General features: G+C 44.0%; 1 long non-coding RNA gene across 1 annotated transcript; it reads left to right on the forward strand.

Moving 5' to 3' along the window:
• Window positions 1-8,007: 8,007 nt before the first annotated feature.
• On the forward strand, window positions 8,008-37,956 carry LOC143272019 (uncharacterized). The gene is made up of 3 exons (XR_013049394.1): window positions 8,008-8,220; window positions 35,361-35,532; window positions 37,098-37,956. It is a non-coding gene; the product is annotated as an uncharacterized LOC143272019 (long non-coding RNA).
• The last annotated feature ends 34,133 nt before the right edge of the window (window positions 37,957-72,089 follow it).

Here is a 72,089-nt window from a genome sequence, read left to right on the forward strand (position 1 = left end):
ACACACACACACACACACTACAAATAAATATATCGAAAACTTAAGTTCTGTTCTTTATAATAGAATTATGTGGGTAAAAATGAACATAAAATCACACATAAAATATTTTTGTGTCATAATTACATTTTAAAATAGAGTATTTTTTCTTTTGATTAATTTTTCATTTATTTTGCAACCCTACCCCAGTTTCCCCTCCCTCCTGTACTCCCATCCCTCCCCCCTCCTCCCCTCTGCCCACCCCCATCCACTCCTCCTCTGTTTCTGTTCATAAAGGGCCAGGCCTCCCATGGGTGTCAACAAAGCATGGTATAGCAAGTTGAAGTAGGACTAACCTCCTCCCTTTGTGTTAAGGCTGGGCAAGGCAACCCAGTATGAGGAATAGGTTCCCAAAAGCCAGCCAAGCATCAAGGACAGGCCCTGATCCCACTGCTAGGAGACCCAGACATAGACCAAACTATACTGTTGCACATATGTAGAGGGCCTGGGTCAGTCCCATGCAGGCTCCCTAGCTGTCAGTCTAGACTCTGTGAGCTTCTATGAGCCCAGGTTAGATGTTTCTGTGGGTTCCCTTGTGATGACCTTGACCCTCCCCTGCCCTGCTTCCTCCCTCTCTTCAACCAGACTCCCAGAGCTCGGCCCAGTGCTTGGCTGTGGATCTCTACATCTGTTTACATCAATTGCTGGATGAAGGCTCTCTGATGACAATTAGGGTAGTCACCAATATTTGTCTTTCTGGGTCTGGGTTACCTCACTCATGATGATTTTTTTCTAGTTCCATCCATTTGCCTGCAGATTTTATGATGTCTTTGATTTTTACTGCTGAGTAGTACTCCATTGTGTATATGTACCACATTTTCTTTATCCATTCTTCAGTTGAGGGGCATCTAGGTTGTTTCTAGATTCTGGCTATTATGAATAATGCTGCTATAGACATAGTTGAGCAAGTGTCCTTGTAGGATGATTGAGCATCATTTGAATATATGCCCAAAAGTGGTATAGCTGGGTCTTGAGGTAGATTGATTCTTTACTTTCTGAGAAACCATCATATCGATTTCCAAAGTGGCTGTACAGGTTTCACTCCATATCCTCTCCAATATAAGCTGTCAGGAGTGTTTTCAATCTTAGTCATTCTGACAGGTATAAGATTTCAGCAAAGAATTCTACCAGACTTTCAAAGAAGAACTAATACCAATACTCCTCAAATTATTCCACATGACAGAAACAGAAGGAACATTGCCAAATTCTTTGTATGAGGCCACCTGGTACCCTGATACCCAAACCACACAAAGTCTCAACAAAGAAAGAGAATTACAGACCAATTTCCCTCATGAACATTGATGCAAAAATACTCAGTAAAATACTGCCAAAACTAATCCAAGAACACATCAGAAATATCACCCACCATAATCAAGTAGGCTTCATCCCAGAGATGCAGGGATGATTCAGCATATGAAAATCTGTCAATATAAACCATATAAACAAAATGAAAAAAACACATTATTTTCTCATTAGATGCTGAAAAAAGCCTTTGGCAAAATCCAACACCCCTTTTTGATAAAGGTCTTGGAGAGATCAGGAATACAAAGAACATACCTAAACATAATAAAAGCAATATACAGCAAGGAAGTATCAAAGTAAATTATCAAATTAAATTAAATAGAGATAAACTCAAAGCAATTCCACTAAAATCAGACAAGGCGACAGCCTTGTCTGATTTAATAATCCAATTAAAAAACCATATCCGTTCAATATAGTACTTGAAGTTCTAGATAGAGCAATAAGACAACAAAAGGAGATCAAGGGGATACAAATTGGAAAGGAAGAACTCAAACTTTCAGTATTTGAAGGTGATATGATAGTATATGTAAGTGACCCAAAAAAAATTCTGCCAGAGAGCTCCTACAGTAATAAAATCCTTCAGTAATGTGGCTAGATACAAAATTAACTAAAAAAAAAATCAGTATCCCTCCTATATACAAGTGATAAATGGGCTGAGAAAGAAATCAGGGAAACAACATCCTTTACAATCCATGAATAATATAAAATACCTTGGGGTAACTCTAACCAAACAAGTGAAAGACCTGTATGACAAGAACTTTAAGAAGAAAGGAATTGGAGAAGATATCAGAAAATGGAAAGATCTCCAATGTTCATGGATCTGTAGGATTAACTTGATAACAATGGTCATCTTACCAAAAGCAATCTACAGATTCAATTCAATCCCCATCAAAAATCCCAACACAATTCTTTACAGATCTCAAAAGAACAATACTTAACTTCATATGGAAAAAAAACCAGGATAGCAAGAACAATACTTAACTTCATATGGGGAAAAGAAAACAGGATAGCTAAAACAATCCTATACAATAAAGGAACTCTCAAAGGTATCACCATCCCTGATTTTAAGCTCTACTATAGAGCTATAGTAATAAAAACAGCATGGTGTTTGCATAAAAACAGACAGGTGGATCAATGGAATTGAATCAAAGACCCGGACATAAATCCACAAACCTATGAACACCTGATTTTTGACAAAGAAGCCAAAATTATTCAATGGAAAAAAGAAAGCATCTTCAACAAATGGTGCCGACATAACTAAATGTCATCAGGTAAAAGAATGCAAATAGATTCATATCTATTGTCCTGAACAAAACTCAAGTCCAAGTAGATCAAAGACCTCAACATAAATCCAGTTACACTTAACCTGATAGAAGAAAAAGTGGGGAAGTAGCCTTGAATGTAGCCACAGGAGACCACTTTCTGAATAGAACACCAGTAGCACAGACACTGAGAACAACAATTAATAAATGGGACCTCACAAAGCTGAAAATCTTCTGTAAGGCAAAGGACATGGTCAATAAGACAAAACACTAGTCTACAGAATGAGAAAAGATCTTTACCAACCCCACATATGACAGAGGGCTGATCTCCAAAACAAATAAAGAAGTCAATAAACTAGATATCAAAATACCAAATAATCCAATTAAAAATGGGGTACTGATCTAAACAGAGAACTCTCAACAGAAGAATCTCAAATGATGAAGATACATTTAAAGAAATGTTCAATATCCTTAGTCATTAGGAAATCCAAATCAAAACAACTCTAAAAATACTTTATTAATGATATACTTCAAACATAAGATTTCTGTAAATTCTTTCATTGGGTCACAAAATTTCTATTTCTAGTAAATTTATCTCCCAATTGTCCCATGGAAAGTATGTGTGTCAGTCTCAGCCAGGGCCATACTATTTAATTGGTGTTTGTTTGGAGTTGGTTTTCCATAGGTGCAACTGTTCCCTTGTTTGGAGTTGGTTTTCCATAGGTGCAACTGTTCCCTTGTTTGGAGTTGGTTTTCCATAGATGCAACTGTTCCCAACATGCTTTAGACTTCACAATCTGTGGTCACAAAGGGACAAGTCTCTGACTCACTGACAGTGCACATTTGAGTATGTCCAAAGCTGTCAATTCCCTGTTTGACAAAGCACATTTGAGTACACCCAAAGCTGTTGATTCTCCATTTGACAACACACATTTGAATACACCCAAAGCTATTGATTCTCTGACAATGCACATTTGAGTACACCCAAAGCTGTTGATTCTCTGACAATGCACATTTGAGTACACCCAAAGCTATTCATTCTCTAACAGTACACATTTGAGTACACCCAAAGCTATTGATTCTCTTAAAATGCACATTTGAGTACATCCAAAGCTATTGATTCTCTGACAATGTACATTTGAATACACCCAAAGCTATTGATTCTCTGACAATGCGCATTTGAGTACACCCAAAGCTATTCATTCTCTGACAATGCACATTTGAGTACACCCAAAGCTATTCATTCTCTAACAGTACACGTTTGAGTACACCCAAAGCTATTGATTCTCTGACAATGCACATTTGAGTACACCCAAAGCTGTTGATTCTCTGACAATGCACATTTGAGTACACCCAAAGCTGTTGATTCTCTGACAATGCACATTTGAGTACACCCAAAACTGTTGACTCTCAAGGAGTCGTTTTTTCCAAAAAGCTTTAACTCTTCTTTGGAATCAATTTTGTGTGAGTCTGGGTTTCATTTTCAATGTAAATTTACATAATGGCACTTTAATGCTTCCACTGACATTTCCTCTAACTTGTGGGGGTCACACAGGGAACTGAGAGTGGTTTCAGGGTTTGGATATAATTCAAACTGCCTGCTCATTTTTTTCCTCTGTGTGTCTTCAATTACAGGGGAAAAATAATTTTTAAAATGACTTCGTCTCTCAGCAGTCATTAATTGCCTGTAGTGCTCCATCTAGGGGGGAGGCATATGAGATTTCCCCTCTCCACATTAATATGTCATCTGGTGGTGTCGTGTTCAGGTCATGTTTGAGCAGCCATATTGTTGAGATGTCAAGTTCTGTCTAGAAGATACTGTCTTACAGCAGATGTCTGCCCTCTGGCTCTTACAGTCTTTCTACCCTCTCTTCCACAACGTCCCCTGAACCTTGGCTGTAGGAGATGTGTTGTTAGATGTATCAGTTGGGGCTGAGCACCCCAACACCAGTTGTTCTTGGTACTTTGACCAGTTTTGGATTTCTGGAATGGTCTCCATCTGCTGGAAAAAATAAAAAAAAAGAGGTTTTTTTTGACAAGGGAGGAAGAATCACTCTCTAATTGGTTATCCAATACAGAATAAGCTCTGAAATCACATTCATATGAGTAACACTAAATGAACTCACTGGATTTTATTATGTACACATTTATACATAACAGTAATGATTAAAGCAAAAGAGGTTATGAATTGGAGAGGCATCAGGGGAACACAAGAGGAATTGGATAGAGGAGAGGGAAAGGGGGAATGATGTAAATATCGTATTCATATATGGAATTCTCTAAAGTGCTGTGAAACAACCCTTTTCTACATTATGAATATGTATTGTTCTAATTGGTTTAATAAAATGCTGATTGGCCAGTAGCCAGGCAGGAAGGATAGGTGGGGTGACCAAACTAAGGATGATGGGAAGTAGAAGGGTGGAGTCAGGAGTTACCAGACAGATGCAGAGGGAGCAGAAGATGAACATGCTGTGCTAATAAAGGTACCACCATGTGGTAAAGCACAAATAGAAATATGGGTTAATTTAAGTGTAAGAGTTAGCTAGTAACAAGCCTGAGCTATCAGTCAAGCATTTATAATTCATATAAGCCTCTGACTGATTATTTGGGACCGGGCAGTGAAATGTCCATTTACACTAAAGTAAGTAAATAAATAAATAAATAAGTAAAATGTACTTCCTCAATAATAAAGGGATTATCTGAAGTGTCATATGAATGCAACATCCTCCTGCATTAAATTGATGCTTAAGTCAGAGCCTGTGAATAATCAATTTTAGAGCTTCAGAAATTCTAAATATAGCTTCTGATGAGTCCTTCATATGCTTTATTGTGATTGCCATGTATGCAATTTTATTTTGTAAGTAATTTACTTGCAGAACATATTGTTTGAGCATCCACCACTCATACCTAGATATTCAGGCCAAACACTTGTTATTTGTAGCCACAAAAAAGGATTGTATTAGCTACTTTTCTGTTGCTGTGATAAAACTCCACGACCAAGGCAACTCACAGAGGATAGAATATATTTGGACTTATGGTTCTAGAGAGGCAGAGTCTGCCATGGCAGAGCAGAGCCTGGCAGCTGCGAGTGGAAACTGAGAGCTCACATCTTGAACCACAAGCAGGAAGCAGAGAGAATGAATACAAATGGAACCAGTCTTTAAACTCTCAAAGCCCTCCCCCCGTGACACACTTCCTCCAACAAGGCCATACACCCTTATCCTTCCCAAACAGCATGAGTAACTGGGCATAAGCATTCAAATGCTCAAGACTCTGGGGGACATTGATCGCTCATATCATCATCACAGGGGGCAAGATGCAAGACAGAAAGGTAAGTTGTCCAGTACCTCAGGCCCATGCTGTTCCCTGGCCTATAGCTGCTGCCGGTCCCACTTGCTGCTTCTCTGCTACTCTGTTACCATGACAACCTGAGCCCACGGCTACCAGAGCATCTGTCCCAGTCATACATGGGTGCTATGGTCCCTCCAGACTCCACACACAATACTCAAGTTCAAAGATGAAATGTATCAAGAATTTCCCAAATGGCCAAAGGAGATCTTGGCAGACCATCCCTAGACCCAGCATGTAGATTAAAGTCTTTATGGGTGTTATTTTAATTTTTAAAATGTTTTTCACTTGTCAACTTGTTTATCTTAAGGTAAATCTATGCTGATCATGTATTTTTTTTTATTTGTCTTGTTCTTGAAGAATTTACATGTGTATACAGTGAAATATCATTATATCTACCATTTCCCACACCCAGGGTGTATCCTTCAGTGTGTGGCCAGACACAGGCTGTGTTACTTCTCTAAATTATCCCAGCAATGCAGTGAAGTTGGAATGTGTATTCCATCTGAGAGAAGCCTGAAGCTTTGGACTTGACCAGATCCCACTCCTGATGAGCATCCGGGCCAGCGTGTCTCCCAGAGCCCCTCTATTCTCCCGAAGGTGACCATGCGCGGGCAGGAGATACTTAACAAAGAATACTTAATGTGGACTCTGCAAGCAAATCCAGCTGATCAGAGGTCAGGGCGAAGCATGAGCCAGGAGCATCCTTCCCAGCCCAGAATGCCCGTGGTCTTTCCCCTACATCATGTGCTCAGCCACTGTTCCACACGTCCAGTGGGACATGTTGATCTTCCCACAGCAGCATGCCCTGTTTCATGGCAGCCCCCAGCTGCAGAGGAGGGAAGGGAGGCCCAGCTCCACCTTTGGCACTTCCCAAGCAGTGGCTCCTCCCTACCCAGGGTCAAAGTTAAGGTAAGTATGGTCCTCAAAACCACCGGAGTAATTTCGGAATTCAGTTGCCCTGTGCTGGGAAATGTACATGTGTAAACAGTTGGCGCGCTGTATCTGTAGGTTCCACACTGAGGTACTTAATCTGAAAACACTCAGGAAAAAAATTCAGAAAGTTCCAAAAAGCAAAACTGGAATTTGCTGTGCTGAGTCTACACAAAAGAAGCAACATGTGGGTGCTGTGCTGAGTGTACAAAGGAACCAAAAGATGGTTCTAACGTGTAAGGAGAGAGTGGGAGAGTTACTTGCCGATACAATGTCATTCTGTAAGAGGAATAAGAGGAACTTAGCATCTGAAGATGATTTCCGCACGTGGTCTTGGAACCACTCCCCTGGGTATGCGAAGGGACAATTACTCAAGGGCACCTGCTGTCTCCATGGTGGATAGTTGGAGGGCTCGACCTTGCGCAGACACCCACAGCAGCTGTGTCTTCATGGCTGCAGTATCCGGCTGGCAACAGTTGGTGGCAGGTCTCCACCTCCTCCAGCTCTGAAGTCCCTTCCGTCCCTCTGTGATGTTTCCTGGACCTTGTGGGAAGGAAATAAGGAGATGCCGACTTAAGGCTGAGCACTCCTCAGTCCCTTACTCTGGGTGCTTTGACCAGGTTGGAGTCTGCGTTACCTGACACCAGGATGGCTATTTCAGTACAGGTGTACAACATACACTGATGAGACCAGGATGAGCGGCATTCCTACCTCCTCACCCTGTGTCTGGGCTTGGTGCCCTCACCTCTTCTCTATATGGTTCTCCTAAATATACACAATCATTACGTTACTAAAAATTTAATATTTAAAGATATGGAACTCCTACCCTGATTCAGCCATTACACTATAAATAAATGTGTGTGTGTGTGTGTGTGTGTGTGTGTGTGTGTGTGTGTGTGTGTGTGTGTGTATTGGGGGGTGTTTATCACACTGTACACATAACTGTGTACAATTAAAGTAGAAAGCTAATAAAATATTTTTTAAAAAAAGAATAGTAGGCCAGAGGTGGTGGGTGACTTCAGGGAAACCGTGTCTTCTGGACACAGCAGGGCAGTTATACACATGAATGCATAACAATTATGACATCATGCACATGCTCTCCACAAGCTCAAACCAGACGAAACCCCAGCATGGAGTTCAGACAGTGGGCAGAAAGTCCCACCCCACAGTGAAGAGTTGTTGACATTTGAGAGCTTCTGGGAGAGGGAGAGTCCATTTTCTTTAAGGATGTAACATCTGGTGGGAGGACCACATTCCAGGCAGGTCCCACCGCTAAGAGTATTTGGTCAACAAAAATCAGACACAATGGATTTGAAGGAAAAGGAGAATGTGAAGTTGGGTGAGTAGAGAGGTGGGGTGGATCTGGGGGAAACTGGGAAGGGAGTGTATGTGATCTAAACACATTGTATGACATTAACAAAGAATTAATAAAAATATTGTCTATAAAAAAAAGAATAGTAGAGAGACAATAATAAAAGGGAAATAGGGTTAGGATGTGGTTCACTGGAACACTTGCCTAGCATGCAGGTGGCCCCAGGTTTAATCCCCAGCAGCACCAAAGGAAAAAAAAATGAAAATTAAATCTTTCTTAGGAGAACATGAGGGTAGAAGTCTTTATGGTAGAAAAGACTCCTGGGAACAAAACTATTACCTAGAAGACAATAAGACAGGATAGACTTAAATTTCTTATAAACAGAACAAAGTCCTTTAAACAACCGAGCAAGAAGTGAAAATAAGCTCAGTGTCTCCATGGAAAGATTTGGCTTGGGTCAAACACAAAGTGCAGGTTTTTGATCTTGTAAAGGAGCACACCTACAACAAAATGTTCTGGAAAGTTGAGAAAATGCATTCATACATTTATTCATACAGCAAATAAATATTAAGGCCTTCCTCTGTGCCAGGAAAAGTGATGAGCATACACTTGCCAGACAAACACAAACAAAAATAAATCTGAGTTGATAAAATGAATATTTAACAAGGTAGACAGTGGTCAATGTGAATCTTTTCCCTATCAAGCTTTATCAGGTACAGAGATCAAAAAAAGGACCTATCCAACATTATTGAGAAATCTGATGATATATATGTATATACTATATACAGGTGAATATACAAAATATGTTCTACTCAAAGGTCCAACGTCAAATTTGAGCAAAATGAATTTGACTAATAATGTCAATAACCTTGAATATATGTTCATATTACAATATAAAATATGTAAGATAATATACTCAGTATCCATACTGAACATAACAATATCATTAATAAACTCGAACACTCTCATACTTACACACATACCTCTCAAAACTTTACCCAAAGTTGGACATGGTAGCCACTAACCACAAGTAGCTAATGTAATTGATTATAGTTAAATAAACTAGAAAGTCAGGTGTTTAGTCTCACTGGTTATGTTTGTACATCTAGTCAATGCCATTCCAGCCAAGATAGATGCAAAAGAGTCCTCTCATGGCAAAAGTTCTGTTGGACAATGAGACATACAAAATGCAGCTGTAAACTCTATATAGCACTTGGAGAATTTTCATATGCACCAAAGAAGAATCAACTTTTTAAAAATTTAATTGTGATGAATAATTAAAAATCACAATCTAAGCACAAGATGTATTCATTGCCAGTGGTATGTCATTGCTTCTAGTCCTCTCAGCAGACACTGCTGAGAAATATGAGGATGTGTAGTCACATTACACAAGCATATTTATTTCAATACTATTTCCATATCTAGATATGGGACATAGGTAGATAGAGATGGGTGATGGATGGATGGATGGATGGATGGATGGATGGATGGATGGATGGATGGATGGATGGATGGATGGATGGATGGGTAAGTGGACAGTTTATTGGGTGGGTGGGTGGGTAGACAGGTTGGTGGGTGGGTGGGTAGACAGGTTGGTGGGTGGGTGGGTAGACTGGTAGATAGATCCACACATGTAGACATTAAAAACCATGATTTAAACTGTTCCATTGGACCCCACTCTAGTGCAACAGGATGCATTTTTAACTGCTTCTTTTCCACATTCCCACAACAATTAGAAACTAAGATCTCATCATCATCACTATTTGGATTTATTTGTTCAGTCATAAAACTTAGAGAATATGTGTTCACAATTCTAACCCATTACCAATTATAAGAAGAAAAACTGCTAAAAACAAAATCAACTAAGGATCAGGTTTTTTTTATGTCTGGTTGGGTGGTGTTGGTTAATCGGTTGGTTGATGGGAAGGTTGGTTAGTTGGTGGTTGGTTAGTTTTTTGTTTGACTAGTTGGTTGGTTGGCTTGCTCATTGATTAGTAGTTTGTTTGCTAGTTGATTAGTAGTTTGTTTGTTTTGTTAGCTGGTTGATTTTTTAGTTGGTTAGTTGGTTCATTTGTTAGTTAGTTGCTTCCTTCCTTACTTGATTGATTGATTGCTTGACTCATTGGTTAGTTGTTTGATGGTTTGGTTTGCTGGTTGGTTGGTTAGTTAGTAGTTGTTTAGTTGGATTGTTTGTTGGCTGATCGGTTAGTTGGTTTGTTTGTTGACTTATTGGTTGCTTGCTTCCTTGTTTGCTCATTTGATTGGTTGGCTCATTGGTTAGTTGTTTGATGGTTTGTTTGGTTGGTTTGTTGATTGGCTCACTGGTTAGTTGGTTGGTTGTTTGCTTGTTTGCTTGATTGTTTCATTAGTTGTTTTGTTGATGGGTCGATTGATTGACTCATTGGTTACTTGGTTGATTGCTTGTTTGATTGGTTGGTTTGTTTATTAGTTAGCTGTTTGATTGTTCATTGATTAGTATATTCTAGGTAGGGCTACTTAAAATATTTCTAAGCTGGGGCAGGAAAAGTATTAAATGAACCTGAAAGGAACATCTTTCTGTGCCAGAAAACAAGAAAGCATGAAAAAATTCATGAAGACATGCCAAAGGAGACAAAACCTAGGTTGAAAAGATCCACATTGTCAAATTCTAACCAATTTTAATGTTGAAATATTCTTATGTAATGACAGTAATGGACTAAAACCATGATGTCTTAGGGCTATAAATTAATGCACTATTTTTAATTAAGGGGATAGAAATAAAAATCTGTAAGTAAAATAATAATTAATTTAGAATGAAAGATGGAGTTTGAAAATTATCAGCATATAATAAAACTAATGAGTGAATATTGATGAAGCATAAAGAATTCATACAGCATAAAACTATCTCCCCACAAATTAGCTATTGATTACAAAGGCAAGGAAAGAAATAAGTTGACATGTTGGTAACCAAATAATCAAAGATAAGAAAACCAGTGTTGCAACTAGCCAACCCAAAAGCTACCTAACTGCACACAGCGAGGGGAGCACAATCCTGTTTACTAGTCATTCCTCCCCACAGAGCAGAAACCAGATCTATACACATAGGCATCAAGACATGAGAGATGACTACTGGCTTATGCTCTTCAAGACTGAAGGGCAAGAAATCTGAGAAGGCTGCAAAGGCCTGCCAACTCAAGGCAGTACCTGAACCTGGACCATATCCTGCAGGAGAAAAAGAGAAACCATTAAGAGAAAATATTTGGATAAGCGACAGAATTGAAATATGGATTATGGGCTAGAAGGGGAATTGTTCCTGCTTATTCACAAATGCTTAGAAAAAAGTATTAGTGTTCATAATAATGTTCTCTAAGTATTATCATATGTATAGTGATTATAAATATTAGTATATTTAGCATGCTAATTATATATACATATGTACATATACATACTAATCATGGATATATACAGATAGAAAATAAATGGGGCAAATTTAAACAATTGGTAAAGGATAGTGGGAATTCCTCAAACTATTCTTGTGACTAGTCAAAATTAGAAACAATAACAAAATAAACAAAACTTGAAAATAATTAACAATGTAAGCTTTTTAAATTCGAATTACTACTGGCTGTGGTGACACACTCCCATATTCCCAATGCTCAAGGGATCCCAGGTTGAAGCTAGACTAAGTGGAACATGACCTTGTCTCAAAAAATGTTTTCAAAACTTGAATTTGTAGATAAATTTAAGAATGAGTTTCTCAAATAAAAAAAATAGAACTATCAAGTTAAATCAGGGAATAAGGAAAAGGAACTAGAATAGAAAGAGCTGGATATGGTGGCACACTCCTTTAATCCCAATAGTAGAGATACAGAGGCAGGAGAATCTGTGAGTTAGGGACGAGTCTGGTCTACAAGCGAATTCCAGGTCAGTCAGGGCTACACAATGGTTGTTTCTCAAGATGTGAGCTCTCAGCTACTGCTCCAGTACCTGCCTACCTGCCTGCTGTCTTGCTCTCCACTGTGATGGCCAAGGACTCTGACCCTCTGAAACTATAAGCCCCAAATAAACTCTTCTATAAGTTGTCTTGGTCATGGTGTCTTATCACAAAAAAAAGTAACTAAGTCCCCGACTGCCATTCTGGACCAGAGCTTGCCCCTGACTTCCCTTCTGGACCAAAGAGTTGGACAAGAGAACTCCCTTTTGGACAAGAGAGAGAGTCTTCCTGAGTCTGTCAGCTCTTTGTGAAACAAGTCCACTGATAAGACCAAGAAGGAATCACAAGGAGATGGGCAGACGTCAAAGCAGAAGTACATACAGCAAAATGAAGAGCAATACAGCATCACCAGAACCTAGCTCGCCTCCAACATCTAGACCTGAACACCAAAAATTGGAAGAAGCAGAAGAAAGTAGCCTTATGAGTAACTTCATGAAGAAGGTAGAGGCTTGTGTAGAGGAAAAGACAAGAAAATTGGAAGAACGCTGTAAACAACTAGAGGAAAGGGCAAACAAATTAGAAGAAAACAATAAAGCCCTCCAAGAAAACAATAAAGTCCTGGAAGAAAACATTAAAATCCTGGAAGAAAACAATAAAGCACTGAAAGAAAATCATGAAAAAGCAATGAAACAAACAAAGGAAACAGTCCAAGATCTGAAAAGGGAAATTGAAAAAATGAAAAAGACACAAACAGAGGGAATGCTGGAAATAGAAAACCTGAGTAAAAGATCAGGAACTTCGGATGCAAGTATAACCAACAGAATGCAAGAGATGGAAGAGAGGATTTCTGGCATTGAAGATACAGTAGAAGAAATAGTTCCATCAGTCGAAGGAAACACTAAAGCCAACAAAGTCATGAACCAAAATGTCCAAGAAATCTGGGACACCATAAAAAGACCAAACTTACGAATTATAGGGATAGAAGAAGGTGAAGAATACCAACTCAAAGGCACAGAAAATATATTCAACAAAATTATAGAAGAAAACTTTCCCAACTTAAAGAAGGAAATGCCTATGAAGATACAAGAAGCCTATAGAACACCAAACAGACTAGACCCCCAAAAAAAGTCCCCTCGACACATAATAATTAAACAACTAAATGTACAGAATAAAGAAAGAATATTAAGAGCAGCCAAGGAAAAAGGCCAAGTGACCTATAAAGGTAAACCCATCAGAATAACACCCGATTTCTCAATGGAGACTTTGAAAGCCAGAAGGACCTGGACAGATGTAATGCAGACACTAAGAGACCATGGATGTCAGCCAAGACTAATATACCCAGCAAAACTTTCAATCATCATAGACGGAAGGAACAAGACATTCGAAGACAAAGCCAGATTTAAACAATACCTATCCACAAACCCAGCCCTACAGAAAGCACTAGAAGGAAAATTCCAACCGAGGGAAGTCAGATACACACTTGAAAACACAGGCAATAGATAAAGCCACAACAGTATACCCCAAAGAAGAGAAGTACACACACACTACCACCAAAAATAACAGAAATGAAGAATCACTGGTCATTAATATCCCTTAATATCAACGGACTTAATTCACCTATAAAAAGACATAGACTTACAGAATGGATACGAAAGCAGGACCCATCCTTCTGCTGCATACAAGAAACACATCTCAAATTCAAAGATAGACACTACCTAAGAATAAAAGGCTGGGAAAAGACTTTTCAATCAAATGGTCTTAAGAAACAAGCAGGGGTAGCCATCCTGATATCCAACAAAATAGACTTCAAACTAAAATCAATCAAAAGAGATCAAGAAGGACATTACATCCTCGTCACAGGAAAGATCGACCAAGATGAAGTTTCAATTCTGAACATATATGCCCCAAACATAAGGGCACCCACATATGTAAAAGAAACATTACTAAAGCTTAAACCACATATAAAACCCCACACATTAATAGTGGGAGATCTCAACACCCCACTTTCACCACTGGACAGATCTCCCAAATCGAAACTTAACAGAGAAATAAAGGACTTAACCGATGTCATGACCCAATTGGACCTAATAGATATCTACAGAACATTCCATCCTAACAAGAAAGAATATACTTTCTTCTCAGCACCCCATGGAACTTTCTCTAAAATCGACCACATACTTGGCCACAAAGCAAATCTCAACAGATACAAAACAATCAGAATAACCTCCTGTGTTCTATCAGATCACCATGGTTTAAAGCTAGATTTCAACAACAACAAAAACTACAGAAAACCTACAACCTCATGGAAACTGAATAATGCTCAACTGAATCACCAATGGGTTAAGGAAGAAATAAAGAAAGAAATTAAAGACTTCCTAGAGATCAATGAAAATGAAGACACCACATACCCAAACTTATGGGACACTATGAAAGCAGTGCTAAGAGGGAAATTCATAGCACTAAATGCCCACATAAAGAAGTTGGAGAAATCGCACACTAGTGAATTAACAGCACATCTGAAAGCTCTAGAACAAGAAGAAGCAAAGTCTCCCAGGAAGAATAGACGCCAGGAAATTATCAAAGTGAGAGGTGAAATTAATAAATTAGAAACTAAGAGAATAATACAAAAAATTAATGAAACAAAGAGTTGGTTCTTTGAGAAAATCAACAAGATAGACAAGCCCTTATCCAAACTAACCAAAAGACAGAGAGAGAGAATCCAAATCAACAAAATCAGAAATGAAAAGGGGGACATAACAACAGACATTGAGGAAATCCAGAGAATTATAAGGTCATATTTCAAAAACCTCTACTCCACAAAACTGGAAAACCTAAAAGAAATGGACATTTTTCTGGATAGATACCACATACCTAAGTTTAATCAAGACCAGATAAACTATTTAAATAGTCCAATAACCCCTAAGGAAATAGAAACAGTCATTAAAGGTCTCCCAACCAAAAAAAGCCCAGGACCAGATGGTTTCAGCGAAGAATTCTACCAGATCTTCAAAGAAGAGTTAATACCAATACTCTCTAAATTGTTCCACATAATAGAAACAGAAGGAACATTACCAAACTCCTTCTATGAGGCTACAATTACCCTGATTCCTAAACCAAACAAGGATGCAACAAAGAAAGAGAACTACAGACCGATCTCCCTCATGAACATTGATGCAAAAATACTCAATAAAATACTGGCAAACAGACTCCAAGAACACATCAGAACAATTATCCACCATGATCAAGTAGGCTTCATCCCAGGGATGCAAGGGTGGTTCAACATACGAAAGTCCATCAATGTAATACACCATATAAACAAACTCAAAGAAAAAAACCACATGATCATCTCACTAGATGCAGAAAAGGCATTTGACAAAATCCAACACCCCTTCATGATAAAAGTCTTGGAGCGATCAGGAATACAGGGAACATACCTAAACATAATAAAGGCAATATATAGCAAACCAACAGCCAACATCAAATTAAATGGAGAGAAACTCAAAGCAATTCCACTAAAATCAGGAACGAGACAAGGCTGTCCACTCTCCCCATACTTATTCAATATAGTACTTGAAGTTCTAGCCAGAGCAATAAGACAACATAAGGAGATTAAGGGGATTCAAATTGGAAAGGAAGAAGTCAAGCTTTCCCTATTTGCAGACGACATGATAGTATACTTGAGTGACCCCAAAGATTCCACCCAGGAATTGATAAAGCTTATAAACACCTTCAGCAACATAGCAGGATACAAAATCAACTCAAAAAAATCAGTAGCCCTCCTATATACAATGGACAAAGAAGCTGAGAAGGCAATTAGAGATACATCACCCTTTACAATAGCCAAAAATGACATAAAATACCTTGGGGTAACACTAACCAAGCAAGTGAAGGACCTATATGACAAGAACTTTAAGTCCCTGAAAAAAGAAATTGAAGAAGATCTCAGAAAATGGAAAGATCTTCCATGCTCATGGATAGGCAGGGTTAACATAGTAAAAATGGCAATCTTACCAAAAACAATTTACAGATTCAATGCAATCCCCATCAAAATACCAACACAATTCTTCACAGATCTGGAAAGAACAATACTCAACTTCATATGGAAAAACAAAAAACCCAGGATAGCTAAAAGAAACCTGTACAATAAAACAACTTCTGGAGGCATCACAATCCCCGACTTCAAGCTCTACTATAGAGCTACAGTAATAAAAACAGCCTGGTATTGGCATAAAAACCGACATGTGGACCAATGGAATCGAATTGAAGACCCTGACATTAACCCACACACCTATGGACATATAATTTTTGACAAAGAAGCCAAAAGTGTACAATGGAAAAAAGAAAGCATCTTCAACAAATGGTGCTGGCATAACTGGATATCAGCGTGTAGAAGGCTGCAAATAGATCCATATCTGTCACCGTGCACAAAACTTAAGTCCAAGTGGATCAAAGACCTCAACATAAATCCAGCTACTCTGAACCTGCTAGAAGAAAAAGTAGGAAATAGTCTTGAACGCCTTGGCATAGGAGATCACTTCCTAAATATAACACCAGTAGCGCAGACACTGAGACAAACAATCAATCAATGGGACCTCTTGAAACTGAGAAGCTTTTGTAGAGCAAAGGATACGGTCAACAAGGCAAAGCGACAGCTTACAGAATGGGAAAAGATCTTCACTAACCCCACATCTGACAGAGGACTGATATCCAGAATGTATAAGGAACTCAAGAAATTAGACATCAAAAGGACCAACAGTCCAATTGAGAAATGGGCTTTAGAACTAAACAGAGAATTCTCAACAGAGGAATTCCAAATGGCTGAAAGACATTTAAGGAATTGCTCAACTTCCCTAATCATCAGGGAAATGCAAATCAAGACAACTCTGAGATACCACCTTACGCCTGTCAGAGTGGCTAAGATCAAAAACACTGAAGACACTTTATGCTGGAGAGGATGTGGAACTAGGGGAACTCTCCTCCACTGCTGGTGGGAATGCAAGCTTGTACAACCACTTTGGAAATCAATATGGCGCTTTCTTAGAAAATTGGGAATCAATCTCCCCCAAGATCCAGCTATACCACTCCTGGGCATATACCCAAGAAATGCTCAATCATACCACAAGAGCACTTGCTCAGCTATGTTCATATCAGCATTGTTTGTAATAGCCAAAACCTGGAAACAACCTAGATGCCCTTCAACTGAAGAATGGATAAATAAATTGTGGCACATATACACAATGGAATACTACTCAGCAGAGAAAAACAACGACATCACACGGTTTGCAGGCAAATGGATGGATCTAGAAAAAATCATCCTGAGTGAGGTAACCCAGACTCAGAAAGACAAATATGGTATGTACTCACTCATAGGAAGATGCTAGATGTGGAACAAGGATGACTAGACTGCTACTCACATCACCAGTGAGGCTACCTGGAAAACGGGACCCCAAAAAAAGACACGGAGAAATGGACAAGATCTACATGAATAGCCTGGTCATGAGTGGGAACAATGAAGGGCGACAGTCGAGGGAAAGAGTGGGAGATCCTAGCTGGATCAAGAAAAGAGAGGGAGAACAAGGAATAGGAGACCATGGTAAATGAAGACCACATGAGAAGGTGAGAAGGGGAGGAAGCAGAGAGCTAGGGAGGCCCACGAAGATCCACAAAGATACCCCCTCAAAAGACTGCTGGCAATGGTCGCGAGACGGCAGGAACTGACCTACTCTGGTGATGGGATGGCAGACACCCAAATAGTGGTGCCATAAACCCCATCCAAGGACTGAGGAATCTGAAGGCAGACATCCACGGCTGGTCCCCTGGTGGAGCACTGGGAGTCTAATTAGTGAGTAAGAAGAGGATTTATATGAGCGAGAATTGTTGAAGCCAAGGTTGGATAAAGCACCGGGACAAATAACCAAATGAATGGAAGCACAGGATCTATGAACCAAAGGCTGAGGGGCCCCCAACTGGATCAGCCCACCTGAACGGGTGAGACAGTCATTTGGCTTGATCTGTTTGGGAGGCAGCTGTGCATTGGTGCCAGGTCCTGGGCTCGTTGCATGAGTTGGCTGTTTGAATCCTGGGACTTATGCAGGGACACTTGGCTCGGTCTGGGAGGGGGGAATGGACCTGCCTGGACTGAGTCTACCAGGTCAACCCCGGTCCTCGGGGGAGACCTTGATCTGGAGGAGGTGGGAATGGGGGAATGGGGGGTGGGCTGGGGGGAGGGGTAGGCGAGAGGGGGAGAACAGGGGATTCTGTGGCTATTATGTTGAACTGAATGGTGTTATAAAATAATAATAATAATAATAATAATAATAATAATAATAATAATAATAAAAAAGAAAAGTTGGACTAAGATAAATGGCAATCTTTATCTGCTTTATTGAACTTTGTAGACCCTAGTTTGATAGAAAAATATCATACCTGTTAGAGAAATCTTCTGAATAAAATAAACATGTCATATGGTTAACCAACTGAGATGGAGGTGATAACATGTGCTCCTGGCAAATCTAAGCAGGAGAGTCCAGTAGGGATCAGATCACATGCAAAAAAAAAAAAGTAACTAAGACACCTAGAATCCCCCAGTGAGAGGCTGGGGGTGTGGCTCAGTGGTAGAGCCCCTGCCTAGAATCTCCCAGTGAGAGGCTGGGGGTGTGGCTCAGTGGTAGAGCACCTGTCTGGAATCCCCCAGTGGGGGACTGAGTGTAGGTCAGTAGTAGGGCACTTTCATAACACATCCTTGATTGGATTCCCAGGATCAAAAAATAATTAATTAATTTAAAAATTATAAATTAAGAAAATTAATTAATCAAATAAGACATAGACTTATGGGGAGGTGTGTTATGGTCTGGTAATACTATAAAGATAGTAGTTGTTAATTATTTTATGACATGAGTTCAGTTAAAATCCTTTTAGGAAAAAATGCACAAAAAAGCTCTGAAAAATGAGAATTATAAGAGAGACATAGCATATCATCTATTAAAGCAAATTACAGAACTATAGCATTAAGGCTGTGGAAATGGCCAAGGGGGAAAATAGATATGAAAAAGTAAAAAAAAAATAAGCAATATGTGTAAGAAGAATTCAAAACCCAACGAGCACACCACAAGCCTGTGTGCACCATTAGCTGCCCGAGAAGTGTAACTCGAAGAGCAGAAGGGGCTGTTAACGAAGCAGCTGGTGAAGAGGAGGACCTGGGTGGGGGACCTGGGTGGGGCTGCCCATTCTGAATACCCCAGCAAATGTCTATAGCTCTTTCGGAAAGCTATAGAATAAGAGGTAAGCACTTAAAAGTGCAGCTTCAAAGGCTTTGCTGGAAATTGGAGAGATGGTTCAGCAGTTAAGGGCTCCTTGTTGCTCTTCCAGAGGACCGGAGTTCAGTTCCCAGCTCCCACATCAGGCAGCCTACATCTGGCTGCAACTCTGCCTCCCTGGAATGTAAGTTCTCTTCAGGCCCTACACTTACATGCACAAACACACACACACACACACACACACACACACACACACACACACACACACACAACTTTGTTTGAAGGCTATGCTATCAACTGAAAATGTACTCACCCCCAAAACACTTCTGTATAGCAGGCTCTCGTGTATTATAGACATAAGGCACTGAACACGCAGAGAAGGTTGGTGGCTAAACAAAGACTCAGAGGGACGCACCCCTCCTGCCAGCCTGCACCTGCAGCATCTCCACTGTCCATCCCTCCTGCTGCTGTTCATTTTTCCCTCATCTGCTTCAGACAGTTTCCAGTGGCAAAGTTATAATTCATTCACTCACTCATTTGTTATGTGAGTAGAGAGTGGTCATAAAATGAAGACCACCCCAACCAGAACACATGCGAAGGCTCTTTATCCGGAAACAGCTGTGTTGTGTTAAGGGAGTCAGTCTCTACCTCCTGTTTGGCAGACACTCAAAGGGAAACAAAGGGATGGAAAGCTTTTGCATTAGGAAAAAAAAGTGAAGGCTTCAAGTTGGTGTGGGGAGGCTGTGGGCATGCTAACCCATACTAGGTGCCCTGTGTGTTGCTTAAAAGTACGTATTGGCATTCTCCAAAGAGCGTAAGTTGAAAGCCAGGAGCATAATTATGAACACTTCCAGTTATTAATTAAGCTGAGCCCACTGTTATACCACTATTGTTTGGTTTTCTAACCTGGTCCCTGAACTTGCATTTATCCGTGGAGACAACTGGTTCACTTCCTGTACCAGTTCCTGCAAACTGTGGGTTATAGGTTTATCTTTATGTATCTGTATGGTCCGCTGGTCATCTGCTTGTATAGTCAGTCTCCCAGAAGCACAGGGGAAAATACTGGGTAAAATGCTCAGTGCTAATGTCGATTTGATTGAATCTAGCATCACCTGGGAGATGGGCCTCTGGGTGTGCAAATAGGGAATTAATGTGGATTATGTCGACTGACGTCAGAAGACCCGTCTTAACTGTAGCTGCAACCATTTCCTGGGCAAGAGATCAAGGATTGTATAAAATGGAGGCAGTAAGACAAACATTAGCATTCACTGTTCTCTGCTCTCTGCTTCTGGAATGTGGGTGCTATGTGATCAGCCAGCCATCTACTCCCGCTACGATGCCTTCCCCGCCATGACAGACTGTAGCCTTCTGGAACCAGAAGCCAAAATGAATCCTTCCTCCCTCAAGTTGCTTTCATCAAAGTATATTATCACAGCAACAGGAAAAGGAAATAAAACACTGGGTTCAAAAACATGTGTTAGTTATTGTGACAAGATGCCTGAGGAAGACCACTTGAAAAGGAAAGATTTGATTTTGCTCACTGTTTTAGAGGATAGATGTATGGTTGAGCTGGCTCCATTCCCAAGGACCAATGGTGACTTGGAGCATAATGGTGGAGAGTGTGATAGGGAAGAGCTGTTGGGCTCACAGCAAGCAAGAAAAACAAGGAGGAACCAGACACAAGGTGACTGTGCAAAGGCACACCCCCAGTCATCAACACTGTCCGGTCAGGCCCAGCTTCCTACTTCCCATCACCTCTGAATAATGGCATCAAGCTATGATGGGTTCAGAGTCCTCGGGATCACATGGATTCTCACTGGTCCCACCAGCTGGAGACTGAGCCTTCAGGATGTTTTGCAGGAAGGACATTGCACAGCCAAACCTTAACAACAAAGGTGCATGAAACACATTGCCTGTCCACCCAAGTAGATTGTGCTCTGGTGGAAAAGTCACCCTGTTATTTTGGAATTTCATGGATCCTTAGCCATGTTCCATGGTAGGAAGTCCTCTCTTCTTGGCTACCCAAGAGTGCATTGAGCTTAGGCCAAACCCACATCCTATTATCATGTTCTACGGGACCCTTCTGTGCTTGGTTCTTATCAGCCCCTTCCCAATATGCTTCATCACTGCAGACAGTGATGGCCGTCCAGCCAGTGGGAGAAAACAGCTCCCCCTAGCGCAGATAGTAAGACCAACAGTGCCTAAAGCGAGTTAATATTTCCATGTGTCTGCCACTCCAAATTATGTCAGCAATTTAAAAAAAATACTTCTTCTGGGATTGGAAAGATGGCTCGGCTGTGAAGATCATTGGATGCTCTTGAAGAGGACCAAGGTTCGATTCCCACATGCTGATTCATAACCACCTATAACTCCAGTCCAGGGAATCCATCACCTCTTTTGACATCCACAGGCACTACCTGCATGTGGTACACAAACATAAATTCAGGAAAACATTCACACACATAAAAAAATAATAGTAAAATATAGTCCTTCCTGAAATCAGAGAAAGCATTTTCTATTGGTCTAGATCTGAACCCATTTGCCACCACTTAGAGTCTTGATTAGCACATTTCCCCTTACATTTTAATACGTGCTGAGTCCTACATGGAAACTACTGAAACTTTGGAAAGTGCTGAAGAGTAGAGACAGGTTCTCAAGACACACAGACTGCAGGGTGTCCATTTGTTCTAACAGTGAGTTTGGGGAAATTCGAAATTGCTCAGTATCAACACAGGCACAGTCACTGTCTCCAAGTGCTCTGAGTGCCACAGCCCTGCATTTAAACAGTAGATCTAGAGCAAACAAGGAAAGCTCAGTGACAGCCAAGACAAATTACCTGAACTCCTGTCTCTTCAACTCCGTCACCTGAAGTGGGCACTTGAAAGTTCATTTGTGTTTAAAATTTAAAACAGAGCAAACTCCGTGGTGTTACATTTTTGTTTGATTGGTATGAATTTTAGTTCATACATGATTTATGGAATTTTAATAGTGTCTTTAAGATTGAAATTCATTATTTTCAATTGCTAATCATTCACAAACTAGGAAAGAATAGAGAGACTTTTACAGTACTAGCATACTTTTGTACTTCTATCCAGATAAGGTTAGAAAATCACAAATATATTTGTGAACAACTACAATCTGTTTCAAACAAATCACACTGACACACCAAGATTTGACACAGCTCTTTGAGCTGCAGGTGTGCCTCCAGGGCTCTACCACTGAGCCACACCCCAGCCCCTTCACTGGGGGATTCTAGGCAGGGGCTCTACCACTGAGCCACACCCCAGCCCCTTCACTGAGGGATTCTAGGCAGGGGCTCTACCACTGAGCTGCCATGCCCCAGCCCCTCACTGGGGATTCTAGGCTCTACGACTGAACCACACCCCAGTCCCTCACTGGGAGATTCTAAGCAGTTGTCCCACCATTGAGCTGTAACACACACAGCAACACTTAGGTGGTTTATTTGTTTGTTTGTTTGCTTGCTTCTTTGCTTGTTTGAGACAAGGTTTCACTCTGTAGCCCAGGCTGATTGGTATGCACCCAGCTCCTGATCTTCCTGACCCTGCCTCCTGAGTTCTGGGATAACAGGTGTGCATCACCATGTCCTGATTGGTTTCTTAAATATGAAAAGAAATTAAAGTTTTCACTGAATTATCTTGATTTATGATAATTTGATATTTTAGTGATGTTTCAACTAAGGGAACCCTTTTAATGGGATCCTAAAATAGGTATGCCAAAATGGTTCTCACACTGAAAGCTTTTCCTAACTATTTATTTATCTGTGATTTAACATGAATGAGTCACTTGGGAATTAAGAATAATCTAGAAGCATTCTTCAATCAGCTCTGGGTGAGAGCAGCTTGACACATCTGGGTAGGAAGAGCAGCAAAGACTAACAGATCTGCATGGGCCAGGGTTCAATGGGCAGCTGCAATTCAGTTTCTACTAACTAGTGTGTGGGAATGAGCTTGTCTGCACTAACGTAGTTCATGCTGTCAGTCGCCATGTGGGGTATGGCTTTTTTTAGTATAGTAATGTTTTTCTTCTAACATGATTACATATATATATAAGTCAACAAAGGAAATTTTATGTTTATTTTCTTATCACTATCATTATTAATCATGTGTACGCATTCGTATGGAAGCCAAGGGATCAACCTGGAGGATCAGCGTTCAGGTGTCTACTTCAGTTTTTTGTTTTTGTTTGTTTGTTTGTCTTGTGAGGCACCGTCTCTTCATTGACCTGGGAATTATGGATTCAGCGAGGCTGGTCAGACAGCAAGACCCAGAAATCTGCCTGTGCCCAGTTCATCTGTGGATTACACATATGTGCCACCATCCCCAGCTTCTTACATCGGTTCAGGGGCTCAAACTCAGTTCCCCTTGTTTGTATGGCAAGTACTTTACTGCCCAGAGTCTCCAATGTCCCATCTATTATATTTCTGGGTTGTAATTGAAAGTCATTTGGGTGTATGGAGGAAAGAGCATGTGGGGACAATCCCCTCTGCTGAAGAAATGTGGTGGGCTCACCTATGTCCTGGAGATCCTTGAAACACATCAACTTCGGCCTGACCCTGAATATTCAGTTGCTCGCACCAGGAGCACCCTTCTTTCCGACCTCTGAGGAGCAGGACTCTTTCGGGCCCATCTGTCACTCTCAGAGGGCCACATTTTCAGTGTACCAGCTTCTCCATGTAGGCCTTGCCTCCCTTGCTTATTGCCCAAACCTTGGGACCAGTGTGGAGGCCCCAGGAAGAAGGGGAGTGTCCCCTGGCTTCCCTGCTTCCCTTGGGCACAGCGCCTGGCAAACACGATGTCGGTGTGAGGTGCCTGAGCAGCCAACTGTGAATTCAGAAACTCCTGTCACACACAGGTAAGAGAGGGGGCTGGTCCAACACACGCTGGGTCCTGAAGCTGAAACCAGGACGAATAAGAACAGTAGAGCCAGCAGGAAGGGCAAGGGGGCATTCGGGGAATTTCAAGTGGACAGGGTCTGGAGGGCATTGTTGTGACATAGGAAAACCAGCAGGGACTCTGCAGCTGTCATCCAAGCCCCGGGCAGGTAGTTGGTTAAGGGATTTTAAAGTATTTGAGTTTATTTGAGGTGGTCAGGCAGTGACATGGGACCTGATGCATTCTCTAGAAATGTCGCCATGGCTGCCACAGAGAGACGAAGACCTGAGTGTCTCAGTTGGCCTGGAAGGGGGAATGGTGAGAGCCTGTGTTCTTTCATGTTCAGGAAAGCACCAAGGCAGAGATGAAGCAAGGCTAACTTCCCCCCACATCCAGCTAAAACCCTGACAACTAGACTTGCCGAGACAGGGAAGAGCTAGGACCAGCAGGCCAAGGGGATGGGGGCACCAGACCTTCTCAACAGTGCACAATCAGCAGGGCCAGGCCTGAGAGCTTGTGAGAACAAGGTGTCAGGACACTGGTGACTCAGGTCAGGAGGCTCCAATCCAAGAAATTAAGTTGAAGGAGGCGCTGCCAGAGACACACAGAAGTTAACTCCATTTGCGCTTCTCTTCACAAGAGGCCACTGAGGACTAACTCGGATGCCGAGAGACAAGGTGAGAGCCACCGATTCTTGATTTCAAAGGAGGTTGGCAAAGGAGCTACTGAAAGCCAAGCCAGCCCCACTGAGTCCTCAGAACCTAACAGCTACCCTGGGACACACACCACTCAGGAACTGGGAGATGCTCCAGGGACCCCCTCTTACCCCTCCCCACAGGGATGGCCAGCACTTGTCACCCTGTCCCCAACAACGCTGCTAATGTAGGCAGTCTCTCGGGATAGGGAGCAAGGGGCAAACTTTGGATCTTTACATGCCACAATGAAGAAAATCAATTCCAGGGCCCTGGGGAGGGAGGGACTACAGCAGAAGTCAGCAGCCACCACCAGGAGCCGCACTGAGACTAGGATGGGGGCGGGGGAACAGCTCCAAGTGAAGGAAGCATGCTCTGAGGCCCACAGCAAACCACTCTCCCCGAGAATAATGTGTAGGTACAAGCAGGGCCACACTAGTGTGTAGATGTGTGGGGTGTGAGCAGGGCCACACTAATGTGTAGGCATGTGAGGTATGAGCAGGGCCACACTAATGTGTAGGCATGTGAGGTATGAGCAGGGCCACACTAATGTGTAGGCATGTGAGGTATGAGCAGGGCCACACTAGTGTGTAGATGTCTAGACAGAGCCACACTAGTGTGTAGATGTGTGGGGTGTGAGCAGGGCCACACTAGTGTGTAGGCATGTGAGGTATGAGCAGGGCCACACTAGTGTGTAGATGTCTAGGATGTGAGCAGAGCCACACTAGTGTGTAGATGTCGAGAGTGTGAGCAGAGCCACACTAGTGTGTAGTTGTGTGGGGTGTGAGCCAGGCCATACAAAGGAAGATGTTCTTTGTGCTTCCTAACCAAGGCAGAAGTCCAAATCCAGCCTCCTACCACTGGAATAAGGCATCTACTTTAGCCACAGAGATCTGACTCATGGTCAGTGTTAGAGGAGCCACCCACAATTTTAACATTGCTGTTACAGTGGGAATGGGTTGGTAAACAATAGCCAGTTCACCTGGGTGGATGAGACTCCCTCCCGCAACCCGGACTCCAACCCTTGGTGCTTAACATCAGCTTCCTCTGCACTCCCATACAAGAATGCTAGGTCAGAACTTTGGGTTTGACTTCCAGATCCTTCGTGGGGAAGGTAGAAGACTCCAGCTCTACCCCAGAGCCTTGCATCTCTTTGCAGCCAGAGTCCTGACTCAGACCTTGCTTATGCTGCACCACGAGGCATTTGGAGCCCACTCTTCCAACCAAGTGATACAAAGAGGGGTGAGCAGACAGGATTTGGAGATCAAAGAGAAAGATCCTTCACAGGTGTGTAGAACCTACCACCATCCAGATGTTAGGGCATATTCAAACCCTTCTTTGTGACAGGGAGATCATTTCTGCTTTGTTTGATGATATTCAAACTTGGAGAAGTCCATGGAATGGAACATAGTAGTCCCAACACATGCTGATTTCAATACGAAATGTCCCCCTGAGGTTTATGTTTTGATGTTCGGCCCCAACTGGTGACAGTCATGTGGATGAAGCTAATTGGCCATGCCTGCTCCACCACGATGGACTGAAATTTCTATGAACCATAAGTAACAAAGAAGTGTTCCTTAAGTGGTGTTTGTAGGGTGTTTTTTTGTTTTTATGGTTTTTTGTTTTTTGTTTTTAACAGCAGTGAAGAGGTAAGTAACACACAGCCATACTTGGGGGGTCACAAGAGGTAGTGAGGCTCCCAGAATGAGAAGATCCCATGAGGAAGTGGCCATGCAGACAGGAAGGCACAGTGTGTAGGGGGGGCTGTACCCAGGGAGGGCTGTGGAGCAGAAGCCAGCTCCCCACAAAGCCACCGCCCAGAGGCCACACCCTAACACTATCCGCAGTCTGAGGAGAATTGAAATGAAATTAAAAACTGCTGGAATGGTACCACCAGAACAATCCGTAAAAGAATGAAGAGTTGGACTCCATCAGAATTAAAAACGTCTGCTCGACAAGGGACAACATTCAGCAAATTAAAAGACAAGCCACAGCTTGTAAGAAAATATTTGCAAGTCACATATTTGAGGAAGGACTTGAATCCAGATTGTTATAAAGAATTCTCAAAACCCAGCAATGAGAAAATAAACAACCTAATAAAAAGTCAACAAAACTTTTAACAGATGCTTAGCCAGCATGGACAGATATCAAAGGAGCATATATAAGGGGTGTGTAATATTGTTAGATGTTAAGGCAAATTAAAGTCACAATGAGATGCCACTGTATCCCTATTCCATTAGCTAAAGTACAACAATAAAACACATAATACCAAGAGAGGATGAAAAGCAACTGGAGTTTGCATACATTGTTGCTTCAAGATAGTAAAGCTGTTTTGGGATACTTACTGCAGTGTCTGGGTAGTGCTGCTTTCATGGACTCCTGAAGTAGCTTTCTGTTTGGCCTCTGCAGTGCTGGTAAATGAAAACGGATGTTCTCATGGAAACCCTGAGTCCAGATATTTTGTAATAAGTTGATGCATAACTACCATAAAATGCAAACAAACTGAGTATTTTTCAAGGAGCCAATGAAAAAACAAAATGTAAAGCATCTATGCCATGGAGTACTATTCAGCAATGAAAAAGAACAAAGTACTAATAGACACTATGTGGGCATATAGACAAATATGTTGTGCTAAATGAAAACCATCACATGCTAAACTAAATACCAAAACCAGATTGGCAAAGCCACATGACCAGGAAATACCAGCAATTACCAAGAGGAAAGGCTATGGGAAGGGCTTGATGACAAAGAACTTTAAGAGCATTTAGGTTTGGTGGATCCACACAGTGTCTTAATTAAAATGGTAATTAGGTGAGGATTCATGTTTGTCTAAATCTGTAGTACTGTGGACTGAAATGGGTGACTTTTAATACATAGAAATTTAAAAATTAATTGGTTTGAAGAGGTTTCTTAGTGATTGGTTGATTGGTCTTAATTGTTGGGGGTTGGGGAGTCAAGACAGTTTTACTATGCAGCCCAGGCCAGTCTCAAACCAACAGGCATTTTAAACTACTGTCTCAAAATGAGTTTACACTCAATTCAACGTGATGAAATGTTTGTCAGTTCTCTAACGCTGTGAAGGAACACCTGAGAAAACACTGAGAGGACAGGCTTGTTCGGGTTCACTGTTTCTGAGGTTTCAAACCATGGTCACTCAGCCCATTGTTTCTGGATCTCGTAGTGAGGCTGAACATCACTGTGCAGAGGGTAAAACAGAGCCACCCCATGGCACACAGAATCAGAAGGGAGGGCCGGGGTCTAAACATTCACTCAGACTCATAACTGATCAAAGTGCAGAGAGTGTCAGCCCTTCTCGAAGGCCTGGGGACCGTCATGGAAGAGGGGATGGAAATGTAAGAGCCAGGGGTTAGGGAGGAGCTGAGTAAAACAGGGACCAGGGATGTGACGAGTGTGCACATGGACTCACAGCAGCTGTGGTCGAATGCGCAGTGTCGACCAGGTTGGCTTCCTGCGGTGGGGAGGAGAGGGTCTCGGGAGCTCCCACCCGTAACTTATGAGCTGTTAACAGCTTATGACTTCCGAGCAAGGGAGAGCGGGAAGTCAGTTTTCTTCAAGGCTCTGCTGCTGGTGGGCTGGCCGTGCTCCAGTGGACGACCCCACACCCCCGAGCATTTAGGCAGCACAAATGGAACTCTGTGGGTTATAAAAATAAATAAACAAATCATTTAAAAGAGGATACTATGTTGGAAGGGGGAGGGATGGAGTGGATTTGGGAGGAGTTGGAGGAAAAGCAGAAGTAAGTAGGACCAAATGCATTGTGTGCATGTATGGCATTCTCAAAGAGTAAAAGTGTTTCATTTTTACAGTAAAAAATCATTTTAGCATATGTATGCACAGCTGAATTTCATTCCAGCACTCGGGAGGCAGAGACGGGCAGATCTCTGTGAGTTCAAGTCCAGCCTTGTCTACAGAGCTAGTTCTAGGACAGCCAGGCTACACAGAGAAACACTATCTCAAACAACAACAACAAATCTTTTTCAAGAACACACTTGTAGTGACCTGCTTCCTCCACTTAGGCTTCATCTCATAGTCGTTGACCACCTCTCAATACCCTATAGGCAATGAATCCATCATGGATTAGCCCACTGGTGAGGGCAGAGCCCTCATGATCCAGTCACATCCCAAAGACCCAAAGCCTTAAGCATGCTTGCTCTGGAGGGAGAGATTTCTGATGCAAACCATGACAGAAGGAGATCTTATCGATTTCATTTAACAGATGTGGAGAAGCCTCTGCCTGGTCCTTCTGGTCCAGAAGGTTCTAGAAGACAGAATAGCCTACCACTTCTGTCTTCCAGAGATATTTCCAGAGCAAAGCAGACCCAGTTAGAGTCTTGGGCCTTTCGTGGAACAGTCAATATTTAAGGTGGGCATGGGAGGTGTAGACTCAGTGTGTGCATTGTGAGTAGGCAAGAGGGCAAGAGTATGTGCACACACAGACAAGGCTGACTCCAAAGCAGGGAAGGATGGTGGGCATGGGAGGTGTAGACTCAGTGTGTGCACTGTGAGTAGGCAAAAGGGCAAGAGTATGTGCACACACACAGACAAGGCTGACTCCAAAGCAGGGAAGGATGGTGGGCACGTGGAGGGAGGGCAGACCACACAGGATGGTGGGAAACTCATTGAGGGTCTGGTTGGCACAGTCCTGTGACTCCTGTGGGGACTTGTATGGGAGCCAGATGGGACATAATAAGTATCAACATGGAGCCTCCTTTAAATCAAATGGAACAGGGCGTGGGGAAGGCTTCCTCCCCAAACAAGGCAATTAGTCCATCACAAGGAAAGCAGCCACAGGAGGTCACCATGACCCCATCAGCTGACATTTATGGAGTGCCTACCACTTGCCAGGCACTGTTGCCAGGGCTGCATACAGAGGGACGTATTTCATCCACCCATGGCATTTTTATGATTCCCATTTGCAAGTAAGAAAATCGAGGCCATACAGTGACAAACTAACACATTCAGTCACACCTATACAGGAAAGAATCGGGGTTCAAATCTGGGCACCCATCTCTAGGCACTCTTCTTGGCTGGATGCTGAGATGGTGTTCAGTCTGGGTGATCACAACAACATAGAGAGCAGTAGGGTTATTTTCCCAGCCGTCTTTTTCTGTATTCATGTGTCAATGTTAACACAGGCGCGCGCGCGCACACACACACACACACACACACACACACACACACACACACACACACACACACAAACACACACACACATGCACACCAGCTTTTCAGCCTCTCTCAAGCCCCATTTCACACTTCCACAGCTCCGCTGAGCACACATGCAGGCACATACAAGGATAGAAGACTCAGGGGTAGTTGCTCAGCCCTCGTGGAAGCTGATGGAAACAGAGTCAAATGACATGAAAGAATTACAAGACACTCATTCTTAAGAATAATATGTCTTTTCCAAAAGAGGCTAGGGTGTACAAGCAGGAGTGAGAGCCAAATGACGTCTGAACCACACAGCCAATAAATTAATTTCATGTGGGAGAAAAAAAAAAGGCTGGATTGGCCCGGGGTTATTAAAGATCCCGTCAGAATAGAGATCTCATTGTGACACAGACCTCTCTGGTGGGGTCTCATCAACTGAAGCTGTTTTAGATTCCAGCTTCCCCAGAGTCCCCTGTGCCTAACAAAGAGTCCACGTCAAATGCAGAAAAGATGGACCTGTCTAGACATCCCATTGCATGTAAAAAATAAAATTAAATAAAAAAAAAACCCACACGCCCTTCTTGTCAGCTCTGAGAAGTGGGGCTTGCCCAGGCTTCCCTGCCAGGCTGCTGGCAGCTAGCAGAGCTGGGGAGGGAGGGCAAGCACAGCCGTTCTGACTTGGGAAAAGCTTCCAGGGATTTCATAGGAATTATTAGTGAGCTTCTGGAAGATTCTGAGGTCTGCTAGTGAAAATTAAAGGGGGAAGTTTTGTGGTGGGGCCAGTGATCCTCTGAGAGATGGGGAGATACGCCAATAAGCCGTGGGTAAAACACAGGCTAACCTACACCAAAATTGTGGTCCTTCAGCTGGGGCTGAGCTCAAAGCTCTGCTTGGCATGGCCAGAAACCAAGCTTCAGGCATAGACTGGAAGCCCAGAGAGGAGATGGAGGTCTAGTTAATCTCATTAACAGCAGCAGGAGTCATCCAGCATGGGAGTGTTTATTCAACAGCTATTCTGAGCAGAGCTCTAAGAGTTAGCATTCTCTCAGTGCAGAAACCAGACATGGCATGCAAGGACACACACGACCCTGCTCACCTCTCCACCTTCATCCATAGTTTCCTCATAGGCAACAGAACTTGGGGGTTCATCGGCCTTTGGGATTCAACCTAGGGCCGTTGTGCTTCCTGCTCCCTCTTTCCCTCCCCTTTCCCTTCTCCCCAGCCTTTGTGAGCTGTCATCCATGCTGGGTGGGCATTGGTGATGCAGCCATCTTTGAGTCATTTCTGCTCCTGTAAGTGACTCCAAAGAAACTCACTCGGTCATCAAGTTGGACTTCAGTGGTATCCATACTTTTATCTGTTATAGGTTTTGTATTTGTGTGGTGGTAGGGGGTAGATATTGATTTTTATCTCCACAGGAATTACACCGTACAAAACTTAGGACTAAACATTCTTTTGCAAAGCACTAAACAAAGCTCTTGCTCCAGCCTTGTTTACCTGAATGTTCTCACATCTTCCTCATGAGACCACCTCAACCACCCCTACTAACTCTCTTTCTTTCCCAACCCATGAGTTCACACTATTCACTCTGTGTATTTCCTTCACATAACGTATCAAAGTCTTTGTCTTGATTCTTTTGTGTTGCTATGAAAAAATCCCTAAGTCTAGATAACTTACAAAACAAAGAGGTTTCTTCAGCTCACAGTTCTGACTACTGAAAGTTCCCAAGTGCGTATAATACCAGCATCGGAAAGCAGGCCTCCAGACTGTATCACAACATGGTTGAGATGCAGAGAGTTGTCATGAGCAGAAAAGGTCAAAATGTGGCTGCCCACACTTTATAACATCCTGCTCTAGAGAGACAAAATTAACCCATTGCTAAGAGTGGCGCCTTCATGACCCACATAGTAAAGATCCCACCACATCAATACCTCCACATTGGAAATCAAGCTTCCAGCATGGGAACCTAAGCCATAGCAATCATGTTCACTCATTTTTACTAAATTTACTAATTTCCAAGCTAGATTGTTGGCAGTCTAGGGCAGAGACCTAACCTGCCTTGTTAGCCTGGAGTGTTAAGCATTGACCAGGTGCCTTCAACTGTAAAGGAGAAAAGAAAGTCATGAGATGGTCCTTGAGGCATGAGGGCCTAACCTAAATAAGTAGATGAGAAAGTGCCTTGCAAAGGGATGTTTAGTCCTAAGTTTTGTACAGTATAATTCCTGTGGAGATAAAAATCAATATCTACCCCCTACCACCACACAAATACAAACCCTATAACAGATAAAAGTATGGATACCACTGAAGTCCAACTTGGTGACCCAGTGAGTTTCTTTGGAGTCACTTACAGGAGCAGAAATGACTCAAAGATGGCTGTATCACCAATGCCCACCCAGCATGGATGACAGCTCACAAAGGCTGGGGACCTTCAGCACAGTGCACATCCTACAGGGAGCTCATCAGGCTGGAGAGTGTCCTTTCCAGGTAGATCAGGTGGTCTGAGAATATCTCCCAGAAGTCTTTACTACTTATACATGCTTTGGAAGGCAGGGATCTAGTGAATGTGGTCAGTTTCAGGGACTTCCTGAAGCCTTCGATTTGCTTCCTTTCTGAGCTTAAGGAGCCTCCCTGCAGGATGGAGTGTCCCCTTAGGATATCTGCTTTGTTTCACCTCTCTGTAAATAACTTGACTGTTAATGAGCTTCTCTCCGAGACAACACCACTCATGAGGATGATGGGGCTCACAAGACAAGGGAGGAAGCACTCCCCAAGGCTCCCAGACAGGTACGGTTCTTGCACCGCAGGAACTGAAGAGCGGGGGCAGGGCTGGTGTCTGCCAGCTTTCTGTCCTACAACAAATAACCAAGATGACCAGCTTACAAAGAGAAAAGGTCAGACTGGGAGATGGCTCAGCAAAGAAAGTCGCTGTGATGCGAGGGTGAGGGCTGGAGTTCAAATCCCCAGAACCCACATAAAAAGCTGTGAGGACGTGATGGCCCACCTGTAATCCCAGCATGAGGGAAGCAAAGACCCAGGGAATGATACCAGCTGAGGTTCAGGTTCAACTGAGGAAGATACCTGATGCCAACTTCCTTTGGGCCTACACACACACACACACACACACACACACACACACACACACACACACACACACACAGGTATATGTGTTCCCACACCCATGGGAACATGCATGCACATATACACACACCAAACCACCAAGTGTTGTTGGGGGACCCACAGTGTAGAGCCCCAAATACAAAGCATAACAAAGGAGGTCTGTAACACAGCAAAAACTGTTCACCTTGTGGCCAAAAAGACTCTTCTAGTGGCCTAACAACCTCTTAATGGTCCCTCAATTCCCAGCACCAAGTTAAGGAGTAAACCTTTAATACACAAGCCTTTGAGGGGTTTTTAACTGCAGCAGAGGTGAGGTGTAGACAAAATAATGTGGCTGGAGAGGAAGGCAAGGTATGCTACTGAGTTTTAACTCTATCCTTGATGTGACATTAAGGAATCTGAAAAGAATAAAGCCGATAAACACACATTCTGATGTGCATTTTTAGAGGTTGTTCTGGTTACTGGGGAGAGAGCAGGTCATAACACAACAGAGTAGAAGCCGAGAGACAAGAAAGGAGCAAAACATCTTCCAGATTGGAGACAACAGGGTATGGGGACAGTGGGGTGAGGGTAAGGTTGATAGAGGCTGGAACAGGGTATATCCTGAGGCAACTCCTGAAGGCTGTGAGAGCATAATTCAGGTTGAGAATTGTGCCATGGTTTGGATCTGTCCCTTGAAAAGCTTGGTACCCAGGGTAGCAGTTTGGAAGGGCTTCGGAACCTTTAAGAGGTGTGTCTTATCAGAAGTGTTAGGTGACGAAGGGCACACCCTTGAAGGGACTGAAAGATCCCACCTCTCTGTGCCTATATGCCTCTTGGCTCTAGAAGGAAGCCATTTGCTCTAACACGAGCTCCTTAACATCGGCATCTGCAGGTCTAGACAACAGAGCCACTCAGTCTTGACCCTGAACCTCTAGAACCATCACCAAATAAATCTTTCTTTTAATAAGTTAATCACCTTGGATATTTTGTCACAGAGCTGTGAAGTTAATGCAAGCGGCAGTTTGGGATTATTTTAGTGACTTGATTATTCAATAGATCACTTGGGGCTAGAAAGCTGGCTCTGCTGTTGGCACACACAGCTCTTCCAGAGGACCCAGGTTCTAACGCCCACATCAAGACATTCACAAGTCACGTCCTTGATGAAGTTCTGATATTCAGGATAGATAAAGAACTCTTGCAACGTGGCAACAAGAAAACACGAAGAATGAGATTTTAAACGGACAAAGGCTTTTCAATAGGTATTTCTCCAAAAGAGACCAAGGACACATGCATATGACTGGTCATCAGAGACATTCAAACAGCATCACTTCACACCCACTGGGATAGCCATGATTTGAAGCATTCTTGTTAAACAATAAGCTTTGGTGAAGATGTAGACAAGCTGGGAGTCTTGGACATTGCCAGTGGGAACGTGAAATTGGGCTTTCACACTGAAAAAAGTTGAATCTATAACTACCAGCAATTTCACCTCTGGGTACACATCTGAAAAAAGTGAAGACATGTATTCAAAACAATACACCCATGTGTCTAATTATAGAGGCACTATCCTGGGTTCTATAGGAAAGCAGGCTGAGCAAGCCATGAGAACAAGCCAGTAAGCAGCACCCCTCCATGTCCTCTGCATCAGCTCCTGCCTTCAGGTTCCTGCCTTGAGTTCTTGCCCAGACTTCCCTTAATGATGGACTATAAATTATAAGCTGAAATAAACCCTTTCCTCCCCAATTTACTTTTGCTCATGATGTTTTATCACAATAGAAACCTCAACTAAAAATACTGTGTAGGAAGGAAGACACACACACACACACACACACACACACACACGTACACACGTACACACGTACACACGTACACTCAAGCACATTCACACACACACACCTGATAACAGTTTGTCTGCTCTGCATTAACTTTCAGTCTAGATAACTTCCACATGACTGTCTCGGGACAGCTGTAAGACTCTATGGCTGTGGTGTATGGTAAGCCACCCCCTGCTCCAGAGGGGAGATCATAAGGAGAAAAGCACCAGCTCCAGAAATCCCAGAGACAAGACTGACCACCTGACCAGAGGGGCAAGACTAAACTTGAAATGGCTGACTGCCTTTGTTTCCCTTCCCTGGATATTTAGCCTGCTGTCTAAAGAAGAGATGGAAGATGGGAAGACGGGTCTGAAGGATAAAAATCCACTGTCTCCTCAGATGGCGGCTCTCACGATAAAACATGACTTAAAGAGTTGACTTCTGCTCTCAGCCATATGACCATCAGGACAGACTTACAAAATATCTAAAGACAGAACCCAGGTAGGCAGTTTCCAGGGGCAGAGGAAGGGAAATGGGGAGCAGCTGCTTCATAGACCTGGGGGTTTTATGTTGAAATACAGATGTGTCTTGAGACAGTTAGAGGGGTAGTCATATAAGATAATGAATCGCCAGGCGGTGGTGATGCATGCCTTGAATCCCATCACTCGGGAGGTAGAGGCAGGCCATCTCTGAGCTCAAGACCAGCCTGGTCTACAGAGTGAGTTCCAGGACAGCCAGGGCTACACAGAGAAACCCTGTCTCAAAAAACCAACAACAACAAAAAGTAATATCATATTATAAATCTCCCTTTTTAGTTATTATTTTTATGCATGTGGGTGTTTTGCCTACAATGTATGTCTGTGACACCATGTGTGTTCCGGGTGCCCATGGAGGCCAGAAGAGATCATCGGATCCCCTGGAGTGACAGATGGTTGTGCACCACTATGTGGGTATCAAGAATCAAACCTGAGTTCTGTAGATGAGCAGCCAGTGCTCTTAACCACAGAGTCATCTCTCTAGCCCCATAGACCTTCTTTTTAAGAAGAATCCTGACCAAATTTTAGGACTGAGTAACAAAGTTCTCTATATGGGTGCCACATTCTGGGGTGAGGAACATTAGGGGAAATAGGTTTAAAGGGAAGATAAGTAATTTAAGTTTTGTCTGTGCTGCACTGAGATGCAAGATGCCCTTAAGTTTATAGAAGGTTCTGGGAGGGAGGCTACATGTGGGAATCCAGAACTCAGGTCAGGGGTCCTATCTGGAGATAAAGGATGTACAAGTATGTGTGTATAAGAATATTTTAAAAACCAATTTAGGAATGTGAGTGTATGGGAAAGTGATGTAGTAGTGGACCTGACAGGAAGATCCAGAGCAAGGCCAACATCTGGGCACTAAATGTGAGCGTATGGGACAGTGATGCAGAAGTGGGCCCAACAGGAAGACCCAGAGCAAGGCCAACATCTGGGCACTAAACAGAAGCTGAGCCGCAACGAGGCTGCCAATGACAGATGGAGGAAAGGAAATCAGAGCGGGGGAAGGTGGGGGTGTCACGGCAGAGGGGAGACAAGAGAGATGGGTTGTGTGGGCCAAAAGAAGGAGGGGGAGAAAGAGAAGACTATAAAGAAATGGAGGAGTAACGGGGAAGTGGGGGGAAGAAGGGGAGGAGGAGGAGAGGGAGAGGAGAGGGACTGACAGTAGCTGCAGCTTTAAGAGAGCCCATGGCTTTCCAGGAAAAGGAGCGGAGCAGCCTCAGTGAGTTGGAGTTGGGCAGGAGCAAGAATGTAAAGGGTACATGCAGGCAAATCTCCAGCAAACACTGGCCCATTTAAGAGGATACAGAGTAAGGGAAGTATTGTAGGGGGAGATCAACAATGATGCTTCTAAAAGACAGGAGTTTGCAGAGTCCACTTAGAACTCTGAACTATGCAGTCAAGGAGAAATGGGAAAGGCCAGCGGCTAAGAGAGGCCTAGAGGGGAAGGCTGGAGAGTCTTGAAAAGCTGAAAAGGGGATGGGCAGGGACACCAGGAAAATGAGCGTGCTGGTGCCCCATGGATTCTCTCCTAGGTGGCAGACAGAAGGCAAGTTGTGTGTGTGGCCCAGGGTAGCCAAGGCAGTTGGAGGAAGGCAGACCAGACCCAAGATGGTATTGAAGAGCATGGGCAGCAGGCTGTGATAAAGACACAGCAAAAGACGGACAGCTTCCAGTTTCGAAGGCCATTTGTACCCCATTTGTGGGGGTACATCTGTACCCCAGCATTCCAGCAGCCAGCATGAATGGGGACCTTCAGACTACAGCACTAACCCTGAGCACTGTAGGAGGTAGGATTCGCCATCCGGTTCACTCTGCCCATGAAGAGGCTTGGGCAGAGAGACAAAGGGGATTGCTCGGGGTCACACAGCTCCTGCATGCTGGAGATCAGATCTGAATCCCATCCACCAGACTCTGCCTCTGCTTATGGCCTCCAAAAACATCAGAAAACAAGAGGTTTCCTTGCATGGTCACTTGGCTCCATAGCTTACAGGCTCTTGGGTGCTGAGGGAGAGCATCATGCTGAGGAGCGTGAGGGATGGCACAGAGACTCACCTCGTGGTGGCCAGGAACCACAGTGATAGCCAGGAAGGACCCTTTGGTTGGGGAGGTACCTCTGTCAATAAAGTGCTTGCCATGCACATATGAGAACCTGACTCAGCATCCATATAGAAAGGTCCAGGCACAGTCGATCATGCCTATAATTCCAGCATTGGTTCTGCAGAGAGAAAAGGATCCCAAACCTCATTGTCTAGACACTCCGGCCAAATCAGTGAGCTCCACATTCAGTGAGAGACCTTGTCTTAAAAAGGTAAGGAGGGCTGGAGAGATGGCTCAGCAGTTAAACACATGCATTGCTCTTCCAGAGGACCCAAGTTCAGTTCCCAGCACCCACAGAAGGCAGCTGACAATCACCTGTAACTGCAGCTCCAGGGTCAACGCCCTCTTCTGGCTTCCACAGGTACCTTCACTCCTATGTACATACTCATCCAGGTATACACATTCACGTAATTAAAAATAGCAAAATAAATCTTTAAGAAAAAATTAATAAAGTGGAACGTGATTAAGGAAGGCCCCCTACTTTCCCCTCTGGCTTCACCATCTACACACACACACACACACACACACACACACACACACACACACACATTATGCTCTTTGAAGCCCTGCCCCAGTGACCCATTTCCAACCAGACCCCACCTCTTACTAGTCCACTCAGATCTTAATTCATCCTAAAGGTGTCCAGCCTTAGGTGAGACCAGAGCCCTTGTGAAATAATCACAAAAATTTTAAAAAAAAAAAAAAGTTTTTTTTGAAAATCACATTTCAAAAGAGTCACCAACGGATCATGAAGACCAGCATATGAACCTTCTGGAAATATTTTCATATTTAGAGCATAACAGAGTCCCTGGAAGGTGATGCCTGGTAAGACTCTAACCGACTGAGTGGCCATCTCAAAGGAGACATACACCTGTGAGATGCAATCTCTGTGTAATAACTTCCTCACTGTTGAGACCGAATGCCCAACAGGAAACAATGTAAACAAGGAAGGAGTTCTCTGGGTCCAGTTTGAGGGGGTACAGACGATAACAGCACCAAGGGTGTGCCAGAGTTCCCAGAATCAGGAGCATGTCTCCATGAACTAGGAGTAGCGAGCTTAGGCCAGATACAGGTTGAGGATATAAGCACGAAGACCCACCCACCCCTCAGCATCCCACACTCTGCAGCTAGTCCCCACACCCCCAAAACAGCACAACTGGCCGGGGCCAAGTATACAAACACCTGAGCCTATGGAAGGCACCCACACCCTCTAGTTGGGTGCTTCTGACACTTGGCAGACACCAGGAGTGGAGACTCCTGGGGATGGAACCCACCTGACCAGCCCCTCGGGAAATGCGTTTCCACACTGCCCTCCTCTCCTGGAGTCCAGTTCACTTCCTAAACACCACCAGTCTCCCTCTGCCTGGCCACCCCTCCACCAGCACACTTGCACGGTCTGCACTCATCCCTCACACCTCCACGGGAGCCATGGGGCATGAATCACTTCTCTCCGTCAAGGTTATATTTCCTTGTTTTAAAAAGAGCACCTATTCTTCTTCTTATTCTGAGGAGGGAAAAAAAGGTGCCTCTTTTTGGGGGCTTCGGAGGTGGCAGGATTTTTCAATATATTCATGCAAACGAGATATTTCATCTCATGGATTTTATCCCAGTTCTGTCTATGCACATTTTAAATAAATTAAGATGAAATAAATCCATTTTATTATATTACCCGGTGCCATCTCCATGAAATAATGCCCATATTTGTATTTCCTAAGGAATGTTGACGTGGCTAAAAATGTTGCAGCAGCTGTAATCTTTAAGGATTGTGCTGCCAAGAAAAAAATAAATCTAGGCCTTTGTTTGGAACCTAGAGTGCACCACCTTTGATTGAAATGGTCTGAAATATCCATCCCCCAAACATGGGCGAGGCAGTAAAGTATACAGAATTGATCACCACTGGCTCAGACACGAACATGGCGTGACTTCCCTTGTTCCAGAACATCTGTCCTCCTCCTCCTCCTCCCATAAACCATCCGACAGAAATAAATTGCCCAGGTTCTCTTTGTTGTGGGAGGAAGGACACTTTATAGAGGTGAGCCCCAGAGTGCCCTGGACTGTCAGCCGAGCTCTCAGAGCTGTCCCTGACCCTGAGTGGCAGCCAGAGACTCCTCCTAGCCAAACCCTAGCGTCTCCACCTTCTGACTCTCTCCTGATGGAAGGAAGAGTATGGGTGGTGACGGGAGTCTTGATCCTGCAGCATCCTATTCTCCCAGGAGAATCAGACAGAAAAAGCATGGATGACAACCCAGAAGGCTAACCTACACAGAGCCCTGGTCACAGAAGCCAAGGATGGCAGAACCAAAATGTGCCCCTTTCATCAGGGTGCGTATTAGCCATTTTTATCTTTGCTGTCACTGTAGACCTGACAGGACCAACCTGAGGAACGAGGGACTCAGTTTGATTCAGTTTCAGAGTGTCCTGTCCGTCACTGTGGGAGGGTGGGTCTGAGAGGCTCACATCACAGGGGATCAAAAACTGGAAGGAAATGCTAGCTTTTCCTCTTTCCCTTTACTGTCCGTACTCAGGGCGTGACCCTCCCCAATTCACCCCTCCCCCCACATTTTCCCCTGGGAAACTCCCCCACAAACACTACCACAAGTGTGTCTCAATCTTCTAAGTATTTCTAAATACAATCAAATTAACACTAGATATTACCTATTACAAGATGAAAACTAGAATCTCTCTCTCTCTCTCTCTCTCTCTCTCTCTCTCTCACACACACACACACACACACACACCATACTGCCTCGTGGTCCAAGCTATCAACAGCTAAAGCCAAATCCTCCTAACTAAGGCTGTGATTTGCACAGAACTGGTAGCTTACTGTAACGGTAAGGACCAGTTCTGACTAAGCCCTGACCATCCGTCCACCTCCCACACCCCCTTCCTGCCATACACTACAAGCCCTCACTTTCTACCTTGTGTTATACCCAGCATACACAGGAGAGCTGGACAGACTATTTCAGTCACTTCCATCCTGGTTCTTTCTAGATGGTCTCGTTGAGCATGGTTAGCGGTGGTAACAGTTGCTGCCCCTGTGCTCAAAGAACAGAGACGTGACATGTCAATACTCATTGTTTTTATATAATTTAATTTAATTTTACATATCAGCCACAGATTCCCCTGTCCTCCCTCCTCCCGCCGCCCCCTCCCCGCCCTCTCCCCAGTCCACCCCTCATTCCCATCTCCTACAGAGCAAGGATTCCCCTGGGGATTCAGCTCAGCCTGGTAGATTCAGTTGAGGCCGGTCCAGTCCCCTCCTCCCTTCACCCAGGCTGAGCAAAGTGTCCCTGCATAGGCCCCAGGCTCCAAACTAGTGGAAACACAGGAGCTATAAAGCAATAGCTGAGGAGCCCCCAACTGGATCAGGCCCTCTAGATAAGAGAGACAGGTGATTAGCTTGAACCCTTTGGGTGGCCCCCAGGCAGAGGGACCGGGACCTGTCCTTAGTGCATGACATGTCAGTACTCTTGTGAGACATGAGCCCTAAGGCTAGAGAACCATCTCAGCGTACCTGAGGAACAGGCTGGCCTTCTTTGCGGCTGTGTTTACAGGGAGATTCACAGGCTTTAGAGAAATGGAATATCCCCTCAGAAAAGCCTGCTACGTGACCTAACAAGAGTTCACCACAAATAAACAACCATCCACACTCCCCTCTAGATCAGCCCATTTTCAGAATAAGCAACTTCTCCCACCTACCAGAGGCACCAGCAGCTGGGAAGACATGTCTAGCCTTACAGAAAAGAGCTCCATTTTACAGGTAAAATTTGGACCAGGCACTGATAGAAGCTGGTTCTAGAACCTTCTCTGAGCATTCTCAAATATCCCAATGAGATGGGCAGCCCGGCTTCCACTAAACATCAGGAGGCCTGGACTTCCTTCTCCACGCTTTCGTCAGGATCAGCTACCAGAAGACTCGGTGGGGCTTGGTGGCAATTCTACAGCCCTCTCTCTCCTCTTACACAGGCAAGTGATATTCTGGGCCGCTCCTCCCCCTCTCCAGCTATTAGTGTCAATTAGGTTGAGCCTGACAGGCCACCTTTGACGGAATGCCGGAGCAGCAAAGACATAAACAACGCCAGAGCCTTTGGAGTTGATATATGGTTGCATTTAATAAACATTTGTTTGCATATTTTTTATCATGCTAATGAATATAATTACTTTAATTTATGTCATCAAGCTATGATTCTGTTCTGATCTATACGTCACTTAAATGTGTAGTGTTAGCATTTTGCACACACTGGCAATTTGAAGAAGGAGAGGATTCACCCCTCCTCGGAGACCTTGGAAGAACATTGCACCCTCTCAGAAGATGGACCCAGCTCTACAACTGGGAAGAGGCAGTTTATCACCCACAGGGTGGGTATCACAGCCACAACTTAGAGAATTTCTCCAAAGCCACACATTTTCTTCTTTTTAAGTGACCTCCACAAGAGGAGGCCAAGGCAGAGTGTTCAGCACACAGCCATGAAAACCAAGAGTTTTCATCGTATTAATGGTTTTCACTGTATTTAATGCACTGTTCATTTTTAAAAATTTTGAGAGAATAAATACCACAGAAAGAGATTAGACTAAGATGGTGAATTCAACTTCTTTCAGCATCCAAGACATAAGGATCTTGGGGTCCAAGATGAAGGATGTATGCAATATTGTCTAGACAACAGAGGCCTAGGTGAACAGCAGTCAATACCCAGTCAGGACTGGGCAGTCACGTGAGAAAATCATGTAAGGACACATACTTCAAGATGCACTGTCATCATTAAACATGTAGCTGTCCATACACATCCCTCCAAATTGCCCTGACGTGCAGGAAGGTTTATCCCTGGACAGTAAAAGGTAGAGAAAATGTCATCGATAGAGAAAAGAGGGGCAGGGGCTGGCTCAGCAGGTAAAAGTGTTGTTGCCTACACAATACATAGTAAAGAAATGTGAAGGAAGAAAACACTCAGAAAGACCCACAGAAAATGTCGCAAAGGGCAATCATGGCATGCCAAGTGTGGAGGAGTATCTGTGGACAGCAGACTGAAAAGCTAGGATTCGAGAAGCCAGCATGTGCCTTTAACCATTTCCTTCCCATGGCCAGTGTGTCAAGCAACAGTGTGGATAGGCACTGGCCCCCTGGAGAGGTCATTCTCGTGAGTACCACCCTGGAGAGACAAGGAGGACCCACTCAACATGATTTTTCCCCCACCTTCTCCAGTACATGAGAGCAAGCTTTGGGAAAACACTAAAAATTGAGGTAGGAACTAGGCCCAGACTCCCCTGCAAAGACACTGTGTATACTCCAGTGTAGAAACAACTCACCCATGTGGGAACAAGTGGAAATCCAAAGGGGAAGCGAGCCCAGGTTAGTTCTCTGCTATAAAAAAAAAAAAAAAAAAAAAAAAAGATCTAGGGAGATTGCTCAGTGGTTTGCCACACAAGCATAAGGGTTTTAATTCAGATCTTAGCACCTGCATGAAAAGCCATGCACAGCGGCACACATCTGGAACCCTAGCCCTGGGATGTGGAGGTCGGCAGATTCCTGGAGCTTGCTGGCCAGTCAGTGAGCACAAAGTTGAGTGAGAGACCTTGACTGAAAATAAATTTTTTTTAAAAAGTGGAGATGGAACATATAGCCAACACCTTTAATCCCTGCACTCGGAGGCGGAGGAAGGTGGTTCTCTGTGAGTTCAAGGCCAGCCTGGTCTACAGAGCAATTTCTCAGCCATGGCTACCCAGAGACACCTTATCTCAAAAAAAAAAAAAATGTTTAAAAATAGTGTGAAGAGTGACAGAGGAGAATGTGTGATGGATAGACTCCAGTCTCCATGCACAAACATGTACAAATGCATACACATACACATACAAAGTCCTCAAAATAAAGCTCAATCTGAGACTTAAGCGTAAAAGGTAAAAACTATATAATTTTTAGAAAGGAAATCTTTAGGACCTGATGATATACAAGAGATTATGTAACCTGACACCCAAAGCAAGATCATAAAAAGGGAAAATTGATAAAACATACTATATCAAAAATTTTAATATTACTCCTCAAAGAAATGTGTGTTGTGGCTGACTAGGTAAGACGATGAAATGCTGTGAATGCTCACTTTCAAGGCCAGGCAGGGGTAGTCCAGGCTGTCATACAGCACTGGGGAGGCTGAGGGAAGACTGAGCTACATAAGAGGACCTTATCTCAAAATAGAACAAAACTGCACACCCCAACAGAGTGCATAAGGAGAGAGCTCTCAAAACACATCAGCAAAATACAAATGATCAAATTGGAAACCGGATAAAAGGCAGAGGCATTTATTTCACTGCAGAGAATGTACAAATGTCCATACAGCCGGCATCCATAGCCAAAGGGAGATGTAAATTAGGACCCTGACACATAAGGAAACTCTCCACGCAATGATCAGAATGCCCATGTTGGAGAGAGAGAAAGTGTTTATGCTGGGAAGCCACGGAGGGCAGCTCCACTCACAAATCAGTAAGCCACTCTAGAAAGTAGCTTGGCGTTTTCTTCAAAAAAAAAAAAAAATGCAGAGCAAGATCCAGGAAAGGTGCAAAGCTACACAGAGAAACCCTGTCTCGAAAAACCAAAAAAAAATAAATAAAGTGACACCAACTCCCACGGGAGGCAACAAAGGTGCTATAAAGTATTTATCCCAGAGGAAGGAACCTTATGGTCCCATAAAACCTGACACAGGTGTTTATAATGGCTTTATTTGTGATCAAAATGGGGACCAGCCTGATATGAGAAGGAGACTCGGTTGAGCAATCACTGTATGTGCACACCACGGAATACTACTCAGCAATAAAAAAGAGAAAGCAGTGGATTACGTGCAACAACCATAGATATCCCTGCAATTGGGCCACTTGAGAAGGTGTATTCTGAGGATGACCTTGTACTTTTCCATTCACATAACATAGTGTGTACGATTCCCTGTGTGGCCTTCTTTTGTTACATCTTTAGCATAGAAATGGAGTATAGGTCAGAGATTGTGGGAGCTAGGACAATAGGGATGGAGACGACAGCCTAGAAAATTCTCACTGGAAAATTCTGTGTCCAGTTGAATTGCACACCATGTTACATTGCAGTCTTACAAGATGATACAGTTGGGACAAACGGGTGAAGGACAAACAGAAGGAAACTCCCTCTGCTGTTCCTTACAACTGTGCGTGTATACTTAGGCAAAGCCAAGTGTAAAACATTTTTAATCCCCTATAAATTTAAACGTATTCTTGCCATATGACCTAGCTATCAATTTGTCCCCAGAGTATTTGCAAAGAGAACAGTTGTTGTTCAGTCTAACAACAATCTATGCTGTGGACAGTCTCAGTGTCCATCAGCTGAGGACTAGATTAGCCGCCTTCGTTACAGCCTCACAGGGTAATTCTGTGTAACAATGTCTTTAAAGGCCTTTTCATTTTTATTGTGTGTTGGGGGGGGGGGTGTTGACTGTGTGTATGTCTGTGTGCCTTGTGCAACCAGTGCCAGAGGAGGCCATAAAAGGGCACCCCTGGAACTAGAGTTGCAGTGGTTAGCCACCATGAGAATGCTGGGCCTCTGCTAGAGCAACCACCGCTCTTAACCACAGGTGGCACTCAGAAACTTTGCATTAACTCAACAGGTCCACGGGACCCAGCTGGAGTCCATTTTCAGCACACTTCAGGAAAGGAGAGACTGGAGGGTGAGTGAGCAGAGCTGTGGTTGTCGAGGTAAAGGAGCAGAATTACCACAGGGAACAAAAGAACTCGACTACATCTTCAACAACTGTGGATGCCAACATTTGTTACGGTATACATATTAAAGGTGTGAGAAAACTAGCTGAGAAAAGTGGAATTAGCTCAAAGATCGAAGGGAATGACCAGGAAGGGGAGGAGCAAGAAACCAGAGAGTAGAAGGGCGTGGGGAGTGCTCAATGTGCTATATACCCTTGTATAAAAATCTAAAGATAACAATAAACAATTAAACAAGAATTCCAATTATGAAGAAAATAACACAACCAAGAACAAGCAACCATTTAAGAAGCCTCCACCAGCAGGACCGCATGAGACAGCCCTCTCAGAAGGAGGCTGGATTAAACCCAGTCCTTAATTGAGAGTAATTGCAGAATGTTCGAGAAATGCAACACTTCTGTGATATAAAGCATTTCTGGCCAAAAATAAGTCTCATACCCCTTATTGGCTAGGTCTTCTGGGCTTCTCTATATTAAGATGGCTTTTCTCCAAGGTATTTTATGATTTTTTGTGCTATTGTGAATTTGATTTTTTTCCTAATGAGATGTCTCCAAAGCTATCCATTTTTATATGCTTATTTTGTAGCTCAAACTGGCCTTGAATTCATGATTCTCCTACCTCCATACCCTACTGATGTGCATCACTACAAGAGGCAGAATGTTTATTTTCTCTTGGGCCATTTTATAAAATTTTCTTATTAACTCAATGTTGTATCAACTGAGTACCTCACCTTTCTCTGGAGATGGACTTCCAAAAAAAATCAAACTGACCCTTTAATCTCTTCCTTTCAATTATTGAAATGACTTTTTAATGTTTTCTTGTTGTATAGCATTGGTTAGGACCTCCAATACCCTGCCAAATGAGGCAGTGATGGTAAACTTTGTTTCGACCAAGCTTGTTTCTAAGATTTTATTTTATTTTAATTATGTGTATATGTATGCATCTGCATGTGGGTGTACATGTGGGTACAGTGCTCCTGGGAGCCAGAAGAGGGCATCAGATCCACTGGAATTAGAGCTACAGGAGTTTGTGAGTGCTGAGAAACAAACTCAGGTCCTGTGCAAGATCAGTAGGTACTCTTAACCACTGAGTAATCTCTGCAACCCCAATTGGTCTTGCTTTTTAAAGAACTATTTCTCACAGTTTTAGTACTTGCCTTAGGGTTTTTGTTGCAGTGATAAAACACTATGACCTCCCCCCCCCCCAAAAAAAAATAATTTGGGAAGGAAAAGGTTTTCCTCTATCCCTGAGGGAAATCAGGGCAGGAACTCAAGGCAAGAAGAAACTGGAGGCAGGAACTAGACCAGAGGTCATGGAGGGATGCTGCTTACTGTCCTGCTCCTCATGGCTTGCTCAGCCTGCTTTCTTATGCAACCCAGGACCACCAGCCCAGGGGTGGCACCACCTACAGTGATCTGGACCCTCCCCCATCAATCATCAATCAAGAAAAGTGAACCACAGGATTCCCCACAGGCCAATCTGATGGGGATATTTTACCAACTGAGGTTCCCTCTTCCAAAATGACTCTAGCTGGTGTCAAGTTGACATAAAAACCACCCAGCACAATGCTTTATAGATCTTTAGTTTTATCTTTCACTTAGTACTATTTTTTCTATTGATCTCATGCAAAAATACTTGAAGGGAAATTATTTGTTTATCACAAAAGAATAATTTCAAGCAAAATATGCTTTGACTGTCATTATGATTCTAACATTAAAATTATGTGAATTAGGTAATTAGATACCTTCCTAGTTGGCAACACATTATGTGGGAGGGTAGGGAGGGGAGGGAGGGAGGGAGGGAGAGAGAGAGGGAATGGAAGAGGGAGAGAGTGTGTGTGTGTTCACTACACAGTAGGCATGTGGAGGTCAGAGGACAACTTTGTGGAGTGAGTTTTCTCTTTCCACCTTTATGTTGACTCTGGGGATCAAACTCAGGTCATCAGGCTTGAGCAGCAAGCACCTTCTCACCCCTGAGCCATCCTGACAGCCCATGAATTGTCTACCTCTTGAATATGTGGCAAAATCCATGAGCTTTATGTTTTTCCATAAAAGTGTGTGTTTGATTAGCTTTTCAACTTTGTCAATAAAAACAGCGTTTTTCAACTTTCTACTACTTCTAAAGCTAATTTTGTTCATTTATGTGTTTGATAAAACTTGCATTTTACCTGTTTTTTAATGTATATAAAGCCTCTATCTTATCAGACTTGATTCCTCTGTGTGTGTGTACGTGTGTCCTCTTTCACCTGATGCTGTTTGTCCATACCCTCTCTTCTTCTCTGGTCAGACTTGAGGTTTTATTGATCAGTTCACTGGCTGTGTTGACCTTGCTGGCTCTGTTAATGTCAGTTTTTAATCTTGATTAAAGCTTTCCTCTAACTTTCTGTAGGTTTGATTTTTAGTTCTTTCAAGTAACTTGAATATTATGTTTGGTCCATTTGGTTTCAATTTCCCTCATTTTCTAATGAGTGAATCAAAGTCCATAAATTTTCCTCTGATAACTGTTTTGGCCACATCTCACAGGTTTTAATATTTAATGCTCTATTGCTTATTTCTAAATAGTGTATAATTTTCATTTTTATTTCCTTATTAGCACAAGGCCCTTTATAAGTGTTTCTGTATTTGTGATTGTAGATATTGATTTAATCTCTCTTTTACTTATTTTCTCATTCGTTCAGGGGATGAAACTTATACAATTCTATTTTTTCTTTGTTGTTGAGATTTCCTTTGCCATCTGATACATTGTCAGTTTCCGGGAGTGACTTGTACGTTTGAGATGAATATGTTATATGTTTGTTATATTGAGTTGTTTATTGTGCCATTGGGATTCTAAATGCCATGCTGGAGAGATGGCTCAGTGGTTCCAGAGGACCTTGTGTAGTGGTTTGAATGAGATGCCCCCCACAAGTCTCTGGCATTTGAACGCTTGGTCCCCACTTTGGTGCCTGTTTGGGGAGAATTGGAAATGTGACCTTGCTGGAGGAAGCTTGCATCCCAGGGATCTGAGCTTCCTGGTCCAGACAGGAGACCTCAGTTGCTGCTCAGGCTGCCTGGTGCTTCTACTGCAGTAGCATGGACTCTGACCCTCTGGAACCCTGAGCCCCAAATTAACCCTTTGTTCTATAAATTGTCTCAGTCACTGTGTTTTATCACAGCAATAAAAAAGTAAAAACTACACCCGAGTTTGGTTCCCAGCACCCACATGGCAGCTCACAACTACCTGTATCTCCAGTTCCAGGGCATCTGACTCCTTCTTCTGGCTTCCTTGGACACAAGGCACACACAAAAAAATCCAGATACATAAAATAAAAATAAGTAAGAATTTGAATTCTGTTTGCTATTATTTTTGCTTAATATATTTTCTAAAGAAGCATAAAATTTGTGATGCTATTTTTTATCTTTTTACATATGTATTATAGAGTTCTCTAGAGTAACAGAACCAATGGGATGAATATATATATATATATATTAAATACACTAAAGAATTTATTAAGTCAGCTACACTGAAATAGTAATAGCAACTGAATTCACACTTGAGAAGCTGAGAACTTGCTAGTTGCCTGGTCCTTGAGGCTGGAAGGAGTTCCCCAATAGCTGGCTCTCTCTGGAGAGGCTGAGGACCCAGGAATTGCTCAGTCCACAGGGCTGGTGCTTCAACAGTCCCAACCCAGCACCCAAAACCTGGAAGGTTCCTGGAGAGCCACTGCTCCTTAGTCAAATATTGAGAAATGCTGTTCTGATACCAGGGAAGGAATCAGCAGGCAGTTGAGTGAATGAACTCTGAGGTGAAAGGGAAAAAAGCCAGTCATTGTCCTGCTGTCCTTTTAAATCTGGGTGGCTACCACCAGAAGGTGCTACCCACACTCCTGTGAGTCTTCCCACATCAACTAAGCAATCAGGACAATTCTCCAGTTGAGGTTCCCTAATAGGGTGATCCTAATTTGTAGCAAGTTGACATTAAAGCCAACCATAATAACATCTATTAGTTTTATTTTATATTCTCCATTATTAAGGGTGTGAAGGAATACAATTACGGAATCTTCCCAGCTGATTGTTCTTTCAAACAATATAAACTCTTCTTTTATGTCCTCATTGCAATGCGACCCCTCCTGCCTTGAGATGGTGTCTAAGCTAGCTTACACACCTTAATAAGTTATGCTTGTTTCTCAAGCCTGTTTCTTTTCATTGACTTGGCTTATTTTTAGATACCACACGTCTGTTCATTGTGGCTTTGTAAACAAGTTTTATTAATAAATCTCTATATACTATCCATTCTTCTGCCTTAACTTTAGACTTAACACTACTGAGATCTTGATAGGCTATGTGGGGACTTGAGCCAGAAAGGCCCCTGTGGTGAATGTCAACATGGCACCAGCTAGAGTCATCTGAGAGAATGGAGCCTCAATTAAGAAAATGCCTCCATGAGATCAGGTTGTGGGCAGGCCTATAAGGCATTTTCTTAATTAGTAATTTGATGAAGGAAGGCCCAGTCCATGGTGGGTGGTGCCATCCCTGGGCTGGTGGTCCTGGGTTCTATAAGAAAGCAGGCTGATCGAGGCATGGAGAGCAAGCCAGTAAGCAACACCCCTCCATGGTATTTGCATCAGCTCCTGCCTCCAGGTTCCTGCTCTGCTTGAGTTCCTTTATTGACTTCCCTTGGTGATCAACTATGATGTAGAAGTGTAAGCCAAATAAACCCTTTCTTCCCCAACTTGCTTTTTGGTCATGGTGTTTTATCACAATAGAAACCCTAACTAAGACAACCCCCAGAGGCTCATATGCCTGAATTTGTAGGCCCCAGTTAGTGGAACTGTTTGGGAAGAATGCTGGAGGAGGTGTGACCTTGTCGGAGGAAGTATGTGACTGGGAGTGGAATTCGAGGTTTCAGAAGCCCATGCCATACCTAGTCTCACTCACTCAATCTGCTATCTGCAGATCAGGATGTAAAGCTCTTAGCAACTGCTCCAGCACAATGTCGCCTGATTCCCACCATGATGGTCATGGACTCACCCTCTGAAACTGTAAGCAAGCCCCAAATTAAATACTTTTATAAGGGTTGCTTTGGTCACAGTGTCTATTCACAATAGAATAGTGACTACAATAGATCATATGAGAGCTTCCTACATATCCCTGGAGTGCCTACACATTACTATTAAGTGATAATTTTGATTTGACCATCCATATGTTTACCCCTCACCTCTTGCCATTATTTGACTATAAGGTTTATTCTACAACTCTGTTACATTTGTTCCTTCACTATGCAAAGACTTCCCCCAGATTTCCAGGTTGAAGGGTGATGCAGGATTTGCAATAGAATATAAACTGGAGCACCTTGACTACATAGGGAAGAGTTCTTTCCCTGTGCGTTATGGGATATTTACCCAACAGCATTCTTGACTTTCATCCAGTAGATACAAGTAGCTTCATGCACCAAGCTATGGCAATCAGAATGCTTCTGCACATGGTCAGATGTCTCTGCAGAGGCAAATGCTCTTGGCCAAGGGCCACTGATGTCCAAATTACCCTTCCCTGCTACTTTCACTGTAGCTTCTGGAAGGACAGGATAGTGAATTTCATCAAATGCCCTTTGGTATATGTTGTGATTTGAATGAGGCATGTCCCCCAGGGGCTCATGTATTTGAACACTCTATCCCCAGTTGGTGGTGCTGTTTGAGGAGGTTATGGGACCTTTAGGAGGTGGAGCCTTGCTGGAGGAAGTATGCCACTGGGGTAGGCTTTGAGGGGTTAAAGCTTTGCCCCACCTCTTGCACATGGCACCCCTAAGTATGGATGAAAATGTGATCAGCCAGCTTCCTGCTCCTGCCTTCATGCCATGCCTTCCCTGCCGTGATGGACTCTGGAACCATAAGCTAAGATTAAAAAATAAAAATAAAAAATAAAAACTTTTCTTCCTTAAGTTGCCTCTGTAGGGATTTTTATCATAGCAATGGAAAAATGACTAATAAACCATATGATTTGAGATTTCTCTCCAGTGATCTGCTGATATGATACAATTTCAGTCTCCTAATTGGGTACTTTCCTTGCAATAGTGGAATAAAGCCTACTGCTCATGGTACACATGTTTAATATACAGTGTTGATCTTCTAAATTATATTAATATTTACATTGACATGTGAAGTTGACCAATAGTTTTCCTTACATTTTGCTTGTGATATAAAGATGATGCTAAGTGTTACCATTGATATCACTAACTTCACATGATATAAGATCACCTTAGAGAGAAATCCCTGGTATTGTCTATGAGAGATTGTCTAGATTATGTTAAATGAGATGGGAACACCCACCTTAACTGCAAATAAAAAGGTGAAATTGAACTGAGCACCAGCATTCACCTCGCTCTGCTTCCTGACTGTAAAGGCAACATGAACAGTGCCTCCAGCCCTGTCTCCGTGGCTCCCAGATGATGGACAGTGAACCAGAATAAATCCTTTCTAAGTTGCTTTTGTCCGATATTTTGTTGCAGCAATGAGAAAAAAAGTAACCAGCATAGTAAGGTTGCCATCTGTATTACTACCTCAATAATTTTCTGTTCCTTAAAGAATTTGCATAAATTGCCTCTGTAAAAATCTTTTTTAAACATCTTGAGATTTATTTACTTTCATTTTATGTGTATGAGTGTTTCCTGCACACATGTATGTGTGCCGTGTTCATACAGTGCTTGTGGAGGCCAACAGAGGGCGCTATATCCCTTGGAACTGGAGTTACAGGTGGTTGTAAGCCACCATGAGGATGCTGGGAATCAATCCTGGATCCTCTGGAAGAGCAGCCCATGCTCTTAGCCACTGTGCCATCTCTCCAGCCCCATGTTTCTTCCTTCCTTTCTTTTACCTTCTACTATTGCACACTTAATCATTTAAATTTTCATAGATATTTTCATTAGCACTTCCTGTGCTAATGTGTTCTTGTATCTGTCTCCTTTAACTTTTCAAAATTGATGGCTAGTCGTTTTTGTTTATAATATTGTTATATATTTTTCCATCACTGGTCAAATGTCTTTACTTCTACTTCTTTGTTTTGGTATCCTACTATCTGTTTCTAATTTATTAAATTATGTTGCAGCATCATTAATACCATCCTGGGTTTGCTCAGTCGCCAATGTGATGGTTTGAATGAAAATGGCCCCCAAAGGCCCATAGGGAGCGGCACTACTAGGAGGTGTGGCCTGGTTGAAGTAGGTGTGGCCTTGTTGGAGGAAGTGTGTCATTGGGGGTGGACTTTGAGGTTTCAGATGCTCAAAGCCAGTGTTACTCTCTCTTCCTGTTGCCTTCAGAACTGGAGGCAGAACTCTCAGCTACTTCTCCAGCACCATGTCTGCCTACATGTCTACATGCTTCCCACCATGACAATGGACTAAACCTCTGAACTGTATGCTAGCCCCAATGAAATGTTTTCCTTTATGAGTTGCTATGGTCATGGTGTCTCTTCACAACAGTAAAACCCTAACTAAGACAGCATAGTTCCCATTTGTTGTGAATTAAAAGTTTAATTTGTGTGTTTTTATTCAACATTCAATAATGCTCATATTTAAGAATCTGTGATTTCTTTTGAGAACAGCTTTGACCAACCAGGTATTGATACACAGTATTCTTGTTCTTCTCATGCTCTGAAGAGTCTCTCAACACAAGAGACTTCTGTCATCGTTTATCTGGAGTTAGTTTTGTCTTTCTCTTGGCACTGAGGAATGAACACAGAGAGTCTGTTTATCTATTTTGAGACAGAGCCTCATGAAGTCCTCCATAGCCCAGGCTGACCACAAATTTGCAGCCGCTCTGCTTCAACCTCTCAAGCTGGAATGACAGAACCCACCAGTACCACCAGGCCCATTTTTCTGTTCCTTGAAGATTTACATGGATTTCCTCTGAAAACGTCTATTTTAACATGTTTTTTCCTTACGATTTATTTACTTTGTGTGTGTGTGTGTGTGTGTGTGTGTGTGTGTATGTGCGCGCGCGCGCGCGTGTGCTTATGTGTACCACATGCATGCAGTGCTGGTGGAGGCCAGAAGATGGCATCAGATCCCCTGGCTCTTACATTTTGCTCTGTTCTGTTGTTTTCTTTTCATCCTTATCTGTAGATCTTTGAAACTGATTCTTGGAGGGATTCTCTTCCACATACAGAGATCCTGTTGATAATTAAAATAGTACACAATTTTTAAGTGTGTCCAGCTTACTTTTCAATCCCTATCTCTAAATTTAGGATTTTTAGGTCACAAGGCAACTAATTATTTTCTGCTTCCTTTTAACAAAATATTGTAACTGTTTCTTTTCTCTTCCCATTAAATCCATGCTAAGTTTCTTCCTCAACTAGTCCTCAGACACTTACTAAAAAAGCACAGATTTTCCTGTAGGTGTTGCTACTCATTCTTATACAGCATGGCTTCTCTTCAAAAGTTCATTTTTAATATTTAAATTTAGTTTTTCACAACTCAGACATACAGAGCACAAATTATGGGTTGAATTTTGCTCTGCCTCTGCAAAGCAAAGCTGAGCCTTTAGCCCCTACCCTGAACCATGAATGGCCACAAAGTGCTGGGGACACACAGAATCCCCTAGGTGATTCTTTCTGCCCAGGGCCCTAAAGGCAACCCACTGAGAAAGGACGTAAGTGAGGAACAGAAGTGAATGTAAAGATTGGAGGGGTCTGGGAAGATGTCTGAGGTTTTTCGTTGTTTTATTATGTTTTGGGTTTTTTTGTTTTGTCTTGTTTTCTGTTTTTCTACTGCTGGAATAAAACATCAAAAGCAACTTTGGAAGGAAAGGGGTCATTTGGCTTACACATCCAGACCATCTGCCCAGGGACAGTACTGCCCGCTGTGGCCTGGGCTCTCCCAAAGCAATCATTAATAAAAAAAAAAAAAATGCCCCTCAGACATGCCCACAGTCAGTCTGATGGTGGCATCTTCTCAACTGATGTTCCTCTTTCCAGGTATCTCTAGCTCAGTGGTTCTCAACCTGTGGATTGAGACCCTTTTGGGGTTGAACAACCCTTTCACAGGGGTCACCTAAGACCATCAAAAAAACCACAGATCCTTACATCACAATTCATAACAGTAGCAAAAATACAGTTATGAAGTAACAACAAAAATAACGTTATGGTTGGGGGTCACCACAACCTGAGGAACTGTTTTAAAGGGTCACAGCATTAGGATGGTTGAGAACCACTGCTCTAACTTGTATCAAGTTGACAGAAAACTGACCAGAACAGCAGGGCAGGCCCTCGTGTGCAAACATCAGGTTGGAGGCAGGCCCACGTCTCCCAGGTGGTCGTCGGCTGCTAGGAACACATTCAGGAAGACACATGCACAAGGTCTCTGTTCCCCCGGCTTTACATTAGTGCTTACACCAGTGGTTCCGCCAAGGTTTCCAGCCATGGGCTGTTGTAATACTAGCAAAACAAAGAGAAGTGAGGAGTGCTTCCATGATTCCGAGGTGCAAACTGAGTGTGTCAAGTACAGGATGTGCACACACAGCGACCACGGAGTTTACCACTTCATTAAAATTGTGATTGTTCACATAAAGACTCAGCCAGGTCACATACTAATAATTATCACTGACAATCTTGAACATCAGCTGAAGCCCACGAGTGAAGCAATATCACATCTCCCGGTCTCATTTATCTTACTGCTTATAGCCCCTCTGTGGTCAGCGTGCCGCGAGCTTCGCGGACATTTAATTATGAGCACATCATAAATGTAGCTGACAGGGCAGAGGCTGGGGGGGTGCGCCTGGAAAGGGGGTCGCAGTCAAGAGTACTCAGTTGATGTACCCCCAACGAGGACGTGAAAGACCACTTCTCCGGTTTTCCCTCTGCAACTCCCTGCTACCCTCTGGTAGCCATCACGATTGAAGAACCGTCCTGAAGGCTGCTCCATACTCCTCTGATTCTGAGACTTAGCAGCCAGGTTCTTAAACTTAAGTCATGTCTATGTTCCAGCCTATACAGATCAGCTAAGAGTACCTTCACTTCACCACACTTGGAGCATCCCAAGTGTATGTGGGGGGGGGTCCCCCCACTCTTATGCAAATGAAGGGGCGGAGCTTCCACTCCAAAGTCCAGGAAGCCCATCACCCTTCCCACCTGGCCCAAATGACTCAGTTGTAGTGGGATAAAAGGACAGCCAGGATCAAGCATAGTGGTACACAATTATAATCACAGCATTTAAGAAGCACAGGCCGGAGGATTTTGAGTTCAGGATCAGCCTGATTGCGTCACATGTGAGAGACTAGCCTGGATTACATGGCAAGACCTGTCTCAAGCATACAAAAAGAAAAGAAAAGGAAGAAAGGAAAATAAAGAAAAATGACTAGGGTCTGAAATGTAGCTCAGTAGTAGGGCACCTGCCTAAAATTCCCCAGTGAGGGGCTGGAGCCGGGGCTCAGTGACAGAGTCCTTGCCTAGCTTATGCAAGGTCCTGAGTTCCATTCCAGCAATATAAAGAAGTTGGGAGTAGCTGTCCTTAACAGCATCCCGCCATTCGGCTATATCCAAGTACACAGAAAATATCTTTCCAGGAAATCAGAAGAAGGTGACCTTGTATCCTGAGTGATGGAGCAGGAGGCTCTCCATGTACTCCTAATTAACTGTGGCTTTGATACACTAGCCAAGGTGTTGGGCACTAATAAGGCCGCCAGCCTCTCAGAGTGGGCCTGAGGCTGCCAGATCTCCAAGTGTCGTGTTTCAAAGCAAGTGTCCTCAGAGGGGCCGAGGTGCAGATTCCTCGGCACCCTGGCAGGCTCATGTGGAGAAGACAAAGCATATAATAAGGGATGCGCAATGAAGGAGCTTTGAAGAGAGAGCTGAAAAGTAGCTATCATGTTGGCAGATAAATTCTACACACAATTATTCATTCCTAGCCCCTTGACATGTAGATTAATGAGTTTGATAACCCAGGCTTCTAGGAAGTAGATTCCGCCCTTCGCAGGCTTTCTCCCCCTCTACCTACAAACAGCGAGCTGGTCTATGGAGAAAAAACAAATCGATACATTTGCAGTAGCCATCGCCGCTTGCTTGTGATTGGAGCCTTATGTCAAAACTATGATGTGTCTTCTATCCCTGGCCTGGGAGGAAGCTATAGTCATCAGATGAACATGGGAGGGAGGGTCAGCTTCGGACCTTGGACTCCACTGAGTTCTGGTTTGTTGCCTAGGCTGGGCATGGGGCTCATCTGCTTCCCCCCAGGCTGGACTTCCCTGTGGTACTGGCCCTAGTTGGTGCTCAGTCACCCGCTCAAAAGAGAGGCGAAAGGAAAACACAGTGCAAGGGTGTGGGCCCTATCCCACTCTGGATGTCGCAGGAAGGATGGGAAAACAGCCGTGAGCCTGAACCTGAATTGAGTTCAAATCCTCATAAAGAGAAAATGTATCCACAGCAGACATGCGTCTGCGTCATCGGCTCTGCAGATCGTGTTCCATGTGCTGCCCAAACAGGAAAGAATGAAGTAGTGGAGGTGCCCCTGGACTCGGAGAGCACCTCCCCGGGGCTGGGGGGACGGCTCAGCGGAGAACGCACTTGACTTGCAATCACAGGGGCTGGAGCTGAAACCCCAGACCCCACACGAGAGCCTGGAAGGCACAGCATCTGCCTGCAGTCCAGTGCTGGGAAAGCAGAGTCGGGGTCTGTGGGTCAAACTAGCTGAACCAGCCGGAACTGGAAACTCTGGGTGTCCTGAGAGACCCTCAGTAAATAAAGTGGAAAGCCATGAAGGAAGACACCAGACATCAGCTTTGCCCAACACACACACACACACACACACACACACACACACACACACACACTTTTGAGTGTACATACATATACACACACCGCACACTTACATACACACCTGCATGCACACACACACAGATACACATATGTACCCATAGATGTGTAAGTGCATACACACACACACACACACACACACACACACACACACACACACACACACAAATATGTTCCTTAAAAATAGACTTTAGAAAAGGTGGGTATGGAAGACAGTAGAATGGGAGATATTAAAACGGAAACACTGGGGCAGAAGGGTTCACTGGGAAAGGGGGCAGGCAGATAGATGGTTGGTGGCAAGGGAAAATACGTACAAAAATTCCATAAGAAAATCTCTCACCTTGTAGGCTAATTTTAAAAAGAAAGAAAGGAAAAACTACACTCCTGTGGGTGGATGTGATGGCCCACACCTGTAATCCAAACATCCAGGAGGCTGAGGCAAGAGGAGCGGGGTTCCAGGCTAACCTGGGCGATATAGTGAGAGCCTGTTAGAAGAAAGGAAGGAAGGGAGGGGGGAGGGAGGGGGAAGGGAGGGAGGAAGGAAGGAAGGAAGGAAGGAAGGAAGGAAGGAAGGAAGGAAGGAAGGAAGGAAGGAAGGAAGGAAGGAAGGGCAGACAGGAAGGGGGTGAAAGGTAGAAAAATAGGTAAGAAGAAAACAGCCTGTCCTTTGGTGCCCTCATTAGCCACGTTTCTAGGTCTCAGTTTTCTTCTCATGCCATCCTGCTGTTTATTCTCCAAAAATAAAGTGAGGGTGGGCCGGCCAGATGGATCAGAGGGAAATCTGACTGCCTGGGTTCGAGCCCCAGAAGCCACATGGTAGAAGGACCTCCACACAAGTGCATGGCGCACATACATGCACTCAAAACCGATAAATTAAAATGTATTTTAAAAGTGGAAAACTGAAAATCCTGCACATTTGCAACCAACACTAACAACGTGGGAAGAAAAGTAGAGTAGGCAGCAGTCTTCAGAGAGTGGCACTGTTTGAAGAAGGTCAGGAAGTGTGTCACTGGGGGTGGGCTCTGAGCTCTCCAAAGCCTAAGCCAGGCCCAGGCTTCTGCCTGCTGCTTATGGATCACAACGTAGCTCTCAGCCACTTCTCCAGCACCGTGTCTGCCGCCACCACGCTCCCCTCCATGATGATGATGGGCTGAACCTCTGAACTGTAAGCCAGCCCCAGTTAAATGCTTTTCTTAATAAGAGTTGCTGCAGTCCGGGTGTCTCTTCATGACCATAGCACAGTCACTAAGACGGCCGTAATAACTTACAAAGGTAAATGTCCCCACTCACACATTCAGCCTTCCCGGTCTCCAACTTACACTGCAAGGAGTGCGACTGAGGGCCTGTGAGACGGAGGCAAGGTGTGGGTAGATGGAGGAGGAAGAAGGCCCCTCCCATGATACTCTGATGGGGGCCTGGCTGTCATTCTCTCTGCCTGTTTCCTTAGGTAAACAGACTTCAAAACGCTCAACAGAGTCCTCCTGGGCCATCATCAACATGGGCATTCTACGGATACCTTGTATTCTACCACAGGAATGGGGAGGCTGGGGAAATGGTTCAGCAGTGAAGAGCATGTGCTGCTCTTACAGAGGATCTGAGTTTGGTTCCCAGCACCCACGTTGATCAGCTCACAAGGGAGCCAATGATCTGTTCTGGCCTCTGCGGGTACCTGCATTCACATATACAGAGCCATACATAAACATACACAGACACATGAACAAAAATAAAAATAAATCTTTTTTTAAAAGAGTAGGAAGTATATGAAACAGCAATCTACCCAGCTCATAAAAATCTGATTCTCCACATAAGACCAACTAAGTAAGTGTTTGTGGAGGTTCAATTAAATGTCAGCCTGGCTTCCATCTTGATGCTAACTGACAGCTGTAAAACATGCAAAAACATATCTCTCTCACACGGGACCTTATAATGTACCCAAAAGTCTTGGGGTGATGAGCACAAGTCATCCTGTTTCACCACTAAAAGTCCAAGGTGCTCATTAAATTCAAATATCAGATAGACATGTGTTACACTTTGCATATGAAATGTCCCTTCTGGGCTTAGTTGGTCCCTTCCTGATGGGGCTGTTTGGACACTATGAACTCTGGGACTGGGGCCTAGTGAGTAGGAGTGACGCTAAGCAACCACTGAAGACAAGCCTGAAGGGACATATCTGCCTCTGCTCCTGGTCTCAGCTCTCTGTATCCTGGTCCATCGAGATGTGAGAAGTCACACCCCAAGGTCCCACTGCCATGCACTAGTCCACTCCAACTGTCATGCCTTCCCCCATGAAGAACTTTATCCTAAAACTGTGCCAAAACATACCTCTCCTCCCCTAGGCTGCTTCCACCAGGTGTTTTGTGACTGTGACAAGAAAAGTAGCTAATGCAACAATGAATAGCTCTTAGTATAAATATGTCACAAATGTGCATAGGACATATTGATACTAAAAAGATAATTTGCTATACGAAGTAACAAGGTAATATACTAAGAATATTTTAGCATTAGTATGCCCCATGCATGTTTGAGACATTTATACTAAAAATTCTATTCGTCATCTGAAATTCCAGTTTAAGGAGCCACCTAGTATTTCATCTGACAGCTGTATGCAGGGTGTCCTTGTGAAGCTGCTCAAGGAAAACTCAAAAGATGACCAGGGAGATGTGAACAAAAACAGCTCCGTGTGCAAGACCACCACATGAATCGTCTACCCCTGCATCTGACCTCTCCCCCAAACACCCTGCTCCCCACCCCAAGTACAGAACCATCAGCTTTAGAGCAAAACAAAGACCACTGCTCCCGAGTCGATAGGAGCCCCATTGCTGGGTTCTGGAGCTCTGTGTAAGAGCTTAACCTTGAGAAAGTCATCTCAGGCTAGAGGTGTGATCAGGAGGGACATCAAGGACCACAAGAGTTGTGATGGTGCACACTTGTAATCCCAGCATTCAGGGGATTGAGACAAGATTATTCTAAGTTCAAAGCTAACCTGGGCTACACAAGACCCTCATTTAAAAAAAAAAATGAGTCCGAAGCCTAGAGATAACTCTTAACAATTATCTGCACGATCCCAGAATGCACTTGGTGCACGAATATGGAAGGAGGTAATGCTCTGCTGTTTGTGGGGTTTTTTGTTTTGTTTGTTTATTGTTTTGTTTTGTTTTTTGTTTGTTTGCTTTTCCCAAAAGTCATGGTCAGACTGATTCATCTTCTCTTCTAGATCCTGGCCTTGGTGACTCCTACAGAACCTAAGTAGGGACATTCAGACAAGCCTGACCTGTTGTCTTCACCCTTCCTAGACAAAGCTGCTATTGCCTAGCTTCTGCTGGGTTCCAGGTGCTGGGCTGTCCAAGAGCCTGAGTTGGGGGCTGTGTCCTCAGGTGTGACTCAGTCACGACAGACAGTCCGTGTACCTGCCAGGCACCAGCAAGAACTCAGGCCTGTCTCCGTGGCTGCTGCCACACACTGGTCTCAGTAATCCCTCTTACCACTCACCCAGTAGACATATCTCCAGTTTCTGCCCTGCCCTGTCACGTGAGTGAAAGGGAAGCAAACATCTCCAGGCTGAGTCACTGCCAACATCTTTGCCAGTGAAATTCTCACTCCCATCTGCCCTAAACATCAGCCCCTCAGGGCCGCAGCTTCAGAGAAGATTCCAGAAGACATGCTCTGCACACCATCAGGCTGCTCAATGGATCTTACTAACATACACCTGTGCAAATCTGGTTCTCAGAGCGAGCAAGACCCCAGCCACGTTCCATACATACCATCCCACCCTGAACTTTGGATGGGAAGGCTCTCTTCCCCTTCAGAATGTCTCTTCAAGCTGATAAGTCCCCAATGCTGGGACCAAGTAGCAAAGTGGCCTGTACTGCAGAAGACACAGAAGCAAATGATCCAGCCAGCCAACACCCCAGACAAAAGGCAGATCCCTCATTTGTGATCAGTCAATAGACACCTTCCCAAAGCACAGGGGTTCATTTGAACAATGACCATGAAATCAGGGAAGGTTAGCCAATAGTCTACAGTGCCCTAGCATAATTAAAGTGGGGAGACAAATGGGGGCTTCTCAGTCAAGTAACCGCTAGGCTGGAACAGTGGGCATGCTGAGCCTGTGAAAGGGACGGGACATAGAGCTAACTTATAGGACGTTCCTGTTGTCTCCGAAGTGCTCCACTGAGCCCTTGTGCCGCCCTAGAGACCAAAGCCTGGCCCCTTGCAGGCCTGAGTGCGGCCCACTGTCTTGTTTGATTCACACTGTTATTGACATGCTTGAAACAACTGTCAATATTTTAAAATCAGTTTCCATAAGAAAATCCAGGGGAAAAAATGTTTTTCTTGAAAACTCAGAAGGTCTGGCAACACTAAGCCCAGGCTCAACTGGAGGGGGCCAGGGAGAGCTCCCCACCCGCCACCACCCCACCCCACCGCTCTGAGATAGGATGCAGACTAACTAGCCAGGTCTACAGTCTCCACCCCTCCCTGGCCTCTGGGTACCTTGAGGAAACATCCTGTTGTTCTCTAAAGACCAAAAGAAACTCAGAACTTCCTAGATGCCTTTGCTAGCCTCCCCGAAACCCCAAACCTATCAGAAGAACAATTATTTTCTAGAACAAGCTATTCCTGTGCCCATGAGTCAGATCTGCGTTCCTCCCCCACCCCACACCACCCCCAGGTATGCCCCATGTCTAGTGACAACAGTAGCATGAACTCATAAAACAGATGGCTGCAAAGATTCGTGAAGCAGCTAGGAAATTAGCAGAACTTCAGAGAACTCTAGCCAAGCCAAATCCACGATCCAAGGTCAAAGGCAAGAATCATGTGCCCATTTCACAGACTGGTCATGGCACAGAGGGGTCATCATGCTGCTTTTCCCCACACCTTGCCGTATGGATGCCCATGAGCAGGTTGAAGTGGGAGAGCTGTGCCACCACAGATATGGTAAGTGCAGGAGGGGGTAGGGAATCCTGATTGGCTGGTTCTGGGAACTGGCATTCTGGGCAGAGCTTTAAAAAGGATAATGTATCTTTAAGGCCAGGTGCCCTTCAGGGAGCGTAGTGAATAAATGTCTTCTGAAAAGCCTGTAAATATTCCATCGCCTCTCTGTCATTACTACTATGAAATGATAATGAAGCATGAAAGAAATATAATTCCATATTCAGATGACAGCATTAGCCTCCATAAGCAAACTGAAATATTTATTAGTAAAATGTTCGGTATCTACGCCTGTAATCTAAAAAAAAAAAAAAAGGACAAAAATGTTTTATAATAAAAAAGAGATTGAATGCGGAGGTAAAATGTGGTTGGCTGATTTTATTGCTTATTATTAAATCCTGGCAAAACAATTATTTTTTTCTTTTCATTAGTAAGACACCCAAATTAAAACTATGCCCTCCGGCTGCAGGTTTACAGTAGTGATTAAAAACAAGGGCTCGTGATACATGGGGCTTTTGACAATGGCGTAATCAAATTCATTTGTATTGTTCAATCTTTCCCTGACAAATATTTTTACAGTAAAATATACCAAACAAAGAATCGCAGGCAACAACTATCAATACAGAGGAATTAGGAAACCTTGTCATTATTTAAAAAGCGAACGGATACGACGTTGCCATAATCTTGAATACAAACGGTAGTGTGTAGTTAATTAGGGTAATTATTGCCTAAATTGTGCTTAATTGTCTTATACTGAATAGGACGCACGAAGGAAGCTTTTTGAGCTTCTTACAATGCCTGAGTGCCACCAAACTCCTGAGTTATAATTTAATAAGTTTCGATGGTATTTCCTATAAGTCAGAAAATACACCTGAATACAAGCTAAGAGGCAAACAGGAGCCATGCGTCCTGACCTCTCTTTCACCTTATCGAAAAAGAGGCGTGAGAGAGTCATTTAGTACTGCGCGTCACTTGAGCGTTCTTGTACTCGGAGCACATTCCTTAAAGGAAAGGGGGAAGAGAGAGCGGAAGAAAAAAAAACACCGAGTCTTTGAAGTGAGTGAAAAATTAGAAATTCAAGTGACCACGATCAATTCTGAAACACTGCACAAAATTAATTACAGTTTTGCATCAGAAGCAGGGATGTAGATTTCAGACAGGCGATGTCATTTATCTCAACCTGCACAATACACAAGGCGATTAAAAAGCCAACTGTGTCCCCACCTCCCGAGTCGAAGGCCTCTCTGAGGCTGTGAAGTACAAATGATTAACTCCGAATTATGCAAGGGACTGTGCACGTGCTTCAGCTGGAATGGAGTGTGTGGCAAGTCCCGGGAGCTGGAGAGGGACAGATCTGAGGCGCTTTATCAAAATCCAGCCTGGCCACCACCCCACCCCCGACAGAATCGAGATAAATTACAGGGAGAGCCGGCCAGCACTGCAGAGGCTTGCTCTGCAAACTCCAGCTCTCCCTCGATTCTGTCTTTAATTGCTTGTCTTGAATTTGCATGTTTGGAAGAGCAGGTCCAAGGACTGACTCCTTCTACAGACAACTCTGACCGGCTTCCCAGCTCATGTGGAACTGCAGGAACCTGTCATAGGGGGTGAAATACGTGGCTTTGTGAGCCCTGATAGGGCGGCACATATCAGCTGGGGACGCACCTCCCTCTCCTGCCCTAGGGCTTAGCCTAAGAAGCCTTCAGCATTCAGGAGGATTGGAGATGTCCCCGGGTTTGGGTCAAAAGAAGTCCAAGAATCAGAACCCCACAAGAAACCCATTTGTATCCCCCTTTATCGCCCCCCCTCTGATACCCCCTTTAAAAAACAGGCAGGATTCACATGTGTTCAAAATACATCTTAACTCTGTTGTCAAAATGAACTCAGTATTAGAAAGGCTGACAGATTTTCCCCACTCTGAGAAACCACACATGGCATGTCACCACACACACACACACACACACACACACACACACACACACACACACACACGGGCAGAGTGTCTGCTTCCTTAAACCCTGTATTCACAGCTGATTTATTAACACAAAAGATGCCAAGTGGAAAACTGTCGCTTTAAGATTTGTAAACACAGACCTTACAAACCCTGAGGTCTCCAACTCCCTCAGGGTTTCCTTGTAAAACCCGGGCTGCCTCCCCAGCCCACAGCAGTCTTAACCATCTACTCTCCACCTGCCAATTGCAGACTTCTTCAACACAGATGGAAACAGTCCCCTGCAATTGCTGACCCTGCCTTCCAGCCTAAGGCTTGACCGGAGCAAATCGGATTCACCAGTGGTCCGGGATATCACATGTAGGGATGGAGACTGGATGTGAGAAAGGTCCACGCCTACATCACTGTTTCCAGAATACAGATCTTCCACGACAGGGAAAAAACCAAATAGCAACTGGCCCAAATCGGGGGTAGAAGGGAGTGGTGAGGACTGTGGCTCACATTAGTGCGTGGCCCCCTGAGGCAGACTGCTATACCCATGTTCAAATGGCCATCGCAGTGAATAAAAGCCCACACACGGAACCAGACACTGAATTTTTAATGCAAATTGGAAACCTGGATTCTTTTAAAAAAAAATCGCTGCATTTTTTAATGTTGAATAGGACTTTAAGAACACATCAAAGAACACTCTACTGGCCAAATATAAACTCTTTTTTGTTGTTGTTGTTTTATATACATTTTCCCCCTCTGGTGATGGGGATGGACTACTGGATCCTGGACATTCTAGACAAGTGTTCTGCCACTGAGCCATGCCCCCAGCCCCGCACAGGAGAATTCTAGACAGGTGCTCTACCACTGTATCACACAGTAGCTCCTCACTGGGGGATTCTAGGCAGGGGCTCTACCACTGAGCCACACCCCAGCCCCTCACTGGGGATTCTAGGCAGGGGCTCCACCACTGAGCCACACCCCAGCCCCTCACTGGGAGATTCTAGGCAGAGGCTCTACCACTGAGCCACACCCCAGCCCCTCACTGGGGGATTCTAGGCAGGTGCTCTACCACTGAGCCACACCCCAGCCCCTCACTGGGAGACTCTAGGCAGGGGCTCTACCACTGAGCCACACCCCAGCCCCTCACTGGGGGATTCTAGGCAGGGGTTCAACCACTGAGCCATGCCCCCAGCATTAGGCATTTTTATTATCATGTATTAATTGTGCAAAATAATGAAGTTCACTATGAAACTTTCAATTATAAACAGTTTTGATGACCAACTAGAGTCCAGGATGTCCCTAATTATTGCCTCGACTCTGTGCTTTTGCTGAAGAGAGATGTTTTCACTGTTGAATTCTCTAGACAACTTTCTTCTGTTGTAGTGGCCTATGGCAGTCAGAAGGACTCTAGATCACAGCCCTTGATTCTTCTTCCCTTACACAGCTGCTCCCCAAAATCCTTGCCTCACACTGTCCAGTGGGGTCCTAACCTTAGAGGTTTGCCTGGTGTGGTTTGGTGAGACAGTGTCTCATTCTGTAACCCAGGCTAGCCTCAAACTCACAGTCCTCCTGCCTCAGCCTGCCCAGTGTTTCTGCCATCACATGGACGCCTAATCTGAGAGATCATGTAGTTTCAGGCCAGCTCACTACATGTTGCTTTCAATTTCTGGGGCATCCTGGACCCGTGTGTTTGTGCTTATTGATCCTTGGATTTGGAGGTGGGGAGTAAGTTACATAAATGCCTAAAAGCTGTTCATCGAAAACAGACATACCGATGTGCTAATCCCACCACCTACCCCTTGCCACAGTCCCTGGCTCACCGAGCCTAGGCTCAGCCCCTCGTTAGACTGACTCCCTTCTCCCACAGCTGGAAGCAGCCCACGAACACTTAACAGTAGAGAGGCAGATGTGCTTCCTTCTGCAGCCAGTGTGCTCTCAACTTCATGCCAATGGCGGTGGTGGCGCACACCTTTAATCTCAACACGTGGGAGGCAGAGGCAGGCAGATCTCTGTGAGTTCGAGGCCAGCCTGGTCTACAGAGTGAGTCCCAGAACAGGTTCCAAAGCTACAAAGAGAAACCCTGTCTGAAAAAAAATAATAATAATAATGAGAAGAGGTAGCAGATGCCATTCTGGGTACCCAAACAAACAGCTTCTCAAACCAGTCCAGACTCCATTGCTGCACATAAAAATAGTCCGCTCCTGGGCTTCTCCGTGTTCTGACATGTTCAATCCTTAAGATCTATTCCAGCTGAGGAAGTCACCAGGTGGGAAGTGCACAGGACGCATCGTGGCAAATGTGGTGGCTGCGGCACTTTGTGGAAATCACGGATGCTCAGAGCTTGTATTTGAGCACGCAGAGAATGCGCTGACTACCCACCTTGCAGGTACCTAAGGAACTAATTTTACAGTTCAAGATGTCAAGTTCCCATATAAACACCACAATGAATCAATCTGGTCTGTTCCTCTATATCTCTCTCTCTGCCTCTCTCTGCCTCTCTCTCTCTCTCTCTCTCTCTCTCTCTCTCTCTCTCTCTCTCTCTCTCTCTTTCTAACTTACACGACCATGATGGATGGCACATGGAGATAAGTGTTAGCCCCAATCTCAAATGTCCACTGTAGGGCAGCAATAAAATTAAGGCCCCTTCAAAAGAAACTGGTGGAAACTCTCTGAGACCTCAGCCCATAACTGCATGACACACTTACAGGGCCTAGGAGGCTGTCAGAAGACCAGAGTGCAAAGCTTCCCCACCAAGGAGCATCTAGTCTATGGGCAGTGCACAGAGGTCTGGAAGTGAGGGAAAGGAGCTGGGAAGTCTATGCGTTAGTGCTGTTGCTTCCGACCACTGACAGCTCACACCAGGACACAAACAGATCCATTCCCCTCCGGGAACCTGTCTGCACCATCTTCACACACATTCATGGCACTGTGACAGGAATGTCCTGGACCTTCACTCCTCTGCTACCCATTCTTATCACCAGCGCTGTCCCCTTCCACTTCCTACATTACCCCCCTTCCAGTTTATCTTTTACATTTTAGTCTAGAATCCACGTACAAAACTTGTCTTTCTGAGACTGGTTTGTTCCATTTAATACGATCTCCATTCTCTCCGTTTTCCTGCAAACGCCATTCTCTCATTCTTCTTCATCGGTTCAGCCTCAGATGGGACATCTGGACTGATTCCATATGGAACACTGCAATCATAAACAAGATTGCGCAGTTATCTCTGTGACACGCTTAGGTGCCTATGGGTATGTCCCAGGAGTGCGGGATCATACCGTAGTTCTGTTTTTAGCTGAACCAGACCAACAGAAATAGGTCGCCCCACCCTGTCTGCTGGCCAGCATTTACCATCTTGGTTTTCTTGATGACAACCATTCTGACTGAGGTAAGACTGAATGTCAATTTTTTTCCTATTTTGAAGCAGTCTCGTGTAGCCCAGGCTGGCCTTGAATTTGCTTATACCTAAGGATGGACCTTAAACTTCTGACCTCCCACCCTCACTTGCCAAGTACACTGATAGGGATCAAACCCAGGGTCTCAGGCAAGCCAGGCAAGAAGTCAACCAACTGAACTACATCTCCAGCCATTTAGTGCAGTTTTGATTTGTAGTGCCCTGATGGCTGAAGATGCTAAGCTTTTCTTCCCACTCATTTATTGGCCATCTGCACCTCATTATTATAACTATCCATTTGGTTTGTTTGCTCACTTATTGATTAGAAAATTGGGAAATTTTTGACATGTAACTTTTTTAGTTCCTTGTGTGTTCTAGATAGTAACTCTCTATCAGATGAGTAGTAGGCAAAAATTAAAAAACCCTGGTATGAGATATTTGTACACTGTGTGAGGATGTATTGCTGTGACTGGTGTAATAAAAAGCTGAATGGCCAATGGCTGGGCAGGAGAGAATAGGTGGGACTTCCAGGCAGAAAGAGAGAAAATGGGAGGAGGAATCCAGGCACGTGATTTCACCAGCAGACTCGAGCAAGTTGGAAGTGCCATACTAAGAAGAGGTAGCCGAGCCATGGGGCAGAATGTAAAAATATGGGTTAATTAAGTTATAAGAGCTAGTTGGGGAAAAGCCTGTGCTAAGGCTAAGTTTCATAATTCATAATAAGTCTCCGGGGCATTATCTATGGGCTAGCAGTTCAAAAATAGTCGGACAAGAAAGCTTGCTACAATCCCCCCACCTTGTTCCGTAGGTGTATCTTCATACATATTATTTATAATACATATGTCACTTGGTTGCCCCTAAAAACAAACACCTGCCTTCCAAGGCAGGGCAGGAGCAAGCTGGGGGCCTCTCTCTCTTTCTGAGAGCTGCTGCCCCAGGCTGCATCTACCACCAGCATCCTTGTGCCAGAGTAAGAGGAGACAACATGTGATGCAAGGTCTCCCACCCAGTCATAGGTATCTCAGCAAAATCTTTGTCAAAAGGACTCTATTCCTTAACTCAATGTATTGAAAAGAAAAACAATTTTTTAAGAGAACAACATTGCTTGTTGTATTTATGAATCAGAACACTGGAGCTTTACAACTTAAGAAATAATTTTATAAAATAATCACAAATTTGGCAGGCAGTGGTGGTGCATTCTTTAAGCCCAGCACTTAGGAGGCAAAGCCAGGTGGATCTCTGCAGGTTTGAGGCCAGCCTGATCTACAGAGTGAGTTCTAGGACAGCCAAGGCTAAACAAAGAAACCCTGTCTCAAAAAAAAAATCACAAATTTGAGTGAGTTTGAGCAATGTTTATCAATAGCTTTTTCCATTCATGGGGCATTCATAATTTAGTCATAATAATTCATTATGTGATGTTCACTAAATGTCTGTCTTGTTATGGATCATGCCCAACTACAACCATTGATGGCAGTTTAGACTATCCAGATTACCACTCTTGGTGAGCCACAATGCCACAGATGAATTGAGTAATCAAATCCTCCCAGAAGGAGAAGACAGCCCTGCCTAGTCAATACATGGCCTTCAACGTGAAGACAATGGGTCTGAGAGATGACATGGCTTACAGAAAGACACATAGCAGCTTAATGACCAACCTGAGACAAGAATGCCAACCTAAGGCTGATGGGTGATGTTGCTCTGCATGCTGTGAATGTGTTGCTCTGATTGGTTGATAAATAAGATGCTAATTGGCCAGTAGCCAGGCAGGAAGTATAGGTGGGATAAGCCGACAAGGAGAATTCTGGGAAGAGGAAGTTTGAGTAAGAAGTCGCCAGACAGACACAGAGGAAGCAACAGGTGAAGGCAGAACTGAGAAAAGGTACCAAGCCATGTGGTCAAACATAAATAAGAATTATGGGTTAATTTAAGTCTATGAGCTAGTCAGTAATAAGTTTGAGCTAATGGCCGTACAGTTTGTAAATAATATAAGCCTCTGTGTGTTTACGTGGGTCCGAGTGGCTGCGGGACCAGCAGGTGAGAGAGATTTGTCCTGACTGCGGTCCAGACAGGAAACAGGAGAAAACTTTCAGCTACATAGGGCACAGACTCTGTCCTCATGGAACAGGGCTAGGGGTTGGGGAGGGCTCTATTAACACCCGACTATCTCCAAATTCATAAAAGGGATGCTATCAATGTTGTGCAAGGCCAAACATCTTCAAGCCTGAAAATAGGGCCTACCTGCTTGCCATGCTGAGTTCTCAATGAGCTTTATTGTACAGGTGGATACTGTAGGAAGAGAACTGCACCTCAGGGCCATGCCTAGCCATCTGCTGGGCTGCAGGGGTTAATCATACTGTCTTGGTTACTTTTCCTGTTGTGATTAAATACAGTGACAAAAGCAACTTGAGGGAAAAAAGAATTTATTTTGGTTCACAGCTCAAGGGAACCATGGCACTAGGGAGGTCTGGTGTCAAGGCCTGGGCATTGGCCACATCACATCTGCAATCAGGAAGCAGAGAGAGATAAATGCTGGCACTCAGCTCGCTTCCTCTTTTTTATGTCATCTAGGACTCTGGACCGTGGAATGATCCTGCCCATATTTTGGGTAGCTCTTGCTACCTCCAATTACCCTAATCTATACAATCTCTCACAGGCAATGCCCAGGAGTATGTCTCCTAAATGATCATGGATCCTCTCAAACTGACAATCAATATCACCCAGCATCTATACACACAGAGATGGCATTTTCACAGTTTGGATAACTATGGATGAAACAAACATAGAACAGCAGTACCATTTTCCAGGGCATGGTTGTTTGGAAAATATATGCTTGACTCTCTCTAGAGCTTTCCAAAAAGAAGCAGATCTGATTCAAATGAAGAGAGGCTCCTGAAAGATGGTATTCATGGGACATTTTTCATTAACTCTCTACTTGGCAGTGTCTCTTAGGAGGCTTTGAGAGGACAATGCAAAATGGGTGATTTTCACTTCCCACTAGCTATTCGACGCTTCACAACCCAAGCTCTGTCTTCTCAGACAATATCTCTATCCAAGAGCAGTATGTCTTGTTTGTTGTTACTTTAACAACAACTAAGTTTTGCTCAAAAAGATGATGACCATAATGGGCCACTTCTGATGATGTGTCAAAATTGTAAGTGAAGCAGTGGAGTGAAAAGAAAGCCATCCCTAGCCAGAAATCCTCGCCTCTCAGCTGATACTGGGCAAACTCCTCCTTGGGTCTCCTTAGGGCTTGTTGGCCATAAAGTGAAGCAAAATAACATTCTCATAATGTCCTTTGGAGGCTCCAAAGAGGCAATGCAGGTGAATAGCCTCAGATACGGCAGGGGGATGGTGGCCCTGGGGACCAGCAAATGCATCCAGTCTGTCTCCTTTAACGTGGTCACTGGAACTGCTGTTAAGAAGAAAATTAAGAGTGTTTCTGGTGTGGAATTTCCCCCTGAATATTTTTGTCAAAATAGAAACTATACAAATACCCATTTCTAGTAATAATAATAGCACAACCACCACTGGAAAATTTCTGAGATTTGGGGTAAAGAGGGAACTCCCAATGGCTGAGCAGCAAAGGCAGAGTCTGTGCTGACCGGCCAGCCATTCCTTGTCCCATATGAGAGGTGCTGCAGACGAGGGTCCGGGTGCCCAACTGACTTCTGGGTAATGCCTGGACCAGTAAGTAAGACCAAAATAACTGCCGAACATCCTGCCATCTAACTACAGGTATCTAGCAGAGGCTAGCTAACTGGCCCAGATCACAGACTCCCCAGCTAGCCACAGGACCACGTGCCTAAGCCACTAAGCTTTCAGGAGGCTTGTCACACAACAGCAGATGAGACATCCTTTCAGACACTACACTGCACAGATGAAATGTGAAGTCGGGGACATCTTTCTCCTCACTTCTACCTCTAAATTGTCAGTCCCTCTCTGAGCTTCCACGGTCACAGTACTAAATGCAAAGGAGATCCATATTCTCTCCTCTCAGAACCTTCCATGGCTCCCTAGGGTCGGGGTCATGTGGATTGCCCACACACCATCTCACCTGACAACTCTGTCCCTTCAAGATGGATCCTCAAGCAGACTCTAGCAGATGCCGCCTGTCACTCCCAAAAGCTCCTTGAGAACAAAGTCAGAAGCTTGGCGCTGCTGGGGTTGCAGCAAAGAACCCCAGGGGGCCAAGCAGTGTGTGGCCACTCTCAGCCTCGGCGCTCCTCTCCTTCCACGTGGACGCCTGTCCTCTGGGCTCCTCTTCCCTGGACACCATGCCTTTCTTTCATGTCAGATCGGGTCTGGAGAGCAGACCTTCTCACTCTGCCTAGCATGACTACCCTAAAAAGCTTGGCCTGGCTTCCCACCATCCACAGGGGCTGCCGGGTCTTCCCTGAGGCTGCTGCAGCTGCTCGTGGTGATATGTGTCCACCCTCACAGGCACAACACGAAAAGGGTTCAGATGTGGGGTAAAGAGGAAGGGTACTAGAGGCAAGCCATGCCATTTAACTGCCCACTTAGGATCAAGGTACAAATGACCTAAGGCTTCAAAGTCTTGGCTTCCAGAATGCTTGGGAAATGGAGCTAATGATTTCTGCCCCATACAGAACAAAATGATTGTGAACACCACAAAGTAATGGTGTGGGCTGAGGATATAGCATAA

The sequence above is a fragment of the Peromyscus maniculatus genome, chromosome 1, assembly GCF_049852395.1.
Source record: "Peromyscus maniculatus bairdii isolate BWxNUB_F1_BW_parent chromosome 1, HU_Pman_BW_mat_3.1, whole genome shotgun sequence".
Classification (NCBI taxonomy): domain Eukaryota; kingdom Metazoa; phylum Chordata; class Mammalia; order Rodentia; family Cricetidae; genus Peromyscus; species Peromyscus maniculatus.